General features: G+C 44.0%; 2 protein-coding genes across 2 annotated transcripts; both read left to right on the forward strand.

Annotated features, from left to right (window-relative positions):
* Nucleotides 1–5,291: 5,291 nt before the first annotated feature.
* LOC135530187 (queuosine-tRNA galactosyltransferase-like) lies at nt 5,292–20,734 on the forward strand (the record flags this gene model as incomplete). Its single annotated transcript, XM_064958558.1, has 4 exons — nt 5,292–5,427; nt 7,674–7,742; nt 12,927–13,001; nt 20,615–20,734. Coding segments are annotated over 4 exons (361 nt in total), but the record flags the coding sequence as incomplete, so codon positions are not given.
* Nucleotides 20,735–25,507: 4,773 nt separating this feature from the next.
* LOC135530188 (meteorin-like protein) lies at nt 25,508–37,832 on the forward strand. Its single transcript, XM_064958559.1, has 5 exons — nt 25,508–25,923; nt 28,811–29,057; nt 29,696–29,858; nt 33,205–33,264; nt 36,403–37,832. The coding sequence occupies exons 1-5, from the start codon at nt 25,796–25,798 to the stop codon at nt 36,729–36,731; spliced, it is 927 nt and encodes a 308-aa protein (XP_064814631.1). The 5' UTR covers nt 25,508–25,795; the 3' UTR covers nt 36,732–37,832.
* The last annotated feature ends 17,168 nt before the right edge of the window (nt 37,833–55,000 follow it).

Below are 55,000 nucleotides of genomic sequence, written 5' to 3' on the forward strand. Positions count from 1 at the left end.
TCCTCCCTCTCTTCCCTCTCTCCTCCCTCTCTCTTCCCTCTCTCTTCCCTCTCTCTCCTCCCTCTCTCTCTCTCCCTCTCTCTTCCCTCTCTCCTCCCTCTCTCTTCCCTCTCTCTTCCCTCTCTCTCTCCCTCTCTCCTCCCTCTCTCCCTCTCTCTCTCTCTCTTCCCTCTCTCTCCCTCTCCTTCCCTCTCTCTTCCCTCTCTCTTCCCTCTCTCTCCCTCTCTCCTCCCTCTCTCCCTCTCTCTCTCTCTCTTCCCTCTCTCCTCCCTCTCTCTTCCCTCTCTCCTCCCTCTCTCCTCCTCTCTCTTCCCTCTCTCCTCCCTCTCTTCCCTCTCTCCTCCCTCTCTCTTCCCTCTCTCCTCCCTCTCCCTTTCTCTTTCTATTTGTCTATTAGTCTTATTTCCAGCTCCTTCTGTTATCTCTCACTTAACTTCTCTCCCGTCTCTCCCTCCCTCTCTCTTCCCTCTCTCTTCCCTCTCTCTTCCCTCTCTTCCTCTCTCTTCCCTCTCTCTTCCCTCTCTCCTCCCTCTCTCCTCCCTCTCTTCCCTCTCTCCTCCCTCTCTTCCCTCTCTCCTCCCTCTCCCATCCCTCTCTCTTCCCTCTCCTCCTCTCTCTTCCCTCTCTCTTCCCTCTCTCCTCCTCTCTCTTCCCCCTCTCTTCCCTCTCTCCTCCCTCTCTCCTCCCTCTCTCCTCCCTCTCCTTTCTCTTTTCGATTTGTCTATTAGTCTTATTTCCAGCTCCTTCTGTTATCTCTCACCTTAACTTCTCTCCGTCTCTCCTCCCTCTCTCCTCCCTCTCTCTCCTCTCTCTTCCCTCTCTCTTCCCTGTCTCTTCCTCTCTCCTCCCTCTCTCCTCCCTCTCTCCTCCCTCTCTCTTCCCTCTCTCCTCCCTCTCTTCCCTCTCTCCTCCCTCTCCCCATCCCACCTCTCTTCCCTCCCTCCCCTCCCTCTCTCCTCCCTCTCTTCCCTCTCTCCTCCCTCTCCTTCCCTCTCTTCCCTCTCTCCCTCCCTCTCTCCCTCCTCTCTTCCCTCTCTCCCTCCCTCTCTCTTCCCTCTCTCCTCCCTCTCTCTTCCCTCTCTCTTCCCCTCTCTCTTCCCTCTCTCCTCCCTCTCTCCTCCTCTTCCCCTCTCTCCTCCCTCTCTTCCCTCTCTCCTCCCCTCTCTCTTCCCTCTCCTCCCTCTCCTTTCTCTTTCTATTTGTCTATTAGTCTTATTTCCAGCTCCTTCTGTTATCTCTCACTTAACTTCTCTCCGTCTCTCTTCCCTCTCTTCTCCCTCTCTCTACCCTCTCTCTTCCCTCTCTCTTCCCTCTCTCTTCCCTCTCTCCTCCCTCTCTCTTCCCTCTCTCCTCCCTCTCTCCTCCCTCTCTCCTCCCTCTCTCCTCCCTCTCTCCTCCCTCTCTCTTCCCTCTCTTCCCTCTCTCCTCCCTCTCTCCTCCCTCTCTCTTCCCCTCTCTCCTCCCTATCTCCTCCCTCTCTCCTCCCTCTCTCTTCCCTCTCTCTTCCCTCTCTCTTCCCTCTCTCTTCCCTCTCTCCTCCCTCTCTCCTCCCTCTCTCTTCCCTCTCTCCTCCCTCTCTTCCCTCTCTCCTCCCTCTCTCTTCCCTCTCTCCTCCCTCTCCTTTCTCTTTCTATTTGTCTATTAGTCTTATTTCCAGCTCCTTCTGTTATCTCTCACTTAACTTCTCTCCGTCTCTCCTCCCTCTCTTCTCCCTCTCTCTTCCCTCTCTCTTCCCTCTCTCTTCCCTCTCTCTTCCCCCTCTCTTCCCTCTCTCTTCCCTCTCTCCTCCCTCTCTCTTCCCTCTCTCCTCCCTCTCTCCTCCCTCTCTCTTCCCTCTCTCTTCCCTCTCTCTTCCCTCTCTCCTCCCTCTCTCCTCCCTCTCTCCTCCCTCTCTCCTCCCTCTCCCTTCCCTCTCTCTTCCCTCTCTCCTGCCTCTCTCCTCCCTCTCTCTTCCCTCTCTCCTCCCTCTCTCTTCCCTCTCTCCTCCCTCTCTCTTCCCTCTCTCCTCCCTCTCTTCCCTCTCTCCTCCCTCTCTCTTCCCTCTCTCCTCCCTCTCTCTTCCCTCTCTCCTCCCTCTCTCCTCCCTCTCTCTTCCCTCTCTCCTCCCTCTCTCCTCCCTCTCACTTCCCTCTCTCCTCCCTCTCCTCCCTCTCTCCTCCCTCTCTCTTCCCTCTCTCCTCCCTCTCTCTTCCCTCTCTCCTCCCTCTCTCTTCCCTCTCTCCTCCCTCTCCTTTCTCTTTCTATTTGTCTATTAGTCTTATTTCCAGCTCCTTCTGTTATCTCTCACTTAACTTCTCTCCGTCTCTCCTCCCTCTCTTCTCCCTCTCTCCTCCCTCTCTCTTCCCTCTCTCCTCCCTCTCTCCTCCCTCTCTCCTCCCTCTCTCCTCCCTCTCTCTTCCCTCTCTCCTCCCTCTCCCATCCCTCTCTCTTCCCTCTCTCCTCCCTCTCTCTTCCCTCTCTCTTCCCTCTCTCTTCCCTCTCTCTTCCCTCTCTCTTCCCTCTCTCTTCCCTCTCTCCTCCCTCTCTTCCCTCTCTCCTCCCTCTCCCATCCCTCTCTCCTCCCTCTCTCCTCCCTCTCTCCTCCCTCTCTCTTCCCTCTCTCCTCCCTCTCTCCTCCCTCTCTCTTCCCTCTCCCTCCCTCTCCTTTCTCTTTCTATTTGTCTATTAGTCTTATTTCCAGCTCCTTCTATTATCTCTCACTTAACTTCTCTCCGTCTCTCCTCCCTCTCTCCTCCTCTCTCTCTTCCCTCTCTCTTCCCTCTCTCCCTCCCTCTCTCTTCCCTCTCTCTCCCTCCCTCTCTCTTCCCTCTCTCCTCCCTCTCTCCTCCCTCTCTTCCCCTCTCCTCCCTCTCTTCCCTCTCTCTCCTCCCTCTCTCCTCCCTCTCTTCCCCTCTCTCCTCCCTCTCCCATCCCTCTCTCTTCCCTCTCTCCTCCCTCTCTCTTCCCTCTCTCTTCCCTCTCTCCTCCCTCTCTCTTCCCTCTCTTCCCTCTCTCTTCCCTCTCTCCTCCCTCTCTCTTCCCTCTCTCCTCCCTCTCTCTTCCCTCTCTCTTCCCTCTCTCTTCCCTCTCTCCTCCCTCTCTCCCCCTCTCTCCCTCCCTCTCTCTTCCCCTCTCTCTCCCTCTCTCTTCCCTCTCTCCTCCCTCTCTCCTCCCTCTCTCTCTCCCTCTCTCCTCCCTCTCTCTTCCCTCTCTCTTCCCTCTCTCCTCCCTCTCTCCTCCCTCTCTTCCCTCTCTCTTCCCTCTCTCTTCCCTCTCTCTTCCCTCTCTCTTCCCTCTCTCTTCCCTCTCTCCTCCCTCTCTCCTCCCTCTCTCCTCCCTCTCTCTTCTCCCTCTCTTCCCTCTCTCCTCCCTCTCTCCTCCCTCTCTTCCCTCTCTCCTCCCTCTCCCATCCCTCTCTCTTCCCTCTCTCCTCCCTCTCTCCTCCCTCTCTCTTCCCTCTCTCTTCCCTCTCTCCTCCCTCTCTCCTCCCCTCTCCTCCCTCTCTTCCTCTCTCTTCCCTCTCTCTTCCCTCTCTCCTCCCTCTCTCCTCCCTCTCTCCTCCCTCTCTTCCCTCTCTCTTCCCTCTCTCTTCCCTCTCTCTTCCCTCTCTCCTCCCTCTCTTCCCTCTCTCCTCCCTCTCCCATCCCTCTCTCCTCCCTCTCTCCTCCCTCTCTCCTCCCTCTCTCCTCCCTCTCTCTTCCCTCTCTCCTCCCTCTCTCCTCCCTCTCTCTTCCCTCTCTCCTCCCTCTCCTTTCTCTTTCTATTTGTCTATTAGTCTTATTTCCAGCTCCTTCTATTATCTCTCACTTAACTTCTCTCCGTCTCTCCTCCCTCTCTCCTCCCTCTCTTCCCTCTCTCTTCCCTCTCTCCTCCCTCTCTCTTCCCTCTCTCCTCCCTCTCTCTTCCCTCTCTCTTCCCTCTCTCCTCCCTCTCTCCTCCCTCTCTCTTCCCTCTCTCCTCCCTCTCTTCCCTCTCTCCTCCCTCTCTCCTCCCTCTCTTCCCTCTCTCCTCCCTCTCCCATCCTCTCTCTTCCCTCTCTCTCCTCCCTCTCTCTCTTCCCTCTCTCTTCCCTCTCTCCTCCCTCTCTCTCCCCTCTCTTCCCTCTCTTCCCCCTCTCTCCTCCCTCTCTCTTCCCTCTCTCCTCCCCTCTCTTTCCCTCTCTCTTCCTCTCTCTTCCCTCTCTCTTCCTCTCTCTCCTCCCTCTCTCCCCCTCTCCTTCCCTCTCTCTTCCCTCTCTCCTCCCTCTCTCTCCTCCCTCTCTCCTCCCTCTCCTCCCTCTCTCTTCCCTCTCTCTTCCCTCTCTCTTCCCTCTCTCCCTCCCTCTCTTCCCTCTCTCCTCCCTCTCTCTCCTCCCTCTCTTCCCTCTCTCCTCCCTCTCCCATCCCTCTCTCTTCCCTCTCTCCTCCCTCTCTTCTCTCTCTTCCCTCTCTCCTCCTCTCTCTTCCCTCTCTTCCCTCTCTCTCCTCCCTCTCTCTTCCCTCTCTTCCCTCTCTCCTCCCTCTCTCCTCCCTCTCTTCCCTCTCTCCTCCCTCTCTCCTCCCTCTCTATTCCCTCTCTCCTCCCTCTCTCTTCCCTCTCTCCTCCCTCTCTCTTCCCTCTCTCTTCCCTCTCTCCTCCCTCTCTTCCCTCTCTCCTCCCTCTCTCCTCCCTCTCTCTTCCCTCTCTCTTCCCTCTCTCCTCCCTCTCTCTTCCCTCTCTCCTCCCTCTCTTCCCTCTCTCCTCCCTCTCTCTTCCCTCTCTCCTCCCTCTCCTTTCTCTTTCTATTTGTCTATCAGTCTTATTTCCAGCTCCTTCTGTTATCTCTCACTTAACTTCTCTCTCCGTCTCTCTTTTCTACCATCTTAACTCTCCAGACACGTCACACTTCTGAGTCAATCCCTCTACGAGTACATATCGTGTGTGTGTGTGTGTGTGTGTGTGTGTGTGTGTGTGTGTCCACACTGCGTGTATATATTTCTATGTGTTAATCTAGGTCCCCCTAAATCAAAGCATCAGTGAAACTGCTAAAGGAAGCAATATGGGGACCACCCATGCACAGTGTATTTGGTGTGTGTGTATGTGTGTGTATGTGTTTAATTGATGTGTGTGTGTGTGAATATGTGCGTGTGTGTGTGTTTGACTAGAACCATGGTTTATGGTGGTGGATTAGGGTTGTTTGTCATGTAGGCCCGGTGTTTTAGTCAAACCATCACATCAGAGGAAGAGCTCACTAATGTCTCCATATGATAACTATCAGGCTGTTGTTCTAGGTGTGTGTGTGTGTGTGTGTGTGTGGTCCATGTCTAACTCCTCCTCTGTCCTCCGGTCTCCAGGGAAACCATTTGGAACCTCCGTGTGGCCTTCCTCCAGGAGAGAGTTATCAACCAATGGGAATCCTTCACCATATGGAATGCTGGGAAACAGGGCCGGAAACTATACCGCTGCCTCAGTTCCTTCAATCAGAAGAAGGTATGTACCTTTTCAACAGCCAATGGCAAAAGGTTATGCAACACTTGCTAGCCAATCAGGAGAGGTTAACAAAACTCAATAGCCAATTAGGTTGCATCTTCCACAGTCAGTACTCTCTGATTGGTAGGATCAGGTGACCCTCCTCCCCAGAACACAGTGCTGACCTTAGATCTGTTTGTAGGTTCAATGATCCTTTATTCTGTGTCCTCTGATCCATCATGACAACATGGAGCTGTGTCCTCTGATCCGTCATGACAACACGGAGCTGTGTCCTCTGATCCGTCATGACAACATGGAGCTGTCCTCTGATCCATCATGACAACACAGAGCTGTTTATCCTGTGTCCTCTGATCCGTCATGACAACATGGAGCTGTCCTCTGATCCGTCATGACAACATGGAGCTGTGTCCTCTGATCCGTCATGACAACATGGAGCTGTTTATCCTGTCCTCTGATCCATCATGACAACATGGAGCTGTGTCCTCTGATCCGTCATGACAACACGGAGCTGTGTCCTCTGATCCGTCATGACAACATGGAGCTGTCTTCTGATCCATCATGACAACACAGAGCTGTTTATCCTGTGTCCTCTGATCCGTCATGACAACATGGAGCTGTCCTCTGATCCGTCATGACAACACAGAGCTGTTTATCCTGTGTCCTCTGATCCGTCATGACAACATGGAGCTGTCCTCTGATCCGTCATGACAACACAGAGCTGTTTATCCTGTCCTCTGATCCGTCATGACAACACGGAGCTGTGTCCTCTGATCCGTCATGACAACATGGAGCTGTTTATCCTGTCCTCTGATCCGTCATGACAACATGGAGCTGTGTCCTCTGATCCGTCATGACAACATGGAGCTGTGTCCTCTGATCCATCATGACAACATGGAGCTGTTTATCCTGTCCTCTGATCCGTCATGACAACATGGAGCTGTTTATCTTGTGTCCTCTGATCCGTCATGACAACATGGAGCTGTTTATCTCGTGTCCTCTGATCCGTCATGACAACACAGAGCTGTTTATCTCGTGTCCTCTGATCCGTCATGACAACATGGAGCTGTCCTCTGATCCGTCATGACAACACAGAGCTGTTTATCCTGTCCTCTGATCCATCATGACAACATGGAGCTGTTTCCTCTGATCCGTCATGACAACATGGAGCTGTGTCCTCTGATCCGTCATGACAACATGGAGCTGTGTCCTCTGATCCGTCATGACAACATGGAGCTGTGTCCTCTGATCCGTCATGACAACATGGAGCTGTGTCCTCTGATCCGTCATGACAACATGGAGCTGTGTCCTCTGATCCGTCATGACAACATGGAGCTGTGTCCTCTGATCCGTCATGACAACATGGAGCTGTGTCCTCTGATCCGTCATGACAACATGGAGCTGTTTATCTTGTGTCCTCTGATCCGTCATGACAACATGGAGCTGTGTCCTCTGATCCGTCATGACAACATGGAGCTGTCCTCTGATCCATCATGACAAAATGGAGCTGTTTATCTTGTTTGTGTCCTCTGATCCGTCATGACAACATGGAGCTGTTTATCTTGTGTCCTCTGATCCATCATGACAACATGGAGCTGTGTCCTCTGATCCATCATGACAACACGGAGCTGTTTATCCTGTCCTCTGATCCGTCATGACAACATGGAGCTGTCCTCTGATCCGTCATGACAACACAGAGCTGTTTATCCTGTGTCCTCTGATCCATCATGACAACACGGAGCTGTTTATCCTGTGTCCTCTGATCCATCATGACAACACAGAGCTGTTTATCCTGTGTCCTCTGATCCGTCATGACAACATGGAGCTGTTTATCCTGTCCTCTGATCCGTCATGACAACATGGAGCTGTGTCCTCTGATCCGTCATGACAACATGGAGCTGTTTATCCTGTGTCCTCTGATCCGTCATGACAACATGGAGCTGTTTATCCTGTGTCCTCTGATCCGTCATGACAACATGGAGCTGTGTCCTCTGATCTGTCATGACAACATGGAGCTGTAGGAGGAGCCAGCTGGTCCCAACTGGTCATAATGGGTCGTGGATCACAATCTACTGTTACACTGACTGATACACCAGGTGTGGGGGGCTGCCTTAATCGACATCACGTCTTCAGCACCCGGGGAACAGTGGGTTTCACTGCCTTGCTCAGGGGCAGAACGACAGATGTTGACCTTAATAGTGTGTGTACATACATTTACAAACAGCGGTGTGTGTGTGTGTGTTGCTCAGGTTCGAGCGTTCTGCGACGTGGATGTGAATAAGATCAAGAAAGGCTTCTACACCTATGAGGAGTCCAAGGTGAGACCCTACACTCTAGAACCATAGATACCACAACACTCTAGAACCATAGATACCACAACACTCTAAAACCAAACTACCATAGATACCTGTTACGCACGCCTCTATGAAGAGGGAACGCAACCCCCTGCTACAATTCAACTCTCTGTGAAGTGAAAGAGGTATGGACTGTAGGCGTGAGTAAGGATGACAACAGACAGAATGTGGTACCGTTTACCAGGACTTTATTCCTTCACACGGTAATATGGGGAAAAGGGGCTGGACGGAACCAAAGCAAAGAAAGTAAATCTCAAAGCCCCCCCTCTCCTATCTAACCTGCCCACTACTTACCTAATTTAGCACCACCTGGTGCCCTAACCAAAATACAGGGGGTGGTCCATCCAGGTCTTACCTATTGTGCCTAGACAGTGAATATGCTACGGGTATACAGTGCCTTGCGAAAGTATTCTGCCCCCTTGAACTTTGCGACCTTTTGCCACATTTCAGGCTTCAAACATAAAGATATAAAACTGTATTTTTTTGTGAAGAATCAACAACAAGTGGGACACAATCATGAAGTGGAACGACATTTATTGGATATTTCAAACTTTTTTAACAGTCAAAAACTGAAAAATTGGGCGTGCAAAATTATTCAGCCCCCTTAAGTTAATACTTTGTAGCGCCACCTTTTGCTGCGATTACAGCTGTAAGTCGCTTGGGGTATGTCTCTATCAGTTTTGCACATCGAGAGACTGAAATTCTTTCCCATTCCTCCTTGCATAACAGCTCGAGCTCAGTGAGGTTGGATGGAGAGCAGATTCTCGATTGGATTCAGGTCTGGACTTTGACTTCGCCATTCTAACACCTGGATATGTTTATTTTTGAACCATTCCATTGTAGATTTTGCTTTATGTTTTGGATCATTGTCTTGTTGGAAGACAAATCTCGGTCCCAATCTCAGGTCTTTTGCAGACTCCGTCAGGTTTTCTTCCAGAATGGTCCTGTATTTGGCTCCATCCATCTTCCCATCAATTTTAACCATCTTCCCTGTCCCTGCTGAAGACAAGCAGGCCCAAACCATGATGCTGCCACCACCATGTTTGACAGTGGAGATGGTGTGTTCAGGGTGATGAGCTGTGTTGCTTTTACGCCAAACATAACGTTTTGCATTGTTGCCAAAAAGTTCAATTTTGGTTTCATCTGATCAGAGCACCTTCTTCCACATGTTTGGTTTGTCTCCCAGGTGGCTTGTGGCAAACTTTAAACAACACTTTTTATGGATATCTTTAAGAAATTGCTTTCTTCTTGCCACTCTTCCATAAAGGCCAGATTTGTGCAATATACGACTGATTGTTGTCCTATGGACAGAGTCTCCCACCTCAGCTGTAGATCTCTGCAGTTCATCCAGAGTGATCATGGGCCTCTTGGCTGCATCTCTGATCAGTCTTCTCCTTGTATGAGCTGAAAGTTTAGAGGGACGGCCAGGTCTTGGTAGATTTGCAGTGGTCTGATACTCCTTCCATTTCAATATTATCGCTTGCACAGTGCTCCTTGGGATGTTTAAAGCTTGGGAAATCTTTTTGTATCCAAATCCGGCTTTAAACTTCTTCACAACAGTGTCTCGGACCTGCCTGGTGTGTTCCTTGTTCTTCATGATGCTCTCTGCGCTTTTAACGGACCTCTGAGACTATCACAGTGCAGGTGCATTTATACGGAGACTTGATTACACACAGGTGGATTGTATTTATCATCATTAGTCATTTAGGTCAACATTGGATCATTCAGAGATCCTCACTGAACTTCTGGAGCGAGTTTGCTGCACTGAAAGTAAAGGGGCTGAATAATTTTGCACGGCCAATTTTTCAGTTTTTGATTTGTTAAAAAAGTTTGAAATATCCAATAAATGTCGTTCCACTTCATGATTGTGTCCCACTTGTTGTTGATTCTTCACAAAAAAATACAGTTTTATCTCTTTATGTTTGAAGCCTGAAATGTGGCAAAAGGTCGCAAAGTTCAAGGGGGCCGAATACTTTCGCAAGGCACTGTATGTATGCCCGCAGGCCTCTTGCCTAAGCACTCCCTAGGTGCCTTCCCCTTCCCCCCTGGGAACAAATGAAACAGGAGAACAAATACTTTCTCAAGCAAACTAAGAAACAAAGGACATCAAATAAGCTCTATCTGAGCAACAAACTCACTGAACATATCAACTGCTACCAACAACTAACTTAAATTATCCACAGCCATCAGCCTCCTCTCTCAGCAATGATTCTCTATCACATTCAATCTCTCTGCAATGACCTCCCAGCAATGACCTCCTGAACAGAACACTGGCTTTTATATAGCTTCAGAATGAATGTGTAACTGGAGACAGCTGTGTCTTGACGAGGGGGCGGGGTCAGCTCTCCAATTAGCCATGGAGTCGACCAATCAGCTGCTTGAGGGATTTCAGGAGGCCATTTCCTGAAATAAACACATGCAAATAAACAAACTATAACACAAACTGGGGAACGTAACAATACCACAACACTCTGGAGCCAAACTACCATCGATACCACAACACTCTGGAGCCAAACTACCATAGATACCACAACACTCTGGAGCCAAACTACCATAGATACCACAACACTCTAGAACCATAGATACCACAACACTCTAGAACCAAACTACCATAGATACCACAACACTCTGGAGCCAAACTACCATAGATACCACAACACTCTGGAGCCAAACTACCATAGATACCACAACACTCTAGAACCAAACTACCATAGATACCACAACACTCTGGAGCCAAACTACCATAGATACCACAACACTCTGGAGCCAAACTACCATAGATACCACAACACTCTGGAGCCAAACTACCATAGATACCACAACACTCTAGAACCAAACTACCATAGATACCACAACACTCTGGAGCCAAACTACCATAGATACCACAACACTCTGGAGCCAAACTACCATAGATACCACAACACTCTAGAACCAAACTACCATAGATACCACAACACTCTGGAGCCAAACTACCATAGATGTCAGATCAGATCCTGGAGCCAAACTACCATAGATACCACAACACTCTAGAACCAAGCTACCATAGATACCACAACACTCTGGAGCCAAACTACCATCGATACCACAACACTCTGGAGCCAAACTACCATAGATACCACAACACTCTAGAACCAAACTACCATAGATACCACAACACTCTGGAGCCAAACTACCATAGATGTCAGATCAGATCCTGGAGCCAAACTACCATAGATACCACAACACTCTAGAACCAAACTACCATAGATGTCAGATCAGATCCTGGAGCTAAGCTACCATAGATACCACAACACTCTAGAACCAAACTACCATAGATACCACAACACTCTAGAACCAAACTACCATAGATGTCAGATCAGATCCTGGAGCCAAACTACCATAGATACCACAACACTCTAGAACCAAGCTACCATAGATACCACAACACTCTGGAGCCAAACTACCATCGATACCACAACACTCTGGAGCCAAACTACCATCGATACCACAACACTCTGGAGCCAAACTACCATAGATACCACAACACTCTGGAGCCAAACTACCATAGAAACCACAACACTCTGGAGCCAAACTACCATAGATACCACAACACTCTAGAACCATAGATACCACAACACTCTAGAACCAAACTACCATAGATGTCAGATCAGATACACTCTGGAGCCAAACTACCATAGATACCACAACACTCTAGAACCAAACTACCATAGATGTCAGATCAGATCCTGGAGCTAAGCTACCATAGATACCACAACACTCTGGAGCCAAACTACCATAGATGTCAGATCAGATCCTGGAGCTAAGCTACCATAGATGTCAGATCAGATCCTGGAGCTAAGCTAACATAGATACCACAACACTCTGGAGCCAAACTACCATAGATGTCAGATCAGATCCTGGAGCTAAGCTACCATAGATGTCAGATCAGATCCTGGAGCTAAGCTAACATAGATACCACAACACTCTGGAGCCAAACTACCATAGATGTCAGATCAGATCCTGGAGCTAAGCTACCATAGATGTCAGATCAGATCCTGGAGCTAAGCTAACATAGATACCACAACACTCTGGAGCCAAACTACCATAGATGTCAGATCAGATCCTGGAGCTAAGCTACCATAGATGTCAGATCAGATCCTGGAGCTAAGCTAACATAGATACCACAACACTCTGGAGCCAAACTACCATAGATGTCAGATCAGATCCTGGAGCTAAGCTACCATAGATGTCTGATCAGATCCTGGAGCTAAGCTACCATAGATGTCAGATCAGATCCTGGAGCTAAGCTACCATAGATGTCAGATCAGATCCTGGAGCTAAGCTAACATAGATACCACAACACTCTGGAGCCAAACTACCATAGATGTCAGATCAGATCCTGGAGCTAAGCTACCATAGATGTCTGATCAGATCCTGGAGCTAAGCTACCATAGATGTCAGATCAGATCCTGGAGCTAAGCTACCATAGATGTCAGATCAGATCCTGGAGCTAAGCTACCATAGATGTCAGATCAGATCCTGGAGCTAAACTACCATAGATGTCAGATCAGATCCTGGAGCTAAGCTAACATAGATACCACAACACTCTGGAGCCAAACTACCATAGATGTCAGATCAGATCCTGGAGCTAAGCTACCATAGATGTCAGATCAGATCCTGGAGCTAAGCTAACATAGATACCACAACACTCTGGAGCCAAACTACCATAGATGTCAGATCAGATCCTGGAGCTAAGCTACCATAGATGTCTGATCAGATCCTGGAGCTAAGCTACCATAGATGTCAGATCAGATCCTGGAGCTAAGCTACCATAGATGTCAGATCAGATCCTGGAGCTAAGCTACCATAGATGTCAGATCAGATCCTGGAGCTAAGCTACCATAGATGTCAGATCAGATCCTGGAGCTAAGCTACCATAGATGTCAGATCAGATCCTGGAGCTACCATAGATGTCAGATCCTGGAGCTAAGCTAACATAGATACCACAACACTCTGGAGCCAAACTACCATAGATGTCAGATCAGATCCTGGAGCTAAGCTACCATAGATGTCAGATCCTGGAGCTAAGCTACCATAGAAGGAGAAGTCATAACCATGTTATTATGTGTCCTTTTCCTCTCCTCATTGTTCCTCCTGTCTTCCTCCCAGGAGAGGCCCAAGCCTCAGATCCCTGTACTGCACTACAGAGATGCCTCTCCACCCTACATCATCTGTGTCAAGCTGGTGAGTAGAGAAAGTGTGTGTGCGTCTGTGTGTCCTGTTGTTCGTTGTTCCAGATTGTATCTCCGCCAGGTCGGTAATCTCTGCTAATGGTATAATGAGCTAGGGCGTGTGCCCTGGCACACACACACGTACACACACACACACACACGTACACACACACACACGTACACACACACACACACATGTACACACACACACACGTACACGCACACACATGCACGCACACACACGCGTACACAAACACACGTACACACACACATACACGTACACACACACAGCCTGCTGATCTTTGACTGCAGCACAATCTTTTTTACCATGAACCTCACTGATACTTTGGCGCTCACCTTCACTCACACCCTCTTTAACCAGCGTTTTGCCTCAATAACTATATAACAGTTATAAAGCCTCAGTAACAACCAGACAGTGTATAATATAAATATATAACAACCAGACAGGGTATAATATAAATATATAACAACCAGACAGGGTGTAATATAAATATATAACAACCAAACAGGGTATAATATAAATATATAACAACCAGACAGGGTATAATATAAATATATAACAACCAGACAGGGTATAATATAACAACCAGACAGGGTGTAATATAAATATATAACAACCAGACAGGGTATAATATAACAACCAGACAGGGTGTAATATAAATATATAACAACCAGACAGGGTATAATATAAATATATAACAACCAGACAGGGTCTAATATAAATATATAACAACCAGACAGCGTATAATATAAATATATAACAACCAGACAGGGTATAATATAAATATATAACAACCAGACAGGGTGTAATATAAATATATAACAACCAGACAGGGTCTAATATAAATATATAACAACCAGACAGGGTATAATATAAATATATAACAACCAGACAGGGTATAATATAAATATATAACAACCAGACAGGGTATAATATAACTATATAACAACCAGACAGGGTCTAATATAAATATATAACAACCAGGCAGGGTGTAATATAAATATATAACAACCAGACAGGGTATAATATAAATATATAACAACCAGACAGGGTCTAATATAAATATATAACAACCAGACAGGGTGTAATATAAATATATAACAACCAGACAGGGTCTAATATAAATATATAACAACCAGACAGGGTATAATATATATATAACAGTTATAAAGCCTTAGTAACAACCAGACAGGGTCTAATATAAATATATAACAACCAGACAGGGTCTAATATAACTATATAACAACCAGACAGGGTATAATATAACTATATAACAACCAGACAGGGTGTAATATAAATATATAACAACCAGACAGGGTATAATATAAATATATAACAACCAGACAGGGTATAATATAAATATATAACAACCAGACAGGGTATAATATATATATATAACAACCAGACAGGGTCTAATATAAATATATAACAACCAGACAGGGTGTAATATAAATATATAACAACCAGACAGGGTTTAATATAAATATATAACAACCAGACAGGGTATAATATAACTATATAACAACCAGACAGGGTATAATATAAATATATAACAACCAGACAGGGTATAATATATATACATAACAGTTATAAAGCCTTAGTAACAACCAGACAGGGTCTAATATAAATATATAACAACCAGACAGGGTCTAATATAACTATATAACAACCAGACAGGGTGTAATATAAATATATAACAACCAGACAGGGTGTAATATAAATATATAACAACCAGACAGGGTGTAATATAAATATATAACAACCAGACAGGGTATAATATAAATATATAACAACCAGACAGGGTCTAATATAAATATATAACAACCAGACAGGGTCTAATATAAATATATAACAACCAGACAGGGTATAATATATATATATAACAACCAGACAGGGTGTAATATAAATATATAACAACCAGACAGGGTATAATATAACTATATAACAACCAGACAGGGTATAATATATATATATAACAACCAGACAGGGTTTAATATAAATATATAACAACCAGACAGGGTCTAATATAAATATATAACAACCAGACAGGGTCTAATATAAATATATAACAACCAGACAGGGTGTAATATAAATATATAACAACCAGACAGGGTGTAATATAAATATATAACAACCAGACAGGGTCTAATATAAATATATAACAACCAGACAGGGTATAATATAAATATATAACAACCAGACAGGGTCTAATATAAATATATAACAACCAGACAGGGTATAATATAAATATATAACAACCAGACAGGGTATAATATAAATATATAACAACCAGACAGGGTTTAATATAAATATATAACAACCAGACAGGGTGTAATATAAATATATAACAACCAGACAGGGTGTAATATAAATATATTCAACAGTTATAAAGCCTTAGTAACAACCAGACAGGGTGTAATATAAATATATTCAACAGTTATAAAGCCTTAGTAACAACCAGACAGGGTATAATATAAATATATAACAACCAGACAGGGTCTAATATAAATATATAACAACCAGACAGGGTCTAATATAAATATATAACAACCAGACAGGGTCTAATATAAATATATAACAACCAGACAGGGTATAATATAAATATATTCAACAGTTATAAAGCCTTAGTAACAACCAGACAGGGTCTAATATAAATATATAACAACCAGACAGGGTGTAATATAAATATATAACAACCAGACAGGGTCTAATATAAATATATAACAACCAGACAGGGTCTAATATAAATATATAACAACCAGACAGGGTCTAATATAAATATATAACAACCAGACAGGGTATAATATAAATATATTCAACAGTTATAAAGCCTTAGTAACAACCAGACAGGGTCTAATATAAATATATAACAACCAGACAGGGTGTAATATAAATATATAACAACCAGACAGGGTCTAATATAAATATATAACAACCAGACAGAGTATAATATAAATATATAACAACCAGACAGGGTACAATATAAATATATAACAACCAGACAGGGTTTAATATAAATATATAACAACCAGACAGGGTATAATATAAATACATAACAACCAGACAGGGTATAATATAAATATATTCAACAGTTATAAAGCCTTAGTAACAACCAGACAGGGTCTAATATAAATATATAACAACCAGACAGGGTGTAATATAAATATATAACAACCAGACAGGGTGTAATATAAATATATAACAACCAGACAGGGTGTAATATAAATATATAACAACCAGACAGGGTGTAATATAAATATATAACAACCAGACAGGGTGTAATATAAATATATAACAACCAGACAGGGTGTAATATAAATATATAACAACCAGACAGGGTGTAACATAAATATATAACAACCAGACAGGGTATAATATAACTATATAACAACCAGACAGGGTGTAATATAAATATATAACAACCAGACAGGGTGTAATATAAATATATAACAACCAGACAGGGTATAATATAAATATATAACAACCAGACAGGGTCTAATATAAATATATAACAACCAGACAGGGTATAATATATATATATATATAACAACCAGACAGGGTGTAATATAAATATATAACAACCAGACAGGGTATAATATAACTATATAACAACCAGACAGGGTGTAATATAAATATATAACAACCAGACAGGGTGTAATATAAATATATAACAACCAGACAGGGTCTAATATAAATATATAACAACCAGACAGGGTATAATATAAATATATAACAACCAGACAGGGTGTAATATAAATATATAACAACCAGACAGGGTGTAATATAAATATATAACAACCAGACAGGGTCTAATATAAATATATAACAACCAGACAGGGTATAATATAAATATATAACAACCAGACAGGGTCTAATATAAATATATAACAACCAGACAGGGTATAATATAAATATATAACAACCAGACAGGGTCTAATATAAATATATAACAACCAGACAGGGTTTAATATAAATATATAACAACCAGACAGGGTGTAATATAAATATATAACAACCAGACAGGGTGTAATATAAATATATTCAACAGTTATAAAGCCTTAGTAACAACCAGACAGGGTGTAATATAAATATATTCAACAGTTATAAAGCCTTAGTAACAACCAGACAGGGTATAATATAAATATATAACAACCAGACAGGGTCTAATATAAATATATAACAACCAGACAGGGTCTAATATAAATATATAACAACCAGACAGGGTCTAATATAAATATATAACAACCAGACAGGGTATAATATAAATATATTCAACAGTTATAAAGCCTTAGTAACAACCAGACAGGGTGTAATATAAATATATAACAACCAGACAGGGTGTAATATAAATATATAACAACCAGACAGGGTCTAATATAAATATATAACAACCAGACAGGGTCTAATATAAATATATAACAACCAGACAGGGTCTAATATAAATATATAACAACCAGACAGGGTATAATATAAATATATTCAACAGTTATAAAGCCTTAGTAACAACCAGACAGGGTCTAATATAAATATATAACAACCAGACAGGGTGTAATATAAATATATAACAACCAGACAGGGTCTAATATAAATATATAACAACCAGACAGAGTATAATATAAATATATAACAACCAGACAGGGTACAATATAAATATATAACAACCAGACAGGGTTTAATATAAATATATAACAACCAGACAGGGTATAATATAAATACATAACAACCAGACAGGGTATAATATAAATATATTCAACAGTTATAAAGCCTTAGTAACAACCAGACAGGGTCTAATATAAATATATAACAACCAGACAGGGTGTAATATAAATATATAACAACCAGACAGGGTGTAATATAAATATATAACAACCAGACAGGGTGTAATATAAATATATAACAACCAGACAGGGTGTAATATAAATATATAACAACCAGACAGGGTGTAATATAAATATATAACAACCAGACAGGGTGTAATATAAATATATAACAACCAGACAGGGTGTAACATAAATATATAACAACCAGACAGGGTATAATATAACTATATAACAACCAGACAGGGTGTAATATAAATATATAACAACCAGACAGGGTGTAATATAAATATATAACAACCAGACAGGGTATAATATAAATATATAACAACCAGACAGGGTCTAATATAAATATATAACAACCAGACAGGGTATAATATATATATATATATAACAACCAGACAGGGTGTAATATAAATATATAACAACCAGACAGGGTATAATATAACTATATAACAACCAGACAGGGTGTAATATAAATATATAACAACCAGACAGGGTGTAATATAAATATATAACAACCAGACAGGGTCTAATATAAATATATAACAACCAGACAGGGTATAATATAAATATATAACAACCAGACAGGGTGTAATATAAATATATAACAACCAGACAGGGTGTAATATAAATATATAACAACCAGACAGGGTCTAATATAAATATATAACAACCAGACAGGGTATAATATAAATATATAACAACCAGACAGGGTCTAATATAAATATATAACAACCAGACAGGGTATAATATAAATATATAACAACCAGACAGGGTCTAATATAAATATATAACAACCAGACAGGGTTTAATATAAATATATAACAACCAGACAGGGTGTAATATAAATATATAACAACCAGACAGGGTGTAATATAAATATATTCAACAGTTATAAAGCCTTAGTAACAACCAGACAGGGTGTAATATAAATATATTCAACAGTTATAAAGCCTTAGTAACAACCAGACAGGGTATAATATAAATATATAACAACCAGACAGGGTCTAATATAAATATATAACAACCAGACAGGGTCTAATATAAATATATAACAACCAGACAGGGTCTAATATAAATATATAACAACCAGACAGGGTATAATATAAATATATTCAACAGTTATAAAGCCTTAGTAACAACCAGACAGGGTGTAATATAAATATATAACAACCAGACAGGGTGTAATATAAATATATAACAACCAGACAGGGTCTAATATAAATATATAACAACCAGACAGGGTCTAATATAAATATATAACAACCAGACAGGGTCTAATATAAATATATAACAACCAGACAGGGTATAATATAAATATATTCAACAGTTATAAAGCCTTAGTAACAACCAGACAGGGTCTAATATAAATATATAACAACCAGACAGGGTGTAATATAAATATATAACAACCAGACAGGGTCTAATATAAATATATAACAACCAGACAGAGTATAATATAAATATATAACAACCAGACAGGGTACAATATAAATATATAACAACCAGACAGGGTTTAATATAAATATATAACAACCAGACAGGGTATAATATAAATACATAACAACCAGACAGGGTATAATATAAATATATTCAACAGTTATAAAGCCTTAGTAACAACCAGACAGGGTCTAATATAAATATATAACAACCAGACAGGGTGTAATATAAATATATAACAACCAGACAGGGTGTAATATAAATATATAACAACCAGACAGGGTGTAATATAAATATATAACAACCAGACAGGGTGTAATATAAATATATAACAACCAGACAGGGTATAATATAAATATATAACAACCAGACAGGGTCTAATATAAATATATAACAACCAGACAGGGTCTAATATAAATATATAACAACCAGACAGGGTGTAATATAAATATATTCAACAGTTATAAAGCCTTCCTAAAAGTTATTTGGTGATCCTTTTACTGGGGATTTGAATTGCCTCTGGGTTTAGAAAACACACACACACACACACATACTCTGTTGGCCAGCCCAGGCAGATAGACAGTTAATGTTGTGTTTATCTAATTATGAGCTGCAGACAGCTAATCAACTGGCCCTGCCTCCCAGAGCTTCTAATTGGCCAATTATGGGAATCAGTGATTATTCAGTCAGAGGACACTGGGACCTGGACTCAATCTCTCACACACACACACACACACACACACACACACACACACACACACACACACACACACACACACACACACACACACACACATTCAGCAGACACACACACACATTCAGCAGACACACACACACACACACACATATTCAGCAGACACACACGCACACACACACAAACATACACACACACACACACACAAACATATTCAGCAGACGCACACACACACACACACACACACACAAACATATTCAGCAGACGCACACACACACACACACAAACATATTCAGCAGACACACACACCTGGAGCCAATCACACTATTAATTGTTAAACACACCCATATGTTACAAGTACAGGATTGGGTTTAATTCCATTTAAATTCAATGTTCAATGAACATCTGGAATTTAATTCGGTTTACTTTCTGAATTGACATGGAAATGAATTGGATTTGGCCCCAGCCCTGGTCCTTATCTCTTTCACTGTTGACCAATCAGATGCCAGAGATAACGCAAAACAGGAAGTGACCTCACCTACAGACAGGAAGTATGAGACTGACCATGGGCGTTGGTGATAATTAGAGCGATGACCAGCATCTCCTCCTCACTCTGACTCTTTTCATGTTCTGTCATTTCGTTCTCCCAGGACATGACCGGAGGAGTGTTTGAGGAAAACCTGAAGTCTCTCCATCTTGAAGAAGGAGTGGACTACTACCACTTCAACTAACACTCTGAGATGTAGAGACGATGGGATGGAGAGACAGAGGGCGGGGGGGGGGGGTTCTGGTAGATGGTGATTGAGTGTTTGAGGGTTGGATGCTGAGAAGGATAGATGGACTATGACAGTCATCTGGTGTGCGCCTGCCTGCTGTCTAGTTAGTGTAATATGTGTGGCAGCATGTCCATGTTGATCGTGGAGATAAATCACAAATACAAACGTTTCCAATCATGTCTTCCGACTTTCCAGAAATATGTTGTGCTGTCCAGTCTCTCACACACACACACACTATACACTATACACTATGCACTATACACTATACACACACTATACACTATACACACACTATACACACAGTATTCACTATACACACACACACACACACTATACTCTATACACTATACACACACTATACACTATACACTATACACACACACACACACACACACACACACACTATACACACACACTATACACATACACACACACACTATACACACACACACACTATACACACACACACTATACACACACACTCTCATATTTGTTTTTCTTTCCACAAGTCTCCTATAAAAACCTCAGGAACAATGATGTATTTTAGAGTACTATGCTCTGACACACACACTACACACACACACAACACACACACACTACACACACACACCATGGCCAGTAAGGGCATTCGTTTTCCCATACAGAGCTCTTGAGTTTCACTGTTCAAAGGTAAACAAACCTTACCACCAACACCAATGCTATGGTATTTCAACAGAAACCTCCTGGAACTCTGACCACAGCTAGCTACACATGGGATTCTGGGTAGTGATATAGTGGTAAAACAAATAGGTGGGTAGAAGCCAATCACAGAGCGATTTAAAGTAACGCTCCCTGTATTTTCTGTTCTCCTCAAAAGGTAGGGAGAAACTCACACAAAATCAAAAAAAGATGGTGTGTAACCTGGGAAACCTCTCTCATGGTTACCATAGTGACAGGCTAGCTGAGCCCAGTACAGAGCTGGAGAAAACTAGCACTTCCAGTTAATTAACACATGGTTTCCACGTCTAACCCCCAACACACACACCCTCCCTGACCTGTCCACTCTCTCCCCGTGGACTGTTTACATTCTGACTGGAGCAGAACACTGATTCCTCTGATTCACTAGAGGCTTTATATCTAAATCACCAGGGTTACAACAGAACACTGATTCACTAGAGGCTTTATATCTAAATCACCAGGGTTACAACAGAACACTGATTCACTAGAGGCTTTATATCTAAATCACCAGGTTTACAACAGAACACTGATTCACTAGAGGCTTTCTATCTAAATCACCAGGGTTACAACAGAACACTGATTCACAAGAGGCTTTAAATCTAAATCACCAGGGTTACAACAGAACACTGATTCACTAGAGGCTTTCTATCTAAATCACCAGGGTTACAACAGAACACTGATTCACAAGAGGCTTTAAATCTAAATCACCAGGTTTACAACAGAACACTGATTCACTAGAGGCTTTCTATCTAAATCACCAGGGTTACAACAGAACACTGATTCACAAGAGGCTTTATATCTAAATCACCAGGGTTACAACAGAACACTGATTCACTAGAGGCTTTATATCTAAATCACCAGGGTTACAACAGAACACTGATTCATTAGAGGCTTTCTATCTAAATCACCAGGTTTACAACAGAACACTGATTCACTAGAGGCTTTCTATCTAAATCACCAGGGTTACAACAGAACACTGATTCACAAGAGGCTTTCTATCTAAATCACCAGGGTTACAACAGAACACTGATTCACTAGAGGCTTTATATCTAAATCACCAGGGTTCCAACAGAACACTGATTCCTCTGATTCACTAGAGGCTTTCTATCTAAATCACCAGGGTTACAACATAACACTGATTCCTCTGATTCGCTAGAGGCTTTATATTTAAATCACCAGGGTTACAACAGAACACTGATTCACTAGAGGCTTTAAATCTAAACCACCAGGTTTACAACAGAACACTGATTCCTCTGATTCACTCGAGGCTTTATATCTAAATCACCAGGGTTACAACAGAACACTGATTCCTCTGATTCACTCGAGGCTTTAAATCTAAACCACCAGGGTTACAACAGAACACTGATTCACAAGAGGCTTTATATCTAAATCACCAGGGTTCCAACAGAACACTGATTCACTAGAGGCTTTATATCTAAATCACCAGGGTTACAACAGAACACTGGACCCCGATTTCAGCTCCAATCAAGAATGTTTTGAAAGTCTACAAAATGTAAAACTTGAAGTTGATTCTTCAGAACTCCATGTTATTACTTTTTTGTTAGGTTTGTGTCAGTTTATTTTCAAACCCTAAAATTGGCAAATGTTGAAATCCTCAGAGAGATGCGAGAGTGTGGGGGTGTGTGTGCCCAACAGAGAAGTGTGCTCACAAGCGGGAAGGAAGGGGGGAGTTGAGAAGGAAGGAGAGAGGGAGGGGGAGGAAGGAATGTGTGTTCCATTCTAGAAGGTTCTGTGGACAGCCGAAGCGTTCTGTCTGTCAGGGTGTTTGAGAAGAGCCAGGTGACAGCACGGATAACAGGAGATCTGTGTGTTTGTGTGTGTGTGTGTGTGTGTGTGTGTGTGTGTGTGTGTGTGTGTGTGTGTGTGTGTGTGTGTGTGTGTGTGTGTGTGTGTGTGTGTGTGTGTGTCTGTCTGTCTCTCTGTGCGCGTCTCTCTGTGCTTGTGTGTGTCTCTCTCTCTCTCTGTGCAAGTATGTATGCGTCTCTGTGTGTGTGTGTTTGTGTCTCTCTGTGCGTGTGTGTCTCTCCCTCTGTGCGTGTGTGTCTCTCTCTCGCTCTGTGCAAGTATGTATGCGTCTGTGTGTGTGTGTGTGTGTGTACTCCGTGGGCCAGGTCAGGGGTCGTGGTGTGTAACTATTTAAGATGTTGGAGGACTCGGTGGGTCAAAGGTCACATCAGACCAGTCAGTCACTCCTCTTAAAGTAGGTTTAGGCTCCATTCCCAAATTGCACCCTAGGTAGTGCACTACTTTTGACCAGGGTCTATAGAGATTCTGTTTACTTGTATGCTTTAAGCTGCCAAGTCAAGTACAGCCTACAATGTAAAGAGCAAAAACTGCTGATGTTATACTTCTACATCTGGACTGCTGCTCTTTGGGGTTTTGAGGCTGGGTGTCTCTAAAGCAACAACTGCTGATCTTATACTTCTACATCTGGACTGCTGCTCTTTGGGGTTTTGAGGCTGGGTGTCTCTAAAGCAACAACTGCTGATCTTATACTTCTACATCTGGACTGCTGCTCTTTGGGGTTTTGAGGCTGGGTGTCTCTAAAGTAACAACTGCTGATCTTATACTTCTACGTCTGGACTGCTGCTCTTTGGGGTTTTGAGGCTGGGTGCCTCTAAAGCAACAACTGCTGATCTTATACTTCTACGTCTGGACTGCTGCTCTTTGGGGCTTTGAGGCTTGGTGTCTCTAAAGCAACAACTGCTGATGTTATACTTCTACATCTGGACTACATTTAGGACTCTGATTACAGCCTTTGAGCAGCTCTAGTCTTCAGGCATCTCTGACTTTAGTTAGTGTGTTATAGAGTGTTTATAGTGTGCTATAGAGTGTTTATAGTGTGCTATAGAGTGTTTATAGTGTGCTATATGTTTATAAGGTAGCCTAGCAGTTAGAGCGTTGGACTAGTAACTGAAAGGTTGCAAGATCAAATCCCTGGTAAAAGGTAAAAATCTGTCGTTCTGCCCCTAAACAAGGCAGTTAACCCACTGTTCCCCGGCAGGCCGTCATTGTAAATAAGAATTTGTTCTTAACTGACTTGCCTAGTTAAATATAGGATAAATAAAATAAAAATGGTGTTATAATTATGTTAAAATGTGTTTGTAGCCATAATAGATCACAGACTATATATTTATTTTACATGTTTAAAACCTTTCTATAGAGTTAGAGATAATAAAATATAATTGTGTGTGTGTGTGTGTGTGTGTGTGTGTCTGTGTGTGTGTGTGTCTGTGTGTGTGTGTGTGTGTGTGTGTGTGTGTGTGTGTGTGTGTGTGTGTGTGTGTGTGTGTGTGGAGGTGGTACATGTTGATATTTCCCTAAATGTGTTACATTTCTGAAGCTGTCAGGGGGAGGGAATGTGACAAGTCGGTTACACGGTTGACGTTCTGACTGTTTTCTCACGGGAAAAGCGCCCCAGAACCAAGGGGGCGGTTAGTGTGACTAGCTGTCGGGTCAGAACAGATGGAGAGCGCAGGAATCTGCTTCGCTCATTGGTTTCCAGAATATAGACTTCGGGGCCCTCCAATCTAGTCCTATGTCTGTTACTAATAGGCTATTTAGTATACAAACAAATAAAGCAAACGCTTCTTACACGTATGAGCTATATTATCTCAAAGCCGTTTAATTAAGATACACATTGTAGGCAATTACACATGAGTTTATTGATCTGTATTACTCTAATATATCGGTGCAAGTGGTTACTGCTTCTCACCCGCGGGGGCTATGTGAAGGTGTACTGAATTTGTGCGTGTGCATATTTGTGTGAGTGAGTGGATATTTACTGCTCTGCAACACGACGCTGATGTAGGCTATCTTCAGACCTGCGCGTGCTGCCGTACTAATATTTATAAGAGCTATCGGGATGTGGCGCCAAGAACATCCGTGCATGTCCGCGTTAAGACGCACACACACACACACACACACACACACACAGAGAGCGAAAGACCGAGAAGTTCGTCCGCTCGGGGCGTGGTTTGGAGCGTGTCACTCAAGCGGGGGAGTCAGCTGCTGGCACGAGTCTGGGCGGGGTGACGTGTGCGGAGCTGGAGCCCAGGCAGCAGCAGAAGTTCGTTATTAATGTCAGGACTTCCTCCTGTCTGTTAGTCACCAGTCTACTGCCGGAGGCTCCCAACGGTTTTACACGGATATTCCATCCTGTCGAAATGAAACGGAACTTTTACGGTACAAAACAGAACTGTTGATTCTTGTGGACCCGTAACCTTCTTTCCAGAGACCACGATGTGAATAAATAGTCACTTGCAGGATTTATTGGTAGATTTTTGTGGTTACTGAAAGGCGGGACGTGGTCTGACCATGCTGTGGCGGAGGAGCGGTTGGTCAACCATGCTGTGGCCAAGTTTAGCGCACTGGGTAGCGGCTGTGTTTCTCTGTCGGGTCGCCTCGACGCAGTACACCAGCGACCAGTGCAGCTGGAGAGGAAGGTAGGCTATACGTTTATTATTGTATGTGTGTTATTCGACACGTTTTATTAACCCTTATAGGATGTAGACTATAAGCCTACAATCCTGTTACCGAGCAACAATCTCTTTTGGTTAAGGAGTGTTGGGTAATAGTCTATGGCAGTGTTGCCATCGAACCAGTATAACAGGCTGATACATTCAGTCCAACAACGGTAGATGTTATGGAAACCCTCGTTTCCTCCCTGCACTTCCAGATGTTGCGCAATAATATCCTCAACAGCGAGACCACAGCATATTTGCAGGTGCAAACAGGTTGGATAGATTAAGTCTAATGCATTTCATATTTTTTGCATAAACGGGGGGAAGGGGGGGGTGAACCACTTGACACCCCAGCTTCTGTGGGAGGGAGGGAGGGAGGGAGGGAGGGAGGGACGTCCTTCCTTATACAATGAGATTGTGTTTATACATGCGTTATGTAGTTTAGGCCTGACGGATTTGCATAGGGAACGTGTTTGTTTCTCCTGTCCTGTAGCCTATAGCGATGTGAGCTCCAATTGGCGGCGTGCCGTAATATTCAAAGAAAAGATGATAACATATTTTTAACTGTTTCAATATACCAAAGAGAGCTTGGGTTGGGCGCTTGGACCGTGGAGCCGTCAGAGGGAAAAGGAGAGCTTGGGTTGGGCGCTTGGACCGTGGAGCCGTCAGAGGGAAAGGGGGAGCTTGGGTTGGGCGCTTGGACCGTGGAGCCGTCAGAGGGGAAATGATAGGTTTTCAGCGCTACTCCTCGTGTCAACTTCATACCTTACCTTTCACATACTCATACAACTGTGTTCTAGGCTATTGTATATAGCATGGCACCCTCCAGAAAGTGAGTGCGCAGCCACTCCTGTAATTACAGTAAAATGAACAGGTCCATATGGCATGCCCTTTGATCCGTCGTTTTAAGACGCTGCGTAATAAAAATAACGACTGTGCGATGCTTTCTTGTTGCCGCGCCGCGGTGCGGTTTTCTTTTGAAGACATCGACTTCGAACAAGTTTGTAGTCTTTTACTGATCTTAAAGTGCGCGCATCCCAGATAACCGACCACATCCTCCCTCCCCTGCGCTCCGGGTATTGGTCACATCGGGTCACAGTTTATCGAGAGAGAGAGAGACTAATGCTGTAATCAAGTTGCTCTTTAAACGACCTTGTTACTAAGTGATAAGGTTTCATGCATTGGAAGTTAACTGTTAAATATGTTTGTGTGTTAATGTTTATCACCAACAACATTGCTTCCTCAAACATCAAAATATATCCATAACAAGTTTCCTAACCTCTTCTATCCCCCTCTACCCACTCCTCCTCCCTCATCACCATAACCTCTCCTCCTCCCTCATCACCATAACCTCTCCTCCTCCCTCATCACCATAACCTCTCCTCCTCCCTCATCACCATAACCTCTCCTCCTCCCTCATCACCATAACCTCTCCTCCTCCCTCATCACCATAACCTCTCCTCCTCCCTCATCACCATAACCTCTCCTCCTCCCTCATCACCATAACCTCTCCTCCTCCTCCTCCCTCATCGTCATAACCTCTCCTCCTCCTCCTCCCTCATCGTCATACCATCTCCTCCTCCTCCTCCCTCATCGTCATAACCTCTCCTCCTCCTCCTCCCTCATCGCCATAACCTCTCCTCCTCCCTCATCACCATAACCTCTCCTCCTCCCTCATCACCATAACCTCTCCTCCTCCCTCATCACCATAACCTCTCCTCCTCCCTCATCACCATAACCTCTCCTCCTCCCTCATCACCATAACCTCTCCTCCTCCCTCATCACCATAACCTCTCCTCCTCCCTCATCACCATAACCTCTCCTCCTCCCTCATCACCATAACCTCTCCTCCTCCCTCATCACCATAACCTCTCCTCCTCCCTCATCACCATAACCTCTCCTCCTCCCTCATCACCATAACCTCTCCTCGTCCCTCATCACCATAACCTCTCCTCCTCCTCGTCCCTCATCATCATAACCTCTCCTCCTCCTCCTCCCTCATCGTCATACCATCTCATCCTCCTCCTCCCTCATCGTCATACCATCTCATCCTCCTCCTCCCTCATCGTCATAACCTCTCCTCCTCCTCCTCCCCATCATCATCATCATCATAACCTCTCCTCCTCCCTCATCATCATCATGACCTCTCCTCCTCCCTCATCATCATCATGACCTCTCCTCCTCCTCCCTCATCATCATCATCAACCTCTCCTCCTCCTCCCTCATCATCATCATAACCTCTCCTCCTCCTCCCTCATCATCATCATAACCTCTCCTCCTCCTCCCTCATCATCATACCATCTCCTCCTCCTCCCTCATCATCATCATAACCTCTCCTCCTCCCTCATCATCATACCATCTCCTCCTCCTCCCTCATCATCATCATAACCTCTCCTCCTCCCTCATCATCATCATGACCTCTCCTCCTCCTCCCCCATCATCATCATACCATCTCCTCCTCCTCCCTCATCATCATCATAACCTCTCCTCCTCCCTCATCATCATCATGACCTCTCCTCCTCCCTCATCATCATCATGACCTCTCCTCCTCCTCCCCCATCATCATCATGACCTCTCCTCCTCCTCCCCCATCATCATCATGACCTCTCCTCCTCCTCCCCATCATCATCATGACCTCTCCTCCTCCTCCCCATCATCATCATGACCTCTCCTCCTCCTCCCTCATCATCATCATGACCTCTCCTCCTCCCTCATCATCATCATGACCTCTCCTCCTCCACCCCATCATCATCATAACCTCTCCTCCTCCTCCCCCATCATCATCATAACCTCTCTACTCCTTCCGCAATACCTTAACTTCTTCTCTACCCTACTGTCCCACTCTCTCTCTCCCTCTCCACTCCCCCAGTGGTCTGACCCATGAGTCTCACTCCCGTGATGTGGAGCAGGTATACCTGCGTTGCTCCCAGGGCAGTCTAGAGTGGCTCTATCCTACAGGGGCCCTCATCGTCAACCTGCGGCCCAACACGGAGCCCACGTCTGGGGCTTCCCCCGGCCTGCACGCCTGCATCAAGCCCCAGACAGACTCCCGCGGATCACACCTCTACCTGGAGAGAGCTGGACAGCTCCGCCTGCTGATGTCTGAGACAGAACAGGTAGATGGTCAGTTAGTCAGTCAATCAGTTGGTCTGTTGGTCAGTCGGCCGGTCAGTCAGTCATTCAGCCTGTCAGCATTCGGTCAGTCAATCAGTTGGTCTGTTGGTCAGTCGGCCGGTCAGTCAGTCATTCAGCCAGTCAGCATTCGGTCAGTCAATCAGTCGGTCTGTTGGTCAGTCGGCCGGTCAGTCAGTCATTCAGCCAGTCAGCATTCGGTCAGTCAATCAGTCGGTCTGTTGGTCAGTCAGTCATTCAGCCAGTCAGCATTCGGTCAGTCAATCAGTTGGTCTGTTGGTCAGACGGCCGGTCAGTCAGTCATTCAGCCAGTCAGTCATTCAGCCAGTCAGTCACGTTTATTCATAAATCCCTTTTTTACATCAGAAGTTGTCACAGATATTTCCCAGTAACCTGACTGAGAACAGCACAGAGCAGGTTACATAGGCAGAAAATGCCTGCTTAAGTTTAACCTCTGTAAATATAATGGTTGATATGTTCATAAAGTACATGTGTGAAAATGATTATCTCAGTGTCATTACACCAGTACATACATACACCAGTACATACATACACCAGTACATACATACACCAGTACATACATACACCAGTACATATTTAATCATGTTTGTTATATTTCCAGGCGCATGGCAGGGTGCAGTGTTTCTCCCTGACAGAGGGGGCGCTGTTCATAGAGGCAGTGGGCCAGCAGGACATCAGCAAGAGGATCACAGTGTTTCAGTATGAACTGGTGGCCAGCCACGGACCTGGAGCTCATCTGTACCCACACCTCAACACTGGCACTGGTAAGAGACCAACACACACACACCTTAACACTGGACCTGGTAAGAGACCAACACACACACACACACACACACACACACACACACACACACACACACACACACACACACACACACACACACACACACACACACACACACACACACACACACACACACACAAATCCTTCATCTTGTACCCTCCCCCATAGACATCCATCTCATCCCTCCTCATTCCTCCCTCCCTCTCTCCCTTCTCACCCCTCCCTCTCTCCATCCTCATCCCTCCCTCTCTCTCTCCTCATCCCTCCCTCCTCACCCCTTCCTCTCTCCCTCCTCATCCCTCCCTCCTCACCCCTTCCTCTCTCCCTCCTCATCCCTCTCTCCCTCATTCCTCCCTCTCTCCCTCATTCCTCTCGCTCTTCCTCCTCATCCCACCCTCTCTCTCGCCTCACCCCTCCCTCTCTACCACAAATAGAGCTAGGGTGAACAACAAGGGGGTGAGATAACCAGACTTCCCCCTCTCACACCTCTCAGGAAGTGAGGGATGGATGGGGGAGGGAAAGAGGGAGGGGAATATTAGAGGAGAGATACAGGACTAACTGACTCACACGTCTTTATATCTGATGCTAGTGTTGTACACGACCGGTCAACAGTTTTAGAACACCTACTAATTCAAGGGTTTTTCTTTATTTGTACTATTTTCTATATGGAATCATGTAGTAACCAAAAAAGTGTGAAACAAATCAACATATATTTTATATTTGAGATTTTTAAAATAGCCACCCTTTGCCTTGATGACAGCTTTGCACACTCGTGGCATTCTCTCAATCAGCTTCATGAGGTAGTCACCTCGAATGCATTTCAATTAACAGGTGTGCCTTCGTAAAAGATCATTTCTCTCCTTCTCAAAGCATTTCAGAAGGAACGTTGAGTTGTGACGGGGGGGGGGTATACAGAAGATGGCCCTATTTGGTAAAAGAACAAGTCCATATTATGGCAAGAACATCTCAAATAAGCAAAGAGAAACAATAGTCCGTCATTACTTTAAGACATGACGGTCAGTCAATTCGGAAAATATCTAGAACTTTTAATGTTTCTTCAAGCGCAGTCTCAAAAACCATCAAGCGCTATGATGAAACTGTCTCTCATGAGGACCACCACAGGAATGGAAGACCCAGAGTTACCTCTGCTGCAGAGGATCAGTTCATTAGAGTTACCAGCCTCAGAAATTACAGCCCACATAAATGCTTCACAGAGTTCAAGTAACAGACATGTCAACATCAACTGTTCAGCGGAGACTGTGATAATCAGGCTTCATGGTTGAATTTCTGCAAAGAAACCACTACTAAAGGACCCTAATAAGAAGAAGAGACTTGCTTGGGTCAAGAAACACGAGCAATGGATGTTAGACCGGTGGAAATGTGTCCTTTGGTCTGGAGTCTATATTGGATATTTTTGGTTCCAGCCTCCGTGTCTTTGTGAGATGCTGTGTGGGTGTATGGATTATCTCCGTTTGTGTATTTCACACCGTAAAGCATGGAGGGGGAGGTGTTATGGGGTGGGTGTATGGATTATCTCCGTTTGTGTATTTCACACCGTAAAGCATGGAGGAGGAGGTGTTATGGGGTGGGTGTATGGATTATCTCCGTTTGTGGATTTCACACTGTAAAGCATGGAGGAGGAGGTGTTATGGGGTGGGTGTATGGATTATCTCCGTTTGTGTATTTCACACCGTAAAGCATGGAGGAGGAGGTGTTATGGTGTGGGGGAATATTACTGGTGACATTGTCTGAGATTCATTTAGAATTCAAGGCACACTTAACCAGCATGGCTACCACAGCATTCTGCAGCCATACTCCATCCGATCTGGTTTGGGCGGTCAATGACCTAACACACTTCCAAACTATTTCATAGTTTTGACCCAACACTCCTCCAGGCTATTTCATAGTTTTGATGTCTTTACTATTATTCTACAATGGAGAAAATAGTAAAAATCAAGAAAAACCTTTGAATGAGTAGGTGCTCTAAAACTTTTGACTGGTAGTGTATACTGTATGGTGGGGTGTGGTGGTGTGTGGTGGTGGTGGTGGGGTGTGGTGGTGTATGGTGGGGTGTGGTGGTGTATGGTGTGGTGGTGGTGTATGGTGGGGTGTGGTGGTGTATGGTGTAGTGTGTGGTAGTGGTGGTGGTGTATGGTGGTGTGTGGTGTGGTGGTGGTGTATGGTGTAGTGGTGTGTGGTGGTGGTGTGTGGTGGTGGTGTGTGGTGGGGTATGGTGGTGTGTGGTGGTGTGTGGTGGTGTATGGTGGGGTGTGGTGGTGTGTGATGGTGTAGTGTGTGGTGGTGGTGTATGGTGGGGTGTGGTGGTGGTGGTGTATGGTGGGGTGTGGTGGTGTATGGTCGGGTGTGTGGTAGGGGTGGTGGTGTATGGTGGGGTGTGGGGGTGTATGGTGTGGGGTGTGGTGGTGTATGGTGGGGTGTGTGGTAGTGGTGGTGGGGTATGGTGGGGTGTGGTGGTTTATGGTGGGGTGTGTGGTGGTGGTGTGTGGTAGGGTGTGGTGGTGTATGGTGGAGTGTGTGGTAGTGGTGGTGGGGTATGGTGTGTGGTAGTGGTGTGTGGTAGTGGTGTATGGTGTGTGGTAGTGGTGTGGTGGTGGTGGTGTGTGTGGTGGGGTGGTGGTGGTGTATGGTGGGGTGGTGGTGGTGTATGGTGGGGTGTGGTGGTGTATGGTGGGGTGTGTGGTAGTGGTGGTGGGGTATGGTGGGGTGTGGTGGTTTATGGTGGGGTGTGTGGTGGTGGTGTGTGGTAGGGTGTGGTGGTGTATGGTGGAGTGTGTGGTAGTGGTGGTGGGGTATGGTGTGTGGTAGTGGTGTGTGGTAGTGGTGTGTGGTAGTGGTGTATGGTGTGTGGTAGTGGTGTGGTGGTGGTGGTGTGTGTGGTGGGGTGGTGGTGGTGTATGGTGTGTGGTAGTGGTGGTGGTGGGGTATGGTGTGTGGTAGTGGTGTATGGTGTGTGGTAGTGGTGTGGTGGTGGTGGTGTGTGTGGTGGGGTATGGTGTGTGGTAGTGGTGTGTGGTAGTGGTGTGTGGTAGTGGTGTATGGTGTGTGGTAGTGGTGTGGTGGTGGTGGTGTGTGTGGTGGGGTGGTGTGTGGTGGTGGTGTGTGGTAGGGTGTGGTGGTGTATGGTGGAGTGTGTGGTAGTGGTGGTGGGGTATGGTGTGTGGTAGTGGTGTGTGGTAGTGGTGTGTGGTAGTGGTGTATGGTGTGTGGTAGTGGTGTGGTGGTGGTGGTGTGTGTGGTGGGGTATGGTGTATGGTGGGGTGGTGTGTGGTGGTGTATATATCATGTGTCTCATGTCTCTCTCTCAGCCTCCTGTACACCCTGCACAGATGACCAGATCCTGATGGCGGTATGCACCAGCGACTTTGGTAAGCACACACACACAGGTTACGCACAACACACACACAGGTTGCGCACAACACACACACAGGTTGCGCACACACACACACACACACACACACACACACAGGTTACGCACAACACACACACAGGTTACGCACAACACCACACACACACACACACACACACACACACACACACACACACACAGGTTGCGCACAACACCACAACACACACACACACACACAGGTTACGCACACCACACACACACAGGTTACGCACAACACACACACACACACACACACACAGGTTACGCACAACACCACAACACACACACACACAAGTTACGCACACACCACACACACACAGGTTACGCACAACACACACACACACACACACACAGGTTACGCACAACACCACAACACACACACACACACACACACACACACAGGTTACGCACAACACACACACACAGGTTACGCACAACACCACAACACACACACACACAAGTTACGCACACACCACACACACACAGGTTACGCACAACACCACAACACACACACACACACAAGTTACGCACACACCACACACACACAGGTTACGCACAACACACACACAAGTTACGCACAACACCACAACACAAACAGGTTATGCACAACACCACAACACACACACAGAACAATGGCCATCACCATCATTAAGTTTGCTGGAGACACGACGGTGGTCGGCCTGATCACCAACTACGATGAGACAGCCAATAAGGGAGGATGTCAGCTCCCCCCATCCACATCGACTGTTGGGGAGCAGGTGGAGAGAGGTTCACCTTCCTCTGTGTCCACATCACTGAAGAATTAACATGGTATACACACATAAACACACACACACACACACCACACCTTCCCCCTCAGGAGGCTTGGGCCCTCAGACCCTCAAAAAGTTCTACAGCTGCACCATTGAGAGCATCTTGACTGGCTGCATCTCTGCTTGGTACGGCAAGAGCATCGCCCTCGATCACAGCCCAGTAGACAGCCCAGTAGTCAGCCCAGTAGACAGCCCAGTAGTCAGCCCAGTAGACAGCCCAGTAGACAGCCCAGTAGACAGCCCAGTAGACAGCCCAGTAGACAGCCCAGTAGACAGCCCAGTAGTCAGCCCAGTAGTCAGCCCAGTAGACAGCCCAGTAGACAGCCCAGTAGACAGCCCAGTAGACAGCCCAGTAGTCAGCCCAGTAGACAGCCCAGTAGACAGCCCAGTAGTCAGCCCAGTAGACAGCCCAGTAGACCGCCCAGTAGACCGCCCAGTAGACAGCCCAGTAGTCAGCCCAGTAGACCGCCCAGTAGACAGCCCAGTAGACAGCCCAGTAGACAGCCCAGTAGACAGCCCAGTAGACAGCCCAGTAGTCAGCCCAGTAGTCAGCCCAGTAGTCAGCCCAGTAGTCAGCCCAGTAGACAGCCCAGTAGACAGCCCAGTAGTCAGCCCAGTAGACAGCCCAGTAGTCAGCCCAGTAGACAGCCCAGTAGTCAGCCCAGTAGTCAGCCCAGTAGACAGCCCAGTAGACAGCCCAGTAGTCAGCCCAGTAGACAGCCCAGTAGTCAGCCCAGTAGACAGCCCAGTAGTCAGCCCAGTAGTCAGCCCAGTACTTGGTAAGGCAGCTGCTTGGCATTCAACCGCTAGGCGCTACAGAGGGTAGTGCGTATGGTGCAGTACAGAGGGTAGTGCGTATGGTGCGCTACAGAGGGTAGTGCGTACGGTGCGCTACAGAGGGTAGTGCGTATGGTGCAGTACATCACCGGGGCCGAATTCCCTGCCACCCAGGACCTCTATACCAGGCGGTGTCACAGGAAGGCCCTAAAAATGTTCTCTCTGCTACCGCACGGCAAGCTGTACCGATGTCTGGAACCAACAGGACCCTGCTTCTACCCCCAAGCCATGAGACTGAACAAGACCGCTAAATAGTTAACCAATAACTCTCTGGACTATCTGCATTGAACCCCATTACACTCTAGACTCATCACATACACTGCTGCTACTGTTTATTACCTATCCTGTTCCCTAGTCACTGTACCTCTACCTATATGTACATATCTACCTCCATTACCTCCTACCCCTGCACATAGACTCAGTACTGATACCACGTGTGTAAAGCCAAGATTTCCCTCTCCTCCCCATATCTCTCTCCTCCCCATATCTCTCTCCTCCCCATATCTCTCTCCTCCCTCTCCTCCCCATATCTCTCTCCTCCCCATATCTCTCTCCTCCCCATATCTCTCTCCTCCCTCTCCTCCCCATATCCCTCTCCTCCCCATATCTCTCTCCTCCCCATATCTCTCTCTCCTCTCCATATCTCTCTCCTCTCTCTACTCCCCATATCTCTCTCCTCTCCATATCTCTCTCCTCTCTCTCCTCCCCATATGTCTCTCCTCCCCATATCTCTCTCCTCCCCATATCTCTCTCCTCCCCATATCTCTCTCTCCTCTCCATATCTCTCTCCTCTCTCTACTCCCCATATCTCTCTCCTCCCCATATCTCTCTCCTCCCCATATCTCTCTCCTCCCCATATCTCTCTCTCCTCTCTCTCCTCTCCATATCTCTCTCTCCTCTCTCTCCTCTCCATATCTCTCTCTCCTCTCTCTCCTCCCCATATCTCTCTCTCCTCTCTCTCCTCCCCATATCTCTCTCCTCTCCATATTTCTCTCCTCTCTCTCCTCCCCATATCCCTCTCCTCCCCATATCTCTCTCCTCCCCATATCTCTCTCCTCTCCATATCTCTCTCCTCTCTCTCCTCCCCATATCTCTCTCCTCCCCATATCTCTCTCCTCCCCATATCTCTCCCCTTCCTCTCCTCCCCATATCTCTCTCTCCTCTCTCTCCTCTCCATATCTCTCTCCTCTCTCTCCTCCCCATATCTCTCTCCTCTCCATATCTCTCTCCTCTCTCTCCTCCCCATATCTCTCTCCTCTCCATATCTCTCTCCTCTCTCTCCTCCCCATATCTCTCTCCTCCCCATATCTCTCTCCTCTCCATATCTCTCTCCTCCCCATATCTCTCTCCTCCCCATATCTCTCTCCTCCCCATATCTCTCTCCTCCCCATATCTCTCTCCTCTCTCCTCCCCATATCTCTCCCCTTCCTCTCCTCCCCATATCTCTCTCCCTCCCTCTTTCTCTCCAGCGGGTCGTGGCAGTATCCGTGGCATTGACACGCCCTCGTCATCAGACCACTCCTCCGTTGCCGTGACGCTAAGCCGCCTGTTCCATCAGAAGAGCGGAGTGTTCTCTTGGGACGGAGCCAGAGGAAAGGGGTGGTCCGGACGTCTGAACACGCCCCTGCGGTGCCGGCTGCAGCCGAGGGAGAAGGGGGAGTTCCTGTTCACGGGGGCAGTGCGGTTCGGAGAGGCGTGGCTTGGCTGCTCCCCGCACTACCGCCACTTTCTGAAGCTCTACCGGACCGCCCTGGAGACGGGAAGTAACCCCTGTCACATGAACATGGACACAGACTGAGGCACGCCCCTTCCGCCCAGGTGACAACCAATCAGGGAACAGGATTGGGAAACAAACTCAGCGAATCAGGGACATATAGAGAGAGGGCTGGGTCGCTGGCTGGACTGACAGGGCCCTGATCCAATCAGAGGAGGGAGGTCGTAAAGGGGCGGAACCTTTGATATGCCTGAGAGGTGATTGGACATGGTCCCAAGCCATGCTAACCGATTGGCTGAAGCTCTTACAGTTGCCTAGCAGCAAGGATAGTTGGTCTGTGTCTGAACAGTTCTAAAGCCATCTGTCGTCATAGAATGTCTTAAGACGCTGGTGTGTGTGTGTGTGCGCGCGCGTGTGTGTGTGTTCGCATGTGTTGGAAATAGATGTAAATATGATCATTGTTGTAATGAAAGTTTGTTTCGTGAAAAGCTTTATGTTTACAGTTTAGAGGTTGTCTTCTGACCGAAGTGTATAGTGTGTTCCTGCACAGCGTGTGTGTCTTAGCGTGTTTGTGTGTGTCTTAGCGTGTTTGTGTGTGTCTTAGCATGCTCTTGTGTGTCTTAGCGTACTCTTGTGTGTCTTAGCGTGTTTGTGTGTGTCTTAGCGTGTTTGTGTGTGTCTTAGCATGCTCTTGTGTGTCTTAGCGTACTCGTGTGTGTCTTAGCGTATTTGTGTGTGTCTTAGCATGCTCTTGTGTGTCTTAGCGTACTCGTGTGTGTCTTAGCGTGTTTGTGTGTGTCTTAGCATGCTCTTGTGTGTCTTAGCGTACTCGTGTGTGTCTTAGCGTGTTTGTGTGTGTCTTAGCATGCTCTTGTGTGTCTTAGCGTACTCGTGTGTGTCTTAGCGTGTTTGTGTGTGTCTTAGCGTGTTTGTGTGTCTTAGCGTGTTTGTGTGTGCGCGCAAGGGAGTGTGTGAACGTGTATGTACTAGCCTGTGAATGTGTGTGTGGTTCTGCACTAGCTTGTGTGTGTGTGTGTGTGTGTGTGTGTGTGTGTGTGTGTGTGTGTGTGTGTGTGAAGGTGTGTGTGTGTGTGTGTGTGTGAAGGTGTGTGTGTGCGACTGTGTTAAAGTACAATAGCACTCTGGCTCTCTGTTCTAGGGAATAAACTATCTTCCTGGAACAAGTCTTTATTTTACTGTCTAGATGTGTCTGTGTCTAGATGTGTCTGTGTCTAGATGTGTCTGTGTCTAGATGTGTCTGTGTCTAGATGTGTCTGTGTCTAGATGTGTCTGTGTCTAGATGTGTCTGTGTCTAGATGTGTCTGTGTCACATTGGATTTATCGACAGTGTTTATAAGGTACTGTTTTGAAGTATCCTCATTTGTGTGTGTGTGTGTGCGTGTGTGTGTGTGTACTAGAGAGAGTAGAGGCAGACTTTTATGATCCATTTTATTTATTTTCCGACATCTTCGGCCAAAACCACTTCACCAACCACACTGGTGTGAGCATGTCTGTTACAGATTAATTCATTGTCCAATGTTCACAAATGTCCAATGAAAATGTGCATTTGGGCTATCCCCTCTGAAAGACACACACACACACACAGGTTGGACTGAGTGGTGGAGGAGGGGAAGGATGGAGGCAGGGGGAATTGGAGGGAGGGATGGAGGTAGAGAAGGATGGAGGTATAGAAGGAAAGAAGGATGGAGGTAGAGAAGGATGGAGGTAGAGAAGGATAGAAAGATGGAGGTAGAGAAGGATGGAGGTAGAGAAGGAAAGAAGGATGGAGGTAGAGAAGGATGGAGGTAGAGAAGGATAGAAAGATGGAGGTAGAGAAGGATGGAGGTAGAGAAGGAAAGAAGGATGGAGGGAGAGAAAGATGGAAAGATGGAGGGAGAGAAGGAAAGATGGAGGGAGAGAAGGATGGAGGGAGAGAAGGAAAGATGGAGGGAGAGAGGGATGGAGGGAGAGAAGGAAAGATGGAGGGAGAGAAGGATGGAGGGAGAGAAGGAAAGATGGAGGGAGAGAGGGATGGAGGGAGAGAAGGAAAGATGGAGGGAGAGAAGGATGGAGGGAGAGAAGGAAAGATGGAGGGAGAGAGGGATGGAGGGAGAGAAGGAAAGATGGAGGTAGAAAAGGATGGAGAGAGAAGGAAAGATGAAGGTAGAGAAGGATGGAGGGAGGGAGAGAAGGAAAGATGGGGGGATGACCTCAGTGTCAGTGGGGGGGGATCACATTTCCCCTCAGGAAGAACAGCAATGTTTGGAATGTCTCCCTCACTCACACACACACACACTTTCTCTGCTGTGTTGTGAGTGTACACCCACATAAGAGTTTGTAAAACGTCTGCCCTGCTCGAGCTGACCCAGTCAGCTGTAAGTGCTGTCATTGTGAAGTGGAAACTTCTCGGAGCAACAACAGCTCATCCATGAAGTGGATGACCACACGCTCACAGAACGACACGGGAAGTGTGTAGCGCGTAAACATCCTCTGTCCTCGGTTACAACATTCACTACCGAGTTCAAAACGGCCTCTTGAAGCAACATCAGCACAAGAACTGTTCATCGGGAGCTTCATGAAATGGGTTTCCGTGGCCGAGCAGCCGCACACAAGCCTAAGATCACCATGCACAATGCCAAGCGTTGGCTGGAGTGGTGGAAAGCTCAGCGCCATTGTATTCTGGAGCAGTGGAAATGCCTTCTCTGGAGTGAACCATCTGGCAGTTCGACGGACCAATCTGGGTTTGCTGGATGCCAGGAGAAGGCTACCCGCATCAATGCATAGTGCCAACTGTAAAGTTTGGTGGAGGAGGAATAATGGTCTGCGGCTGTTTTTCATGGTTCAGGCTCGTCTCCTTAGTTCCCGTGAAGGTAAATCTCAATGTTACAGCATACAATTACATTCTAGACGATTCTGTGCTTCCAACTTTGCGGCAAAAGTTTGGGGAAGGCCATTTCCTGCCCCTGTGCACAAAGTGAGATCCATACAGAAATGGTTTGTCAAGATCGGTGTGGAAGAACTTGACTGGCATGCACAGATCCCTGACCTCAACCCCATCGAACACCTTTGGAATGAATTGGAAGGCCGACTGCAAGCCAGGCCTAACCGCCCAACATCAGTGTCCGACCTCACTAATGCTCTTGTGGCTGAATGGAAGCAAGTCCCCACAGTAATGTTCCAACATCTAGTGGAAAGCCTTCCCAGAAGAGTGGAGGCTGTAATAGCAGCAATGTTCCAACATCTAGTGGAAAGCCTTCCCAGAAGAGTGGAGGCTGTTATAGCAGCAAAGGGGGGACCAACTCCATATTAATGCCTTTGATTTTGGAATGAGATGTTCGATGAGCAGGTGTCCACATACTTTTGGTCATTTAGTGTATACTGTAGTTATACACACATGAGACACAACACAACATATAACATAACCATGAATGGAAGTGCAACACATTTCTTTATGTAACCTTTATTCAAATAGGAAAGTCAGTTAAAGAACAAATTCTTATTTACAATGACGGCCTACCCCAGCCAAACCCTCTACTAATCCGGACAACGCTCAGCCAATTGTGCGCCACCCTTAAGGACTCCCGTCACGGCCGGTTGTGATACAGCCCGGGATGGAACCCGGGTCTGTTGTGACCCCCTTAGCACTGCACAGCCTTAGAAGAGAGGAGGGTGAACTCAGTGTGTTTTAATGATAGAAGAGAGGAGGGTGAACGCATAGTGTGTTTTAATGATAGGAGAGAGGAGGGTGAACTCAGTGTGTTTTAATGATAGAAGAGGAGGGTGAACGCATAGTGTGTTTTAATGATAAGAGAGAGGAGGGTGAACTCAGTGTGTTTTAATGATAGGAGAGAGGAGGGTGAACTCAGTGTGCTTTAATGATAGGAGAGAGGAGGGTGAACTCAGTGTGTTTTGATGATAGGAGAGAGGAGGGTGAACTCATAGTGTTTTAATGATAGGAGAGAAGAGGGTGAACTCAGTGTGTTTTAATGGTAGAAGAGAAGAAGAGAGGAGGGTGAACTCAGTGTGTTTTAATGATAGGAGAGAAGAGGGTGAACTCAGTGTGTTTTAATGGTAGAAGAGAAGAAGAGAGGAGGGTGAACTCAGTGGGTTTTAATGATAGAAGAGAGGAGGGTGAACTCAGTGGGTTTTAATGATAGAAGAGAGGAGGGTGAACTCAGTGTGTTTTAATGGTAGAAGAGAAGAAGAGGAGGGTGAACTTATAGTGGGTTTTAATGATAGAAGAGAGGAGGGTGAACTCATAGTGTGTTTTAATGGTAGAAGAGAAGAAGAGAGGAGGGTGAACTCATAGTGGGTTTTAATGATAGAAGAGAAGAAGAGAGGAGGGTGAACTTATAGTGTGTTTTAATGATAGAAGAGAAGAGGGTGAATTTAGGACTTAACTTATTTGGAAAGAGACGTACAAGTAGAGAAATGCTTGTCGATTCAGCTGTTTATGTGTGTATGTGTCTGGTGTGTGTGTGTGTGTGTCTGGTGTGTATGTGAGTGTGTGTATGTTTGAATGTTTGTGTGTGTCTGGCGTATGTGTATATGAATGTATGTGAATGTTTGTGTGTGTGTGTGTGTGTGTAAAGACGTGCTCTGAATTCCTCCGAGGTTTAAGACAGGCTCCAACGACCTTAGAAGACTGTCTATATATAACCACCCTTTAAACACGCACCATTCTAGACCTCTCTGACCCCCATCCCCCCTCCACATAACATCTGATCAGTGATCAGCTAACACTTTCTCTCCTCCTCCTGTTCTTCTGCCTGCAGAAACCTCTCTCCCTTTCACATGGAGGGACTGTAGAGAGAGGAGATGGAGAGACCCTGGATGATTTGTTCCTTGTAGCCCTGGGTTTCTCCTGTCAAGAGAGTGTGTGTGTGTGTGTGTGTTTGTTTTGGGCTGTAGTCTGAGAAGGCCACACGCGTCCTGCGCACCGCCAACGTGCAAACAGGCTACACAGCAGAAACACAACCCACCCTAGCAACACCCAACACCCCTAGGCAACCCCTTCCCGGCAACCATCCAACTTCTTTTGGCAACCCCTCTAATTCAGGAGACACACTTGCTCTCTACACAAGACATTAACCCTGCAACCCCCTCCCACACACACACACTCACACTGACGTTCAATCGAACCGTAACTGAAGGCCTCAATGCCTGTCCGTCTGCTTTATATAGCAGGGTCACTGTCTGTAGGGGACATCCATTATGGTGAATGTGGTGGTGTACCTAGTAAACGGTCGTGTGTGTGTGTGTGTGTGTGTGTGTGTGTGTGTGTGTGTGTGTGTGTGTTGCGGGGGCAGTTCAGAATGCAGTATGAGCGAGGGACAGCTGAGGAGCAGTCAGTAAGGGAGTATAGAATGGCTGAGCTCAGGGAAACTGGACACACCAGCGTTCTAACTCAGACACACACACACACACAAAGCACCAGAGGACTCAAGTCACATGACTTGGATTCCAGTCTGACTCTTTAGTCATAAAGTTTATGACTTGAGACTCCACTTGATGAAACATAAAATAACTGGAGACTTGACATGGACTTGCAGTCTCTCCACTCTGGATTCGACTTCGAATTGAGACGGATTTACTTCTCCGTGGATTACTCTCCACGCAGCCAGAGACTGTATCATACTTGCTAAAAAGTTGATTGGCTAGTGAAAAGCACACTCGACCCTCTGATTGGACCAGCAAACTGTCAATCAATACAGTTTGGGTGAGATTGCACAGTGAGAAGGTTGTGGGGGGGTTGTAAAAGTGAAAGTGAAAGAGATTTATTTTCTTCATATGTTAATAGGCTACAAATGGCCTACTATTTCTATATTATATATTTGCTTATTCGATCTGGTCACTAACATAAACCTATGGCATTCTACCACATCCTTATTAAAAAACACCTCATCTGTGCTTCAGAACCAAAAAGAATTGTGCGTCTTGACCAATGACCAGTCATCAGCATTGGCGGGCGCACATATCCAGATTAGTGACCAGAAAGCGCTTGTTTAATTTTCTCCGGTTTTGCCTGGCGAAAAACAGAGTAGCTTTAATTATTTTTTTATTTTTATTTTTTTACCTTTATTTAACCAGGCAAGTCAGTTAAGAACAAATTCTTATTATCAATGACGGCCTGGGAACAGTGGGTTAACTGCCTGTTCAGGGGCAGAACGACAGATTTGTACCTTTGAACTCGCAACCTTCCGGTTACTAGTCTAACACTCTAACCACTACGCTACCTGCCGCCCCAATAATGTATAAAGTTATGTATAACGTACATATAAAGTACCGTTTAGCAATCTGCTACAGACACAACTCTGTCACAACAGTAGGCTACCTGGTGATGTCACTGATCATGGTCATATTTCAGATAGTCCTCGTTCGGGAGGGTAATAATGGTTTAACTGGTAACATGAATGAAGGGTTGACATATTCTGGGAAGTTAAAGGAAAATTCCACCCCAAAAAAAACCCAATATTTTGATATTTGAGTCATTAGTTCATTGCTGACAAGCAAAACAATTTGGGACTGTCAACAATCCAGTTTTCAAGATACGTAACTTTCAAAATGTCAGTTCAAAACGCAGGTGTAAAACGCAGTTTATTTCTGCATCTTTTCGTTTGAAAACGCATCACCATTTATGGCTGTAATGACAGGCTACATTTGCGCAGTGATTGTGCGGGCTCGCGTGTTTGAAACCCACTGAGCTCGCAAACAGATGGCTAATTTGCTGCACAGCTATAGAAATGGGTGCAGCGCAAACTTCAAATTGAAGGGAGAGGTGACTGCCATACATGAATATGGAGCTCCAAAAATGGTTTGGTGATGAAGAATATGAACCGTTTACGTTGCAAGCTCCCCAGCAATGGAGCATCGAGCAGCAATTACTAACATAGAAAAACAATAGTAGTCCTATGTCGAAATTGCTTGAAATGTATAATTGATTTAAGAAGCTTGGATTTGGAATTTGTTGAAATTAATTATTACATAATCAGAATGTGTTGTAGACAAAAAAAAAACAGGGCTGTCCTAGTTGCCTCAGTAAATATACAAAGATTTGTAATTGAATAAATCATTTTCTGTATTTAAAAAAAAACATGACTTAAGTCTTGATTTAAAAAAAACAACTTGTAAATCAACTCGATTTGCTCTTACGACGCACAACATGGACTTGACCCGTTCTACTTGGGACTGGACCTGAGACCCGGACCATGTGACCTGAGACCCGGACCATGTGACCTGAGACCCCGACCATGTGACCTGAGACCCGGACCATGTGACCTGAGACCCCGACCATGTGACCTGAGACCCGGACCATGTGACCTGAGACCCCGACCATGTGACCTGAGACCCCGACCGTGTGACCTGAGACCCCGACCGTGTGACCTGAGACCCGGACCGTGTGACCTGAGACCCGGACCGTGTGACCTGAGACCCGGACCGTGTGACCTGAGACCCCGACCGTGTGACCTGAGACCCGGACCGTGTGACCTGAGACCCGGACCGTGTGACCTGAGACCCCGACCGTGTGACCTGAGACCCGGACCGTGTGACCTGAGACCCCGACCGTGTGACCTGAGACCCCGACCGTGTGACCTGAGACCCCGACCGTGTGACCTGAGACCCCGACCGTGTGACCTGAGACCCGGACCGTGTGACCTGAGACCCGGACCGTGTGACCTGAGACCCGGACCGTGTGACCTGAGACCCGGACCGTGTGACCTGAGACCCGGACCATGTGACCTGAGACCCCGACCATGTGACCTGAGACCCCGACCATGTGACCTGAGACCCGGACCATGTGACCCGGACCATGTGACCTGAGACTTACTTGTGACTCGAATAACAGTGACTTGGTCCCACCTCTGGCATGCAAACACACCAATTTCCTCCTTAAAATCCACCCTCCACACTCTTGTTAATTTTGGAATATGTGATATTTACTTTCTCTGTATCCAACATCTGGATGTAATAAATAACATTCTTGCCACAAGATCTCTGCAGCAGGTGAAACTCTAACCGTTAAGTGTCTGGGACCGGTATCTGGAATCTGTCGAGTCTGGAGGCAGCTCTGCATAGTGGTCAATAGCTGGCACATCCACAAAGTCATAAAATCTCATTTTAATCGTAACCACACTGCTAACCCTAATGCCTAACCTTAAATTAAGACCAAAAGCTCATTTTTGTTTTTATACATTTTTAAAACAGCCAATTTTGACTCTAGTGGGCCCAATAAGAGTCATTAGAAAACACACAAAAATGAGTATTACCAATCGAAGACATCTATTGCAGGACAAATAAATGTGAGTTTACATAGCTGTCCATAAATGGATGTTGCATTTGACTTTATGGGTTGGTTATGTATGCTTCTAACCCATTGGTTCCTACTACCGATTAGAGTTCCGTTAGGCTGTATCTTTACCTAACAAAAAAGTCTGTCCCATTTCCAGTCATTACAATTAGCTTAATACCCCTTGATCTTCAAGATTAGGTCTTATTAAATATGGAAAAGTACATTAATTAAATTGTTTTACATGAGTATAATCTGAAAAAGAAGGACTAATTAGCCTACTCTGTTGTTTATGATTGTGTTGTCATGGAGAACTGATTGGGTTCCTTGCTTCCAGCTGAAAAATATGTGCTGCTCTCGGGAAATGTCATGATTTGAGCACTACCCGAAAAGTGCTTTTTTTGGATGTGAAAAATGTAATGCCATATGCTGCATTTGTTAGAAGCCTCTAGTTTACGTTTAAGTTGATGACACTTTGAAATTGAGATAATTTGCAGTTGTTGAAGTCTATCAAAAGTGCACAAGTTTGAGTATCAAGGGATGGAGGGAGATCGCCCCCCAGAGCCTGATCATGTGATGGAGGGAGATCGCCCCACAGAGCCTGATCAAGTGATGGAGGGAGATCGCCCCACAGAGCCTGATCATGTAATGAGGGAGATCGCCCCACAGAGCCTGATCAAGTGATGGAGGGAGATCACCCCACAGAGCCTGATCATGTAATGAGGGAGATGAGATCGCCCCACAGAGCCTGATCATGTAATGAGGGAGATCGCCCCACAGAGCCTGATCAAGTGATGGAGGGAGATCGCCCCACAGAGCCTGATCAAGTGATGGAGGGAGATCGCCCCACAGAGCCTGATCATGTGATGAGGGAGATCGCCCCACAGAGCCTGATCAAGTGATGGAGGGAGATCGCCCCACAGAGCCTGATCAAGTGATGGAGGGAGATCGCCCCACAGAGCCTGATCATGTAATGAGGGAGATCACCCCACAGAGCCTGATCATGTAATGAGGGAGATCACCCCACAGAGCCTGATCATGTGATGAGGGAGATCGCCCTCCAGTGGCAGAAGGACTCTGTTGCACTTCTCTCTTGTTCATCAGTTTGAGATTATAACAGAACATGGCCAAGATGTTCAAATGTTCATAAATGACCAGCATGGTCGAATAATAATAAGGTAGAACAGTTGAAACTGGAGCAGCAGCACGGCCAGGTGGACTGGGGACAGCAAGGAGTCATCATATCAGGTAGTCCTGGGGCATGGTCCTAGGGCTCAGGTCCTCCGAGAGAGAGGAGGAGAGAATTAGAGAACGCACACTTAGATTCACACAGGACACCGAATTGGACAGGAGAAGTACTCCAGATATAACAAACTGACCCCAGCCCGCCGACACAAACTACTGCAGCATAAATATTGGAGGCTGAGACAGGAGGGGTCAGGAGACACTGTGGCCGCATCCGAGGACACCCCCGGACAGGGCCAAACAGGAAGGATATAACCCCACCCACTTTGCCAAAGCACAGCCCCCACACCACTAGAGGGATATCTTCAACCACCAACTTACCATCCTGAGACAAAGCTGAGTATAGCTTTGTAACACTACATTACATAACACTACAGTACACTACACTACACTACAGTACACAACACTACATAACACTACACTACATAACATAACACTACATTACATAACACAACACTACACTACATAACATAACACTACAGTACATAACACCACACTACATAACACTACACTACATAACATTACACTACACTACAGTACATAACATAACACTACATTACATAACACTACATAACATAACACTACAGTACATAACACTACATTACATAACACTACATTACATAACACTAAATTACATAACACTACACTACTTAACACAACACTACATTACAGAACACAACACTACAGTACATAACACTACACTACATAACACTACACTACATAACATAACACTACATTACATAACACTACACTACTTAACACTACACTACTTAACATAACACTACATTACATAACACTACACTACATAACACTACACTACAGTACATAACACTACACTACATAACACTACACTACACTACTTAACATAACACTACATTACATAACACTACATTACATAACACTACACTACACAACACTACACAACACTACACTACATAACACAACACTACATAACACTACAGTACATAACATAACACTACATAACATAACACTACATTACATAACACTACACTACATAACATAACACTACATTACAGTACATAACATACCATTACATAACATAACACTACATAACAATACACTACATAACATAACACTACATTACATAACACTACAGTACATAACACTACACTACTTAACATAACACTACATTACATAACACTACATTACATAACACAACACTACATAACACTACATTACATAACACTACATTACATAACACTACAGTACATAACACTACATAACATAACACTACATTACATAACACTACATTACAGTACATAACATACCATTACATAACATAACACTACATAACACAACACTACATAACACTACATAACATAACACTACATTACATAACACTACAGTACATAACACTACACTACTTAACATAACACTACATTACATAACACTACATAACATAACACAACACTACATAACACTACATTACATAACACTACATTACATAACACTACATAACATAACACAACACTACATAACACTACATTACATAACACAACACTACATTACATAACACAACACTACATTACATAACACTACACTACATAACACTACATTACATAACAATACACTACATAACACTACACTACATTACATTACATAACACTACATTACATAACACTACATTACATAACACTACACAACACTACATTACACTACATAACATAACACTACACTACATAACATAACAGTACACAACACTACATAATATAACAGTACACAACACTACATTACAGTACACTACATTACATAACACAACACTACATTACATAACACAACACTACATTACATAACACAACACAACATTACATAACACTACATTACATAACACAACACAACACTTCATTACATTGCATAACACTACATTACATCACATTACATTACATCACACTACATTACATAACATAACACTACATTACATAACACAACACTACATAACACTACACTACATTACATAACACTACACTACATTACATAACACTACACTACATGACACTACATTACATAACACTACATTACATAACACAACACTACATTACATTACATAACACTACATTACATAACATCACACTACATTACATAACACTACATAACACTACATTACACTACACTACATTACATAACACTACATTACATAACACTACATTACATAACACTACATTACATAACACTACATTACATAACACTACATTACATTACATTATATAACATCACACTACATTACATAACATCACACTACATTACATAACATAACACTACATTACATAACACTACACTACATTACATAACACTACACTACACTACATTACACTACACTTACATAACACAACACTACATAACACTACAGTACATAACATAACACTACATAACATAACACTACATTACATAACACTACACTACATAACATAACACTACATTACATAACACTACATTACAGTACATAACATACCATTACATAACATAACACTACATAACAATACACTACATAACACTACATAACATAACACTACATTACATAACACTACAGTACATAACACTACACTACTTAACATAACACTACACTACTTAACATAACACTACATTACATAACACTACATTACATAACACAACACTACATAACACTACATTACATAACACTACATTACATAACACTACAGTACATAACACTACATAACATAACACTACATTACATAACACTACATTACAGTACATAACATACCATTACATAACATAACACTACATAACACAACACTACATAACACTACATAACATAACACTACAGTACATAACACTACAGTACATAACACTACACTACTTAACATAACACTACATTACATAACACTACATTACATAACACAACACTACATAACACTACATTACATAACACAACACTACATTACATAACACAACACTACATTACATAACACTACATAACACTACATTACACTACACTACATTACACTGCACTACATTACATAACACTACATTACATAACACTACATTACATAACACTACATTACATAACACTACATTACATTACATTATATAACATCACACTACATTACATAACATCACACTACATTACACTACATAACATAACACTACATTACATAACACTACACTACATTACATAACACTACACTACACTACAGTACACTACACTACATAACACAACACTACATAACACTACAGTACATAACATAACACTACATAACATAACACTACATTACATAACACTACACTACATAACACTACATTACATAACACTACATTACAGTACATAACATACCATTACATAACATAACACTACATAACAATACACTACATAACACTACATAACATAACACTACATTACATAACACTACAGTACATAACACTACACTACATTACATAACACTACATTACATAACACAACACTACATAACACTACATTACATAACACTACATTACATAACACTACAGTACATAACACTACAGTACATAACACTACATAACATAACACTACATTACAGTACATAACATACCATTACATAACATAACACTACATAACACAACACTACATAACACTACATAACATAACACTACATTACATAACACTACAGTACATAACACTACACTACTTAACATAACACTACATTACATAACACTACATTACATAACACAACACTACATAACACTACATTACATAACACAACACTACATTACATAACACAACACTACATTACATAACACTACACTACATAACACTACATTACATAACAATACACTACATAACACTACACTACATTACATTACATAACACTACATTACATACCACTACATTACATAACACTACATTACACTACATAACATAACACTACATAACATAACAGTACACAACACTACATAACATAACAGTACACAACACTACATTACAGTACACTACATTACATAACACAACACTACATTACATAACACAACACTACATTACATAACACAACACTACATTACATAACACAACACAACATTACATAACACTACATTACATAACACAACACAACACTTCATTACATTGCATAACACTACATTACATCACATTACATTACATCACACTACATTACATAACATAACACTACACTACACTACATTACATAACACTACACTACATTACATAACACTACACTACATGACACTACATTACATAACACTACATTACATAACACAACACTACATTACATTACATAACACTACATTACATAACATCACACTACATTACATAACACTACATTACACTACACTACATTACACTACACTACATTACATAACACTACATTACATAACACTACATTACATAACACTACATTACATAACACTACATTACATTATATAACATCACACTACATTACATAACATCACACTACATTACACTACATTACATAACATAACACTACATTACATAACACTACACTACATTACATAACACTACACTACACTACATTACACTACACTACATAAAACAGTACACAACACTACATTACACTACACTACATAACACTACATTACACAACATAACATAACACTACATTACACTACACTACATTACACTACACTACGTAACACTACATTGCATAACACTACATTGCATAACACTACACTACACTACATAACATAACACTACACTACATAACACTACATTACATAACACTACATTACACAACATAACATAACACTACATTACATAACACAACATTACATTACACAACATAACATAACACTACATTACACTACACTACATAACACAACATTACATTACACAACATAACATAACACTACATTACACAACACTACACAACATAACACTACATAACACTACATTACACTACACTACATTACATTGCACTACATTACATAACATTACACTACATTACACAACACTACATTACACTACATAACACAACACTACACTACATTACACTACACTACACTACACAACACAACACTACATTACACTACACTACATTACACTACATAACACAACACATTACACTACATAACACAACACTACATTACACTGCATAACATGACTGCTTGTCTAACTTGCTTTTGAAAGTACGATGTTGATACGATCAGTCCAATCAAAGCTACGGTAGAGATTTTATCTGTGGCCAATGACCTTGAGTCTTCTTGGATGGGCACCTCTAATGTAAATCTATGGCAGCACCCAAAGGGGTTCTCTCTCCCTGTAGATGTTGCAGTGATGCAGTGTCCCTGTGAGTGACAGAGAACTGAGCCAATCACAGCGTAATTAGAGAACATTACCCTGCGCTCTACATTTCCCTCTCTCGCCCCTCCACCACAGCGTAATTAGAGAACATTACCCTACGCTCTCTATTTCCCTCTCTCGCCCCTCCACCACAGCGTAATTAGAGAACATTACCCTGCGCTCTACATTTCCCACTGTCTCGCCCCTCCACCACAGCGTAATTAGAGAACATTACCCTGCGCTCTACATTTCCCACTGTCTCGCCCCTCCACCACAGCGTAATTAGAGAACATTACCCTGCGCTCTACATTTCCCTCTCTCGCCCCTCCACCACAGCGTAATTAGAGAACAGTACCCTACATTTCCCACTGTCTCACCCTTCCACCACAGAAAGCACTGAGTTAGGCAGGAACACCTGCCTGTTGGAGCTGCCTTGCTCAAAAAAAAGAGACCATGTTGGTTAGGGTGTAATGGTTTTCTTCCGTTGAAGGAGAGAAGGACCAAAATGCAGCGTGGTTAGAGTTCAACATGTTTAATCAAGACCATACACGAGAACACTACACAATACAAAATAACAAACGTGAACCAGTCCTATCTGGTGCAATGACAGAAGACAACCACCCACAAACCCCCAACACAAAACAAGCTACCTAAATATGGTTCCCAATCAGAGACAATGACAAACACCTGCCTCTGATTGAGAACCATATCAGGCCATACATAGAAATGGACAAACTAGACACACAACATAGAATGCCCACCCAGCTCACGTCCTGACCAACACTAAAACAATGAAAACACACACGAACTATGGTCAGAATGTGACAGTATGCAGCTTTATTAACTACATTAGTTATGAATATACTAGTTATCGTGGGAAGCTTTTCTTAAACTCATGACTCCCATTCACGTAATTGAAGTACCTTTGACTAGTTTGCCTCTTAAATAAGCATGACAGGAATGCACCTGACATACGCTAGCTGTCCTCAGGCTACCTGAGCTAGGTCACATAGTCATGTCTAGATACAGCTTTATTTGGGGGGGGGGGGAACTTTAGCTAACACTAACCCTTTTCTCCTAACCTGTTACGTTACTTCTCATAACCTGCTACGTTAATTCTCCTAACCTGCTACGTTAATTCTCTCTCCTGACCTGCCATGTTACTTCTCCTAACCTGCTACGTTACTTCTCCTAACCTGCTACGTTAATTCTCTCTCCTGACCTGCCATGTTACTTCTCCTAACCTGCTACGTTAATTCTCATAACCTGCTACGTTAATTCTCATAACCTGCTACGTTAATTCTCTCTCCTAACCTGCTACGTTAATTCTCCTAACCTGCTACGTTAATTCTCTCTCCTAACCTGCTACGTTAATTCCTTCTCCTGACCTGCCATGTTACTTCTCCTAACCTGCTACGTTAATTCTCTCTCCTGACCTGCCATGTTACTTCTCCTAACCTGCTACGTTAATTCTCCTAACCTGCTGCGTTAATTCTCCTAACCTGCTACGTTAATTCTCTCTCCTGACCTGCCATGTTACTTCTCCTAACCTGCTACGTTAATTGTCTTAACCTGCTACATTAATACTCAAACCTGTTGCATAAGTTTTCCTAAACCAGCTACGAAAGGTACATTTTGACAAAACCAGGTAACATGGCAGAAATGTGTAGAGCTTTGTGTAGTGGGAAGCTAATACAATACTGATGCAACAATGCCGTCTCTCTGTATATGTGTAGTGGGAAGCTAATACAATACTGATGCAACAATGCCGTCTCTCTGTATATGTGTAGTGGGAAGCTAATACAATACTGATGCAACAATGCCGTCTCTCTGTATATGTGTAGTGGGAAGCTAATACAATACTGATGCAACAATGCCGTCTCTCTGTATATGTGTAGTGGGAAGCTAATACAATACTGATGCAACAATGCCGTCTCTCTGTATATGTGTAGTGGGAAGCTTATACAATACTGATGCAATACAATAATGCCGTCTCTCTGTATATGTGTAGTGGGAAGCTAATACAATACTGATGCAACAATGCCGTCTCTCTGTATATGTGTAGTGGGAAGCTAATACAATACTGATGCAATAATTTCGTTTCTCTGTATTTGTGTAGTGGGAAGCTTATACAATACTGATGCAATACAATAATGCCGTCTCTCTGTATATGTGTAGTGGGACGCTTATACAATACTGATGCAATACAATAATGCCGTCTCTCTGTATATGTGTAGTGGGAAGCTAATACAATACTGATGCAACAATGCCGTCTCTCTGTATATGTGTAGTGGGAAGCTAATACAATACTGATGCAACAATGCCGTCTCTCTGTATATGTGTAGTGGGAAGCTAGTACAATACTGATGTAGTAATGCTGTCTCTGTATATGTGTAGTGGGAAGCTTATACAATACTGATGCAATACAATAATGCCGTCTCTCTGTATATGTGTAGTGGGAAGCTAATACAATACTGATGCAACAATGCCGTCTCTCTGTATTTGGTAAACTACCGGGTTACGACACAGTTGGTCATCTCTCGTGAACAGGCACCTCACACAACTGGCATCACATCTTAACGTCTGCCAACACACTGGGGGATGCGACAACTAACCAGGAACTTTGTTCCGTGTGTGTAGAATTTTCAGCACTTATTATTTTTTGAAAAATTACGATTTTTGCAGCTGTTTGTATGTTTCGTATTTTGGAACATGACAGAGACATGCCTTTAATCAGAGAGGAAGAGGAGGAGACATTTGGACCAAAGACTTACCTTTAACATGCAAACAAGCTCCACATTCTAGTATATTTTCTAACACGCCTCCCCCATAACATAATCAAGCATCTGACGCAATACGCTTATACCAATACTATACCGATACTATACCAATACTATACCAATACTATACCAATACTACACCAATACTATACCAATACTACACCAAAACTATACCAATACTATACCAATACTACACCAACACTATACCAATACTACACCAACACTATACCAATACTATACCAACACTATACCAACACTATACCAATACTACACCAATACTATACCAATACTATACCAATACTATGCCAATACTATGCCAATACTATGCCAATACTACACCAATACTATACCAATACTACACCAATACTATACCAATACTATACCAATACTATACCAATACTATACCAATACTACACCAATACTACACCAATACTATACCAATACTATACCAATACTACACCAATACTATACCAATACTATACCAATACTATACCAATACTATACCAATACGCCTATACCAATACTATACCAATACTATACCAATACTATACCAATACGCCTATACCAATACTATACCAATACTATACCAATACTACACCAATACTACACCAATACTATACCAATACTGTACCAATACTATACCAATACTATACCAATACTACACCAATACTATACCAATACTATACCAATGCGCCTATACCAATACTATACCAATACTACACCAATACTACACCAATACTACACCAATACTATACCAATACTATACCAATACTACACC

The sequence above is a fragment of the Oncorhynchus masou genome, unplaced genomic scaffold (genome assembly GCF_036934945.1).
Source record: "Oncorhynchus masou masou isolate Uvic2021 unplaced genomic scaffold, UVic_Omas_1.1 unplaced_scaffold_1285, whole genome shotgun sequence".
NCBI lineage: Eukaryota > Metazoa > Chordata > Actinopteri > Salmoniformes > Salmonidae > Oncorhynchus > Oncorhynchus masou.

Bases quoted from the DNA above. Each gene is read 5' to 3' on its own strand.
- LOC135530188 (XM_064958559.1), top strand. From the start codon at position 25,796: ATGCTGTGGCGGAGGAGCGGTTGGTCAACCATGCTGTGGCCAAGTTTA. The intron at 25,924-28,810 runs GTAGGCTATACG...CCACTCCCCCAG, and splicing joins CAGTGCAGCTGGAGAGGAAG to TGGTCTGACCCATGAGTCTC. The intron at 29,859-33,204 runs GTAAGAGACCAA...TCTCTCTCTCAG, and splicing joins ACACCTCAACACTGGCACTG to CCTCCTGTACACCCTGCACA.